Below are 71,644 nucleotides of genomic sequence, written 5' to 3' on the forward strand. Positions count from 1 at the left end.
ACAGAGTGAACACTATAAAACTGGAGTGCAATTTACAATCGGCCTGTTTTTGGTCAATTCTGACTCACTCAATTGGATCACAATACAGCATTAGGTGACGCAGTACATTAAATTTAGCAAACCCTAGTACGCTTGAAATGCATTGTGTTCTTATGAATCGGTTGCCGCAATTACATTTGCTATTCACTTATTGATTTTTTTTTGTTTTGTTGACGTAATGTGTCATTCTAGCCTTATCTCTTGTCTTCATCACACTTTTTTTCTTCGACTGGTGCTATTATGAAAAGCCAAATAAAAATGAAAATGCTCACATCGTACCACTTGAGAAGGTTTTGCGAGTTCCACTGTTTTGATTTATAGCTTGAGAAAATTAACGGCGAGAGATGGTGCCTTTATGAACAAAACAGACTTGATGTCAATTGTTGTTCTATGCTCTTGTTTTTTTCATACAGCAACTGGGATCAGTGCTCCATGGGCCGCTTAGATGGGAAAGTGATTGTGTTGTCAGCCGCTGCACAGGGGATTGGACGTGCTGCTGCAATAGTAATGAGATTTAATAAGTATTTCCCACTGATATGTTCCACATTATCAGTGCAAAATGATTATTTAATAGGCTGCTGTATGCCAGTCAACACCGTTTCTAGTGTTGACTCACATATTGCAACTGTATGCAAGCAACAAACATTAATGTTGTCCCATTATGTGGCATATTGGGTAAACCATTTTGTGTGATAAAATGTCTGTGCAATAGCAGTACATCGCCCCCCCCTTTTTTTTATAAATGACTGAGCTCCAAAGCAAAACCGTAAGTGGTATACATGTTTCTCAACACTACACCAAGCCATTATCATACAACAATAACAGTTTTAGTTCATGAAATCTGTTTTGTTGCTTGCATGGCAGTGTTGTAAGTATCATTCACATTAAATATATGCGATTTTGTGATCCTGTAGATGTTACAAGATGCCTCTTCATGTCACAAGAGAAGAGTGTGAAAATGTCCTTGTCAAGATTGGCCAATTCTATTCTATCGAAAAGCAGTACCCCTCTTGAAAGTGGGTGAGATAGAGCATTGCAATATTCCATGCAGTGTGAAAGATTTAAAGCCGAGAGAATACTTTAAAATGGTCTCAGACCATTTGCAGTGAAATGCATATTATTAAACGTGGCTTGGTCGTGTTGGGAATCTGTTGAACATTCAAGTTGGTCTTTGAAAGTTGCTTTGATACAACATCGTTGATGATGATTGAGGGTTGGGGTATTAAGTATAAGAAATTGACATCATGTAACTAGGCAAGCGGCCCAGTAGTCCAGTGGTTAGCACGTCGGCAGTGCAGAGGTACCGGGTTCGATTCCAGCTCCGGCCTCCCTGTGTGGAGTTTGCATGTTCTCCCCGGGCCTGCGTGGGTTTTCCCCGGGTGCTCCGGTTTCCTCCCACGTTCCAAAAACATGCGTGGCAGGCTGATTGAACACTCTAAATTGTCCCTAGGTGTGAGTGTGAGTGCGAATGGTTCTGTGTGCCCTGCGATTGGCTGGCAACCGATTCAGGGTGTCCCCCGCCTACTGCCTGAAGACGGCTGGGATAGGCTCCAGCACCCCCCGCGACCCTAGTGAGGATTAAGCGGTTCAGAAAATGGATGGATGGATAACTAGGCAAGGCAAGTTTATTTGTGCAGTATATTTTATGTACAAGAAAATTCAAATTGCTTTACATTAAAAGAATTATAGAAAGAGCAACAAAAATGATTAAGACATTGCAAAAATCACAATAGAATAATCGAAAACAATTAGATTAAAACTATAGAAACCCAGTCATGGAATTTTAATAACTACCCTGCCTTAATGTTGTTCCTAAAGGTGGGCTGAGACATGTTCAATGAATGACTATCTCCCGCCCCCTGCAAAAACATGCAGTCAAGTTAGAATTTGGGGATATTTAATATGTTTCCTTGCTAAAAGCTTTTGTAACAGTTTTGTTTTCTAAATTTCCAGGCCTTTGCAAAGGAGGGGGCTCAAGTCACTGCAACTGATATAAATGAGGAAAAGCTCAAGGAACTGGATGGTATTCAAGGTAGAGACTGTCTAATACCGCCACCTGCTGGTGAAGTACCGTGTTGCAATGACAAGAGCACAGGCAATGCATACCCGAGAGTTTTATGATGTTTAGATATTCATTCATTCATTCATCTTCCGAGCCGCTTGGTCCTCACTCGGGTCGCGGGGGGTGCTGGAGCCTATCCCAGCTGTCTTCGGGCAGTAGGCGGGGGACACCCTGAATCGGTTGCCAGCCAATCGCAGGGCACACAGAAACGAACAACCATCCGCACTCACACTCACACCTAGGGACAATTTAGAGCGTCCAATCAGCCTGCCATGCATGTTTTTGGAATGTGGGAGGAAACCGGAGCACCCGGAGAAAACCCACGCAGGCCCGGGGAGAACATGCAAACTCCACACAGGGAGGCCGGAGCTGGAATCGAACCCGGTACCTCTGCACTGTGAAGCCGACGTGCTAATCACTGGGCTACCGGGCCGCCCCGATGTTTAGATACTGTTCATATTTATATACCGTCATTGCAAACACCTTTAAAAAGCAGATTTGTCATTCTGAATTTTCTCTGTCCGAGCAGGGATTAGGACCAAGGTGGTGGATGTGACCAAGAAGGACCAAGTGGAGGCCTTGGCCAAAGAACATGACCACATAGATGTCCTCTTCAATGTTGCAGGGTACCTTACCTTTTTCCAGGAACACTAACATTGTTTGTAGTTCCTCAAACAGTCTTTAACTAAATATAATTTTGATGAGCGACGCTATGCGAAAATATCTTTAATGGTCGGAGTGTGAGATGTTTTGTTTTTCGCCAGGCCAGCATTCATATGTAATATGCATGTGTAATATGTTCTAAATCAGGGTTGGGGAACTCCAGATCCTTGAGAGCCATATCTTGCCTATTTTAGATCCCTCCCTACTCCAACTCACCTGATTCAATTGTTCGTGGGCGTTACGGACTTCTGAAGAGCTTGCTGATGAGCTGATCATTTGAATAAGGTGTGTTGAAGTAGAGAGGGGTCTAAAACAGGCAGGATATGGCTCTCGAGGAACCGGAATTCTCTACCCCTCTCTAAATCTAAGTGTAGTGCCTATAAGAGAAAAAATATATAGATCACGTTTTATCAACAAGTTACGCCACATCATTTTATTATTTTTAATCTCGTCAGTTCGGACTGATGGTGAAGGCTCAGACAGTCCACCATATGTGGGGCTGTCATCAGGCCATGTTGAAAATCTGGTCACTACTGTTTCAGGAAATAGGCGCAAGGATCAGCAGAGACCAAGGATGAATGGACATTGATGACATTGGCAGAAATGCCAATGGGGTCAAGAAGTGGTTTTGGGGTCTGCTGAAATGATAATCAGTCACCCGCTCATCAGTCCATTTTCTATAGTGCTTATCGTCATAAACCGTCGCTGGTGAGCTGGAGCCTGTCCTAGCCCACTTTGGGCAAAAGATGGTGTTGGCCCCTGACTGATCACTAGCCAATCCTCGACACTTATAGACGAGCTATTCATACTCGCGTTCATACCTTTGGACAATTTTGAGTCAGTTCAGATACAGTAAATAACAGTAGCAATGAATCTGGCTATAATTGCGCAGCCATCATCTTGTTTTACGCTACTTGTGTTTCCATCTCCCACTTTACTCTGTATCAACAATCCCTATACCTCAAGGTTTAACCTTCCCTTGACCTTTGTTAAATCTCCTTAACAAAGGCCATACTCTCACATAAGGAGCGCAGTAAGATGTGTAACATACAAGGACACAATTGGGAGAGTTGTATTGTTTTAATGATAAATTGTAGTTACGTCATGTCATTCTTTCTTTAATGCCTACAGTTTTGTCTCTTATACGCTTAGATGAGAATGTAGACATTATTTTTTTTTTTCAAGTGTGTGTTTGTTTGTGTGATCATAATAGGTTTGTGCACCACGGCTCCATCTTGGATTGTGAAGAGGCCAACTGGGATTTTACCATGGATGTGAATGTCCGGAGCATGTACCTTATGTGCAGAGCTTTCTTGCCAAAGGTGACCCTTGGCCTTCTCACTAAATGCCTAATCCACTTGATCCTGTTCCGTTGCAGCTGTAAATTGACTGACGTATGTTTATTTCTTGGGTTGTCAACCTTTGTACACTCAGATAAGCTGTTTTTACTCCGAGCCTGCGTCATGATGAGCAGTAACTGCTCAATCACCAATCCGCGTTCATAGATTAAACTGAAATTGGAAATCTACCTTGGATATAAATAAAATGTACCTATGCTGAACCCAACACTTACGCTATTGTTGTATGGGTTAATTCAATCATCCCTCAAAATGTTGTCATTGCAGATGTTGGCAAGAAAGTCTGGAAACATCATAAACATGGCTTCCGTTGCATCAAGCATAAAAGGTGAAGCAACCTTTAGATCCACTTGTGTAACAAATGCTTATTTAAAGAGACATTAAGGCACAGTTGTATGACCATGTCAATCCTCTTATGCCAGATAACAGCTTTGCGGGCGCGCGTGTGCGTGTGACATATGTTTCCTTGACACAGGTGTGGTGAACCGGTGTGCGTACAGCACGTCCAAGGCGGCCGTGATTGGCCTCACCAAATCCATAGCCGCCGATTTCATTGAGCAAGGCATTCGCTGCAATTGTGTTTGTCCTGGTAAGTCAAGAACATTCAGTAAATAACAAAAATGAAAACAACATGTCACTGTGTCCTGTGACTGTTCCTAGGCTGTACAATACAGTACATCTTTCTTTACAAAGTATATAGTGCTTGCACAACAGCCGCAGCAGTTGTAAAACCATTCAAATGGATAATGCAGAAGGAAATAGAGGCGTGAAGTTTTTGCATTTGTCGAAACTTTGTTTTTGATGCATGAAAAAGGCTTTCACAGCTTGTCTACAAGACTTTTATGTTAGTTTAATTTATATGGAAGAGACTATATTAGTGCTAATTGTTTGCCCTTAAACAATGCACGAACTAACTTTAACCCACAATAATCACAAGTGCTCTTGGTTGTCTGTTGATTGCTATTTATTGTTTTATTTGTTTATATTTATGTATTTTTAAGATAAGATAACCTTTATTTGTCCCACCCTGGGGAAATTTGCAATTTTTTGGGGTCTTTTTTTTGCATTTTATGTCTTTTAATGCAGTTCAGTTTCGCTGCCCTTATTTTAAGCTGTGTGTGTTTTCAATGCACTGCATATTTGCACTGTGCTTGAGAGGAAAGAAATTCCATCTGTGCTGTATGTTGCACATAGAGCATATGTGACAATAGAGCTGACTTGACTGAACAACTAATCAAATTCAAATTGACATCGCAAGAATGCAATTTTCAAATCGCAAATGATGCAATGTTTATTATTCATTTTGGTGAGTCAGTAAGCTTTATTTTATGTATGTATATTTTTATTCATGTAGTGTTGTCATAGTAAATGCTTGAAATCAAAGCGTTTACGAAGTTAATAACCCTAATTGAAATAGATATTGAAATTGTCTTTTGTTGATGAATGGTTCATTTGGCTTTATTTCAGTTTAATTCTAACCCATAAGACATCTATGTGTCATAAATCTGATGTTGTTTACTGTAATACAAGTTGAATTATTGCTTGTGTCTGTTAAAAAATACATTTTCCTTCAGCCCTAGACCATATGCAAATGACATTAATCAGGAAGAAAATGTACTTTTAAAAACTTTGTGAGCTAATTTTTCCTCAGGTACTGTTGACACTCCATCACTGAGGGGTAGAATCCAAGCTCAACCTGACCCAGAAAAGGTACTGAACACTTTATTTATTGTTTGCTGTATTCTTACAGTAATGTTCTGATGTGGATACATGCTACTGTGCAACCCCTTTTAACAGGCTTACAAGGATTTCATGGCAAGGCAGAAAACGGGCAGGATGTGCACAGCTGAAGAGGTGGCGTACCTGTGTGTCTACCTGGCCTCAGATGAGGTGAGGGTGCTTGAGATATTTGCAGCCTTGTTTATACTTTGGATATTTGCTCCCGTAGGAGTTGACTTGACACTGCTTTGTAAAAACCTGAATGCCCTTTTGAGAAGCTTTGTCGCCATCACACTGCTTTAACACTACAACTACTTTGGACATACCATTTACGCTATACATAGCAAGTTTCTCAAAGCTTGAGCTGTTCTCGACAAACCACACAGCGGAAGACCTGCTACTACCTCCAATGATGAAAACGCCAAACCCTTTAGCGCAGGTGTTTGCACAAAGCCGAGGAACACGCCAGTGAACTCTGCATCCACAAAAACTTGATTGAACAGATGATTCTGAGAGTGATAAAGCTTTACCCAACTGTAGGTAGATGGGCATCATAATCTTGTGGTCATTTTGAGCCTCGTAATATTCTGCTTGAAACCTTTTAACAATCTGTTGGTAAAGTGTAAAGCTTTTTCAGTCTCCCAAGCGGCCCTCCAGATAAGATAAGATAAGATATCCTTTATTCGTCCCTTTGCGTGAACACCTGCTCTTGGACTTGGGCATTTTCATCATTTGTGGTAGTAGCAGGCCTGAACCGCATGGTTTGTTGCATGGTTTGTCAAGTACGGTTCCTGTTTGTGATAGCATTGTGGTAGCATAAATTGTACTACCCAAGCAGTGTAATAGTCATTTAGCTTCTCAAATTGACACTGAACTGCATTCATGGAAAGGAAATCTTTGCCAGAGGGCAAGTAAGTTTTTTTGCATGTATTTTTTTTAATTCCTTCAGATCTCAAAACTAATGCAAAAAAATTAAAAATAAAAATCATACGTGAATGCAACATAGTGACACTTCCTTGTGGGGTTCTGCGCAGACAGCACTGACCTAATGCAACATCAAGCCAGCAAGAGAGAAGCTATCCTTAACGTGGGATTTGTTAGATTTGTTATTCTAATGATGGAAATCATTAGAGAAATAAACCACAGCAACCACCGAACAAAAACACTAAACAACAATACAAACAAGTAAAAGACCAATTTTTCAATATTCACTTCAAATCCCCAAATAAAGTGATAGATAATTAAATAGTAATTTTGGTTTTATACGAGTACCCCTTCCATAGTTACATTAAGAGGGGAGAGGGAGCAGAGTACCCCCATCCCTGGGGACACTTTGACAATGCTGCTCCAATGTAAATTGGCGAGCCATGGGCCTTGCCCTTATTGATATGCTTACAAAATCTGCAAAGTCCAAAAATGTCAAAGGCTGATAAGATAAGATATCCTTTATTCGTCCCACACTGGGGAAATTTACAGCCTCCAGCAGCAAGAATGTATGTAGAAAGAAGAAAGGAGAAAGAGAAAAAAATGGCCTCTCATCTAACCGAATGATAAGCAAAATTATAATTCTTAAATTGAGACACCATGTATGAAATGCATACCTAATGTATCTATCTGGTGTGTGTGCGCGCGCTCCTCCACAGTCGGCTTATGTGACTGGCACAGAGCAAATCATCGATGGAGGTTGGAGGCTTTGAAGAGCATGAAGCAAGCTTGTCCCATCAATCATAGGTGCCACTTTAAGATTGGCCGATTCACTATGTTAACACTTTTTAATTATATTGAGCAAGTCCCAAGTTGTGGCACAGGTGATGCAATGTGATTTTGGTGGATTTAATTGCCTGTGCCTCTCTTGCATTGTATTTAAAAAGGATGACGGGAGCCGCTTCAATTCACCTGTGTTCACTCCCACAATGGCGCAAACTCTCGTTTCTACCTTTGCTCGTCCATAAAAATATCTAAAGAAAGAAAACTCCACCCATGCAATGAGAACGTGCTTTGAGCTACACTTGTTCTGGATACGAAAATCGAGACCAATGTGAACAAATTTGATTGTGTCCAAATGATTAATATTGTAATACAGTATAATAAATCTAAATGTGCTTCTGTAAATTATGTATGCTTGTTTTAAATGCACATTTTTATCCTGTGTTTTAAGCTCTTGTAAAGTGTCTTTGAGTGTGATGAAAAGCGCTTTCAAATAAAATGTATTATTATTATTAATAAACATTAAATCGCATGATGTGCACTACGCAATGTTTGTACTTAACCTCCCCCCTCCCAGCCTTACACCAATACCACACGACAGAGACTGGACATCGCTAATCTTATTACCATTTCCTTCCCGGCCAATCTGCCAGAAAGCCTGCCAATGCCAGTTCCCAAGCTTTGACAATGTTTATGGTGTGAGGTAAGTGTTTTTTCCCTACATTTAATTGATTATTAATATAGGAACGTTACGGGATTTACGACGTCCAGCATCCCTTATCGGACAAGAGGTTCCGTAATTGACTTGAAGAGCACTAAACACAGAATTTATTACAAGAATTGAGTATGTGCTGTAAATTGTTTTAATCGTGCATGTATGGATGTATGTCTTAAATCTGTTGATGTTTTTGCTCGTAAAGACCGAAAAGTCCAGAAGGGTGAATTATTACTGATTAGTTCCATATACAGTACTGTACAACTTGCCTGGTTCTTACTTTAGTCTTTCGCGACAAGCTAATACAGTAATTGGTTATTTTTGTTGCTAAAATGTCGGCGTGACAGACAGCACTGCTGTAAATCTGTAATGTTAAAATGTTGATGCATACAAACCGAGGGCAAAGAGACGCTTTAGTTAGAGCTCGGCGATGTCCGAAAATATATCTAAGCTCGCAGTGAACCAGGACGCGTGGATTTACGCCAATTGTAAAGTAACGCGATGCTAACCGGTTAGCATCCCATGTTGCCACGCCCTTGTAATGACGTAGAGGTTGTTCGCTATTAACCCATTCAGGCGAAGAGCGAGACCCTCCTCAAACTTAGACAAGTTAGCTAGCTGTTAGGATTGGCTATGTATGCCGATTAACGGAGGCTAGACTTTGGCGGAAACATCTACGTTCACCTACTTCCACTGCTCGTCGTGCCATATGGCCAAGCATGTAAGCATCGATTAGTGTGGTCTGGTGACAGTAAGGTATTGGATTAACCAACTGCTGTTGCCAGTGCCATCAGCTCGTGATTGACAAAACATTGTAGTATATGATCCTTGACGGCGGATTCTACGACTCGTATTTTTAAGGCTCCAGCACCCCCTCTGTGACCCTAGCGAGGATAAAGCGGTACAGAAAATTGATGGATATTGTTTAGTACGGCTTTGCCAGAAGAGCTCAAATCAGCAGCAATGAAGTGGACACGCAAAAAGGAGCCCAGTACTTTTCTTAAATGCGATTACATTCCACTGACATTACCGTTTTCTGTGTTGTTGGAATTAAAGAGGTGGACGGGTACAAGTTGTGCTGGAGCTGCTCCATCTATGGCCAGGAATTCCACCCCTCAGTTGAATGTGCTGTGATAGAAAAGAGTGGACCAGATATTCCATTCTACCATGGAGGACACACGGTCCAAACCTTCCACTCCGGTGCCCAGTCCTGCACCCAGTCCTGCACCCAGTCATGCACCAAGTCCCGCACCAAGTCCCGCACCCAGTCCACTTCTAGACAGAATCCCTTTGCCATCAGGAAACCATGTGGAGGTAGTATTAACTTTTATTTCTTATCCCTAACTAAAATATATAATTCAGTTAACTTTCATGATAATCAATTGAGTTACATACTCTACTAATGTGATTATTCTCACTTTATTACTCTGCGTTTGTCTTTTTGCTACATTTTTCCAACAGTCGAGCGATAATATTTTTTGTGTAACACTGTAAAAAAACACACACTCAATATCTGGTCACCTGGTGTTCTCAGAAGGCTGAACAGATACCAAATGTAAACCACTGCCTGTCAATCACTGGTGAAGCTGATATTTCATTGTCCCATCTGTGTAACTTTTGGGGATGTATGGCTAGAAATGACAGAACTAAACACATGCTAACATTGGCTTACCTTGTGGATATGCTTTAGCTCTTTATGCTGTAGTTGTAGTAGCACTACATGCCACAATTTCCACTTTGCTCCAGCGATCTGTTTTCTTGCTTCTCTCAGTTATCCTCAAACATATGACATGCGGAGAAGTAAATCTAGAATACTCACATTCCCCTGTTGTTCCATGATATGGTAAATGTGGTGGGGTTTTCATAGTTTTTCTTGGTACTATTTGGAAGTGGAAACGGACCAGACAAACACATTGTCGAGAAGAGCCAAGTGTATGCTGTTGTAGAAAAGCATAATGATGATTGTATTAGACCTTTATATTATAATCATCTGAAAAGTCATTTGGTTACTATTCTCTTTGATGAAATATTAAAGTAGTTTTCTTCCATGCTCTGTGTCTCTCTTTCCAGCACCTGAATGTGAACCAGATCCAAGTAGTGGTGAGACGTTGTTCCAGTCCAAATGTCACAGAGGAAACAACTTATTTTCTTCCTCGCCACCCTGTGGTGGATGCGGGAACCAACACAGAACCACCACTTGTTTGCTGCCCCTTGCTTCACAGATTTTGCCCTTGTCCTCCAAGAGGCCTTGTGGCCTCTGTCATTACAAAAGGTAAACCCACAACAGGATCCTTTTAGGCCTACCCAGGTTATAATGCCGTCAGTGATAATCTATGACATTATCAAACCTCTTTCCTCAAAACAGCATTAATATGTAATATTTTTCTTAACTCTGTTGACTTATGTCTTCTCCAGTCCTCTTGGCCGCGGTGCTCTTTGGAGTGGTGTGGTCCGTCACAGAGGACGAATGTCTTCCAGGTGGTAACCTGTTTGGCATTACGGTGCTTTTCATCTCTGCAGTCATTGGTGGCAAACTGGTGGCTCTGATTCGGCTGCCGAGACTTCCACCATTCCCTCCACTTCTTGGTATGAAATGAAACATCTTTAGGACAAAAATAAGTGCTGCACAAACTAGATACATAGATATATTTACCGGTAATTTTTAGTCCACCAATTCACAAATATTTTTTGTTCAGGTAAAATTGTAAATCTAATCCAATGTTGTTCTCTGATGCTTTGCAGTGCTGGGTTGAACAGCTTGCTTTTTGGTACTTACGTGGCCTGTATGTCATAAACAGAGATTGGAAATTGGTGCAATACATTTTGGTCATCTATGAAACATCTTTTCTGTTTGTTTTGTTTTTTTAACCCTTTCAGGGACAACAGTTGGACATCTTATCAGGTTACAGGGTGCATGAGAGGGTTAATTTTCAACATTGTGTGCTATATTAAAAGTGACTTCTGTTTGCATATTTTCAGCAGCAAATTTAACATCATATGACAAAAAAGGTTGGATTAATACATGCATGATTGTGGTTGTCATACAATTGGATTGTGGAGCCTCAGGAGTCCTATCTGAGACTAAAACTATGTGAACTTGAACACAGTGGGAGGATCAAATTAACAGCAACGTTTGTTTCCTACTGCAGGTATGCTACTCATGGGTGTCATGCTGAGAAATGTCCCAGTAATAACAGACGGTGTGTACATTAACTTCAAGTGGTCCGCCTCCCTCAGGAACATTGCGCTGGCGGTCATCCTAGCCAGAGCCGGTCTGGGTTTGGATCCCTCGGTAAGACGTTGGATTCAGAGCTACAGAAAAGTTTGTTCAAGCTAAATACAGCATGTGGGCTGCAAAATTGTGACACTGCTTTTTGACAAATTCTCCAATTTTGTAATATTCGACATTAAATGTACCAGTATATCATTTTTATTGATGTCTGTTGTTGTCGGATGGATGTTCTACTGACATGTTTTGATTATAAACCTATAAAATAACATATCAGGCTAATATAGATACATTGATACTTTATTCATTTGTAATAAGAACAACTCAAGGCAAAACATGAATAACACGAAATGTATAATCATATAAACAGATCTTAAGGATATAAAAATGTTGATTATAACCTCTTGGATCGTTTGCTTTGCCAGGCTCTGAGGAAGCTAAAGTCTGTGTGTTTGCGTGTGGCAGTGGGGCCATGCATCATAGAGGCCTGCACCATAGCTCTGGTCTCCCACTTCCTCATGGGTTTGCCCTGGGTGTGGGGCTTCATCCTAGGGTAAATATCTCCCCTCTCTCCGTCTATAACAGCTCATTTAAATATCACTGGCGACATTGCATAATTGCCTCAGTCATGTTTCAATGTTTTTAGAAAACGAGGGGGAAAATATATGTTTTTTAGATCACACTTTTTTGTGGGGGGTGGGGTCTTTTCCCTGTCGCTTAAGCCCCTATCCAACTGAGCGGCAAACAATGATGAATAATTTCAAAGGCAGAGGATGTAACGTTCACATCAGAGTTCCTCAGCTTTTGGTGAAGGTCGCAAAAGTTCGCCAAATGGTCGCCAGACATTTGCCTGTACTTTTCTTGTCGCAAGAGAATTTTAAACGTGTTCAAAATTTCCTTGCGACAAGAGAAATCACAAAAACTGTTGCAGAATGATTTGCGAACCATAGTGACCTTGATGTCAACATGCAGTTTTCTACCTGCACCAAGAGTCTCAATTGTTTGCCCCTCAGTGGGTCAGGGGCTTTACTTGTTCAGCCATCAAGTTGAAGTTTTTGTTACAATATCAATAAAAAAAAATGACTGTGTGTTCTGAAAATATTTTTTTCTTGTCGTCCAAAAATATTGCAAAATGGCTTTGGCAATGATGTTAGCCGGCCATCGTATCCAATGAATGGAGCCGTCTCTTGCACTTTGCAGCTTTGTGCTCGGCGCCGTGTCTCCCGCAGTGGTGGTCCCCTCCATGTTGCTACTGCAGAAGGACGGTTACGGTGTGGAGCAAGGCATCCCAACTTTGTTGATGGCAGCGGGCAGCTTTGATGACATACTTGCCATAACAGGGTTCACTACATGCTTGGGCATGGCTTTCGCTACAGGTAATTGGGGAGGAAAAAGCAAAGTTTTAGTGTAGCTCACGTCACCACTGAGATGCCAAAATGTGCGTCAGTGGTGCTTGCAATTTTTTGAAAAATTCTGCCTTTTAAGGTAGAGCATTTTGAAATGACAAGTGGTGCACAATGAAGTGGTTTGAAGAAGAACACAGTATGTCGTCATGAAGCACAAGATGGCATGCTAAGTTACTTTATGGCCTCAAAATGTTTTTCATACAAATATTTACTCTGATTCTGACTTTATTACTGCGTTAGTGTTGTTTAGTGATAGCTAATGGAGTGTTCTGACTTACTGTAGAACAATTTGCAAATTTGGGTCTCATTGTCACCTTCACGATCTTCTCTGTCTTGTGCACTCCCGAACCTTTTTGTCATACCATGAGTACCCCCTCACTCATACATGGTGATGATTCTTACAAGGTAACTCAACTGATTATTAAATGAAAATCGTTGTCATGCATATCTCTCATAACATTATTACAAAAAAAAGAGCTTCTTTGTATAAGCCAAGGGGGCTTAAACTTTAAATATCAGGAAGAAAACACTTTACAACAATAATATTAAGACCGGGGCGGCCCGGTAGTCTAGTGGTTAGCACGTCGGCTTCACAGTGCAGAGGTTCGATTCCAGCTCCGGCCTCCCTGTGTGGAGTTTGCATGTTCTCCCCGGGCCTGCGTGGGTTTTCTCTGGGTGCTCCGGTTTCCTCCCACATTCCAGAAACATGTATGGCAGGCTGATTGGACGCTCTAAATTGTCCCTAGGTGTGAATGTGAGCGTGGATGGTTGTTTGTCTCTGTGTGCCCTGCGATTGGCTGGCAACTGATTCAGGGTGTCCCCCGCCTACTATCCGAAGATGGCTGGGATAGGCTCCAGCACCCCCGTGACCCTCGTGAGGATTAAGCGGTTCGGAAAATGGATGGATGGATGAATATTAAGACCGTGTATCGCACTTTTGCTTTCTTTACATCAGCCATCTGAGTTTTAATGAGACAGCTGAGTTGAACCTCTGCTGTAGTGATTTTTGCAAGGCTGTGCCATGGGTTATTGTCTCCTCATGTAAACATGTTGTAGCACAACAACATGATTTTATTGGTGGGCTTATGAAACTGATGGAGAGTATTTACTCATCATCTTGAAAATAAATTATGGAACATTTCCATGTGCTCTCTGTAATATGCTCAGTTTTCAGAAAACACTCCCAAGTTGAATTGATTTATTCTTCAAACACATTTTTAAAAAGCCAATTTTTCTGACCAAATAGGTTATGACTGAATTTTTTAAATAAATCTTACTCTTGTAGGTTCCACATGGTACAACATCTTGAGAGGTGTGCTGGAGGTGGCCAGTGGCTTGGTTGCTGGGATCCTTCTTGGCTTTCTCATCCAGTACTTTCCTAGTCTTGACCAGGTAGATGTTGAGCATCTTGCAACATCACTACACTTTGCGGAGGTGTTTCTTCATTGTCATCAAATTCAATACCAAAAAACCTTGGTATTGACCCCAGGCAGTTACTGAGAGTTGGAAATACAGAGTTTCGAAGCCACGCTTCCCACTGGTGCTTGAAAGTCTTGAAAATTCAAATTTGATTTGAGATTTGAAAAAAGGGACAAAGAAAGTAAACAAAACACATGGTTGTAATGCAAATAAGATATGCTCCCCCTTTATATTTCTAGTTCCGTTCCTGTTTTCGAACTTCCTTGTGTCTTTTGCAAAATGCAGGCGCCAAACGACAATCATACAGTCTGTTTGTATTTTGATGAATGCTACTCCCCCTCAGGTGTGCAATTGTGGAAAATCTCAAATGAACCCTAAAACTGTGATCGGCCAGCATAGTGTATAAAACACAACATACAATATGTACTCACTGACTGTGATTTGTCCTTGTAGAAACACTTGGTGATGAAGCGATCCTTCTTGGTGCTCGGCCTGTCTGTCTTTGCGGTGTTTGGCAGCAGTGTGGCTGGATTTCCTGGTTCTGGTGGCCTCTGTACTCTGGTATTGGCATTTCTCGCTGGTCTCGGATGGGGTACAGAAAAGGTAACAATCATCATTGGATTGACAGTCATACTTTTCCTACTCGGCCACATGCACGCCAGAGGCAACAGAAAGCAACACCAAGTTCTGTGTATCTGTTTAGGCACGCGTGGAGGAAGTGGTAGGCTGGGCTTGGGATGTGTTTCAGCCACTTCTGTTTGGCTTAATCGGAGCAGAGATAAGAGTGTCGGAGTTGGAGGGACACACAGTTGGTGAGAACACCGAGATGATCTCCTAAACACAATTCTTAAAAGTGCTATAGTTTTAGATGTTGCATTTTTGTGTTTTTAAAAACATATTGCTGAATACTAGTGTTATAAATTGCTGTCAGAGGGGAATATGGAGTATATATACTATTTAGCTAGGCCCAGACGTATTTAGTTTTTTTAATCTTCACAATGAATTTGAAACAAAAAGATGAGGATGTGGTTAATGTGGAAAAAAAACACCTTTATATTTAAGATTTCATTAAAGCATTTATGGTTTCATGTGAAGCATTAAATATTCTGTTTGTACTCTGATAAAACAATTGTTTATACAATCATATATTTATTACTGATTTTGATGTGTACGATTTTAAGGGTCTGGAAGAGCCTGAAAATTGATCTTGAAAGCTGTATACTTTGACCTCAACGTACTGGGGAAGCTTTTGTCATTCAAAGTTATGTGACAGTGTTGTGCATCCGTGTTTTCTCGTGCAGGTCTGGGTATTGCTTCTCTGCTCATTGCCCTGCTGGTTCGTCTCCTTTTCACCTATGTTTGCGTGTTGTTCGCCGGCTTCAACATTCGAGAGAAGCTGTTTATTGCCCTGGCTTGGATGCCCAAAGCCACTGTCCAGGTATTCTCTTAAAAAAATTAAATAAAGTATTCAGACGTTTGCTGGTTGTTTACACAGAGGACTGCAGAGCTAAACTCGTTTTGCAATTTTCAGGCAGCTATTGGCTCCACAGCTTTGGACATGGCCAGAACAAGGCAAGACGAGCAGATGCAGAAGTATGGCATGGATGTGCTGACCGTGGCTGTGCTCTCCATTCTTCTCACGGCGCCAGTCGGAGCCCTTATAATAGGCCTGTGTGGACCATGCCTGTTGCAGAAACCAAAGAACTCAGCCTGTGGTGAGCGAGTCAAACCGAATTTATCAGCTTTTTTCTTAGGTAGGTAACGTGTCTGCATTATTTATCAATCAAACCCAGCTCAGATTTCACCACCCATGCCTCGTAGTTGTGAAGTAGTGAGTAAATGCAACAGGAATGTAGCTCTGCTTTCCCTCCAATGTTACTGCCAAAGACTAGTTATTTAGAAAACTGACCACTCAACCACTTAAGTTTTGCAAGAGACCTCCAATATTACATAGAAAACAAAGAGCTACCTACTACTGTGTTTTGGGATCAAGCTCATCCACAAATAGTGAAAACTGTGAATAATTGGTGCCTCTTTAAAGAGGTTTATAATGGCCTATACAGTAGGTGCATCCACGTGGTGGCAAAGCACTACATGAAGTGTAACACGGTTTGTTGACAAGATTTTGCTATATTAGAATTTATATATCATCACTTTTGTAATAATAATTTATTTTAAATGTATTTAACATTATTTAAAAATATTAATTTCCCATGTCATTTTGTTCAGAAAACCAGTAAAACTGAGCAATATTCTGATGATCTTTAATGTATTAATAATTTAATTTCGGTCCTAGAATTGAATGATCTGTTTGACTAACGATGCAGCTGCTTTTAGCAGAGGTGGCCAGCATCCTGAGGAGACGTTTAAGGCAAAAATAAATAAATAAACCCTCAAAATGTTATTCTGGCCATTAATTTAAGAGGCTGACGATATTAAACAGGACTTCGGATTGAGCACAAAACCAATGACTAGGGGAATTTTTCAGCAACTAATGGTGTAGATTGAAAAAGCATAACCCAAAATGTCAGCAACCGTTGCTCCCTTTGTATCTCCCCCAGGCACTGCGGTAGGGGACGATGAGGACAATGAAACGCCGGTCACCTATGAAAGTACTCTTTGACCTCTCTCATCTCAGTGCAAACAATGAGGTGTTGAATGAACAATTGTTTAATTTTGGATTTGAGGGCATATGTCTACAACTGCTGCAACACTGTGTACTAGCATCGAACACTTCACCGTTACAATCTATTTTTGACGATTTCTCTATGTATTCTTTATGGGACATTTGACTCAAGTTTTAATTTGAAACAAAAACAATTGTAATGACATGTTGGATATGTCAGCTCTCCTTTAGCCACCGAGTGGCCTACTTTGTCTTGCTGTCTTCAGACAGCTCCTGCTGTTCTCTCTGTTGCAGGAGTACAAGCGTGAATGACTTATGTATTTATAGCCACTGGTGATTTCCAGGCCTCAAACAAATGACCCACATCCGAGCATGTGAATGAATGGTCATTCAGTTTTTGAGAGATAATTTCACGTCAGAGTCAAAATGTTCATTATCATTGAATGAGTTAGTTTCATGAATGTGATTTTGATTTTTTTTCCGTATTTGTTCAAATAAGAGAATCTGATTTTATGGTAATACTAATAATTACATCCGCTAGCGGCCAGCCTATTGAGTTAGTTATAAAAATGGGAATTACAACAGTGTTTTGTTTTGAAACAGGAGCTCGTTTTGCACTTAAGTACTATTTTATTTAATCAAAATGTGTAAAAACTCAGGAAAATGTATAAATGGTAACTCAAATATTTCCCTTTGCTTTGAAATAGAAGCTGAAACATATTCATATACACTCATCATTTAATAGTCATTTTTAATCCAGTTTTGTTACTTTCATGTTACAAAAGTATCTTGTTTTGGTTGTAAAGTGTCCTTGAGTGTTTTAAAAGGCGCTTATAAATGAAATTTATTATTATTATATTATTATTATGCAGTGTACTTTAAGACACTTGAAGATGTTCAAATTTAAATTGTGATATGTTTTTGTGTGCAGTATTAGAGTATTGATGAAATATACTGTATATGGAACTGTGAATTAGTTTTTTACTAAATATCGAATAAATAAAATTCCGAAAAAGTTGAATCTCTTGCTTAGTTCTTCAGTTTTAGGATGACTGTAGTTTAATGTGACAATTGTCAGTACTGCGGACCGACGTTTGACATTATAGTTGAACACGAACAAGTCTGAGCAAATGTTCTCATCCAGTAGAAAGTGTGTCCAAACCTTTGATTAGGACTGCATTAAGAATCTAACGTTAGCTCGGAGCACAACTGTGCCAATATACATTATATGTATGATCAGTATACAGAAGAATAATTTAATTCAAATCATGCTCCAGGAAACATGAAAAGACAACTGTGATTATATCAACATGTATGCAAAAGTATTGGTAATTACTTCAGAAGGAAGTAATGTATATACAGTCACTGTTAGGGTACAGTGCATACAAAGAAACAGGCTGAAAACAACAATGCTTCGGTCACTCCCGTCAATAAGGCTTTGTACAAGTCTACTGCAATGCTGATGAAACTTAACTGTGCAATGGTTTGAAATGATTGAGTCAAATCCCAGGCTGCATGACAAAGTTTGCAAGGAGTCTTCAATATTTTAACATGGCCTTAAATATTTCAAATCATACATCGGCCTATATTCACATTGTGTGATGGATTACTTTTGGTACACAAACTAATGGAGGAAAGAAAGACCCGGTTATCACAATAATGTAACAGAGTTGCCAGAATTGCCGGACGTTTACAGACTTAGGAGTTTTACTTCACGTCTGATAGAGGGGAAATTGTTGCCCTGGGAGTTTTATACTGATTAAATGCCATATTACACTCAAAGCAGCCTCAATGATTTATGGAGGCTTTTGGAGAGACTATAATCGAATTTACAATTACAAATGTGCTGAAACCACAGAAAAGGTTAACCATTCCTTTGTCAATACATCAGGACTACTTCAGCTGATAACTGCAAGACACGACATTTCTCTCCTGCACGTGCAAATAAAAACCAATTACAGAGTGTACATGAATGTAATGTAAATACTGGGGGAGAGGGGATCTCCCAGTAGGTGGTCTATAGGATCTTCTTCTTGAGTATGAGTGGTCCCACATTGTCTCCGGTCAGCTCGTTGTGCTTTAAGTGTGACTTGTCACAAACAGGAAACTGAAAAGAGGAAATAAATTGCTGTCATTAGCCAGCTGCTCAACCTCTCAATCCTCCAAGTTCAGAATGTTTAAAACCCAGATACATATACTGTACTGTAGACATAAAACATTGTGATCACTCCCAGCTATCCATCTATCCATCCAGCGATTTTCTGACTGTTTACCCTTATCTGTGTCACAGGGAACTAACTGGTGAACATTCTGACTTTTGGTAAAAAAGCAGCTTCACTATACGCTGGACAGGTCATTGGTCAATCACAGAAGGCATATAGATACAGACAACTATTCACACTCGTTCAAAGCATCATTGAGTGGGAGCCGAACCCACGAAACTGCCAGCCAGTGACCACTATGATGACATATTTCATGTTAAAAAAAAGAAACAAACAAAAAAGAACGTCTGTGCAGACTTCTCATTTCAAGACGAGATGGTGAAATTCACTTACAGTTTTCGACCGCCAACAGCGACAGTAGCACACATTTGCACTGTTAAGGTCCTCAATGTCTATCTCGTTGACCACTTTGGGGTTTTCCTTCTGAATCTTCAGGTTGATCAGACAGTCTCTCTGCTTCTTCTTCTTGGGAAAGAAGGGCCGAATGGTCATGTAGCCCAGCAGAGCCAAGATGCCCAGTAGAGGCAGCAACCGCAGCCATTCGGACACTAGAACGCAGGGATGTAGACACAACTGATAGGAATGCAAACGGCACATCGGGGGAATATGCTTGTTAAGATTAAGATATCTTTTATTTGTTACGCAATGGGGAAATTGTTGTTTTTTGTGTTTGTTTGCTCGTTTTTTTCAACAATAGTCAGTTCAAAATTTTAAATTGAGTCCGTGAACAATTGTTATTGTGCACATTGTAGCAACCGGTGATGCCCATGATGTGGTATTCTAAAACGCATCCACCCATTTTTACAGTAACAACTAATCTAACGCGTTACTTCTCTCAGTGGAATACTCTGACTACAATTACATTGCAAAGACACATTTCATTATCACTGAGCAATTGATAATGTTGACAAGCATTTTTTCAGAACTCTCAACTCAACCTAACATTATTTATATGTATGAAAAAGAACCACCACTACAATGCTCAACAATAACACACGATTAAAAGTATGTTAACTAATACAAGTATTACACTGTCCAAATCATAAATAATGCATCCCTCAATATATCGTTTGGTTTATAATGACGTTCTATAAAATGCAATGGGGACGGGCTAACACTGCATAGGAAAATCCAAGTTGCATGTAACATTTATAAGGCTTTAATTCATACACGGTGCCCAATATTAGTCGTAATTGTTGATAGAGTCGCGCAGTTTGGTCAGTTTGCACACTGACATTTCAATTTACAGTGACCGACTGGTTGGGGTTGTCCGTATGCGTAGATGCAGTGAAGGTTGGGCGCCAGGAGTGAAAAAGTGTTCCCATTAGTGAAGAAGTAATCAAGCAGGACATTCAAAAGAGTACTGCATTACAGCAATGGTTTATTCACCTGTTAACCTTACAAATCCACCGATCGTCTCCGGAAGAGGAAGCTTCTTCAGGTATGCGGGGAGCTGAACTTTTATTATCCTCGAAATCGTTTCTAAAACCATCTTGAACTTTTCGGTGCAGAAGATTTCGATTTTGACTTCAATAATGCCTACGCTTCGTTTATGACTCTGCGTTCTTTCCTCAGTAGAAATCGCTGACCGGCACGTAATCCTCGTGCTTCAATATTTGTGAGATGTAAAGAAAGACCGTAAATACCGTCGTGAATACGCCCAGAGCAACCAATCATCACCAGAGGAGTTGGTGGAATTTGATTGGAGAGTAGTATGAAGGCGGTGCTAAAACGTTACTTCGCCAACCTCGGAACAACCAAAAACGGCCAGGGTTTTATATCCCATTGCGGAACTTATGTAGTTTATTTATACCGAAAATATGTATCTTAATTATAGAAATATACACTTAAGACAACCCCCCCACAGTTTCAAACATGTATGCTGATGAGTAATTTTTCTGTCATTATGATGTACAATTTTGGGAAATTGATGGTGCAAAGTGGCATGCAACACATATCTCCCTGGCCAGTTCACCAAAGCACTAACACCTGCATGCAAATTTTTTATGATATAATTGTTCTACATAAAAGATGAAGGCTATGTGGCACATGAGCAAATTCATCTTCAAGACGCATTTAGAGTCAGAAATAGCGTCTGAAAATGTGACAGGACTCTGTGGCAGATGTGGTGCAACTCAGGTCAGAATACCCATTACAACTTCAAATTGTGGAAGTCCACAGTGTAGTGCTTCACTTGAACATTATCATCCTTAACTCCACCCAAATCAATTTTCCTGATGTAAAGGTCACGCTTCAGGGCTTGGCTCTCTTCATTTCTCCACATCTACGCAAGCAAATCATCAGCCATCGGTCACAACTCATAACTCAGCAGACTGACAAAACTTCCCTCACTTCTTCATCATTTACTTGTGCCGTTGCAACAAATGCAAATGCAAATGCAAATGCAAATGCAAATGTTTATGTTGCTTCTGTTGTCTTTCATCGCTGTCTTATCTATCGTATTCCTATGTCCTCTGGCTTCTTTTCCTCTCTTTTTTGGGATAACGTTAAGTTTTTGTAGGCTTGAATCTCATTGTGACCCAAGTGTGTGTGTGCGTGCGTGTGTGCGTGTACGTGCGTGTGTGTGCGTGCGTGCGTGTGTGTGCGTGTGTGTGTGCGCGTGTGTTAGTGCGTGTGTGCGTGCGTTTGTGTGTGTGTGTGTGCGTGTGTGTGTGTGTTGTGTTAATATTTACGTTTAAATAATTTTATTCACCTCGACATGTTTTTTGACAAAGCTAATGTGACAAGAGGAGCCCATTTGATTTCTTTTTGCGCCCCCCGGTGTTAGATTTTGGTCATCGTCATTTGTCTAAAAAAACTACAATACCCATATTGCACCAGCTCGATGAAGAAGCCGAATCTACGCCTAAAAATGTGATTTGTTTGTTTGTCTTAGTCCATGAAGAGTCTTAGAAATACCCTAAGGCTTATATGTACATGCCATAAAAATAAAGATGTTTCTTTAATTATCATATCATTCAAATTCTTTTATTTTAAAAACGGGGATATTGATGGGCAGCTAATATCTGGGTTTAAGGTCCCGAGCCTCCGGTGTCATTGGTGAGTGACCGAATATGTCCCACTGCAGGTTATTTGCCAGGCTGCTTTGTAAGTATTCATCATAACACATTTATCGAATTGTTGTTTCATTGTTGCATTGCTGCGTTTGAGTGTTATGTATTAGCTCTTTCAGTTTGCGCTTTTATGTTGCTTTTGCTAGCAGTGGTACATAAAGTTGTCTGACAGTTAGCATGCTAGTAGGCAAGTTAGCGTCTCGAATTGAGCGTAAAGGTACTGTAAGAGCAATTGGTTGTTTATGCTAACGCCCGATTAGACCATAATTTAAACCTCTTGCCAGCTGTTAAGCAGCTGCGAATTCGCAGACCAGGTTAGTTTGCTCAATACATAATCCACACTTTGAGCTACTTTTGTATTTAATGTTTTGCACATTTGAGTTAAAAGCGAAGGCAATGCTGCCTGCTTTCGGAATTTGTGACTGCTACATTCACGTTCTCATCACCTTTTCGAGTTTGCAACTGAACTTTGCACATTGTCATTGACGAGTTGTGTGTCTGAGGCGCCACAAACCAAAGTTCAGTCTTGAGTGCTGGCTTTACACGCCCGACTACTGCTTCATTTGTCACTTAAGACTGGCTTGTTTTAATGACTGAGTTAAAAAAAAACTCTGCTTACGTCTGCCTACGTGCGCTGATAACACACACCCACAACATCGTTCTTGTTGTAATTTGCAGACATTGTTTTACTTTAAACTAGTTAATCCGGTCCAGTCAATTGTATTGCATTCAATTCTCAAGTAATCAAAATTAGGACGATTTCTTAATACAGCGTTTTAATTCATGTTTGAAAAAAAAGTGATGTTACTGAAAATTGCAAATGATGTGTTGCAATAAGGGTTATATTTTGTCTCGGTTCAGTGCAGCAAAGTGGCGTCAGGCACTGTTATACAGGAACAAGACAGAATCTCTACATCACCAAGAACACTAAGGTCATCTGTCAAGGTTTCACAGGAAAGCAGGTTTGTCCTCAACCCTTTTTACCATCTAAACGGTGTTTGCACCACTCTTCATTCACAAAGGAGACATTTAAGAATGTACTGTTAGATGTAACCCCCAAGTTTCTGGTGCTCTGCATGATCTTTGATTTTTTTCCCCCACCACAAAAATAAACAATTTATTGCAGAGAGGGCACATTTGATGATAATCATGCAAAAAGAAATGGAACTTATTGTGACTGCGGGACATACAGTGCCAATTTTTTGATTGCTCAATAATAAAATGAAATATAAAAAATGTGTTCTAACAAAGCACAGTTGTGTTTACACAGTATGGATTTTGTACACGATGCTATGATGGCGTATCCACTGCAGATATTTTGTTTTCAGATTTTGTGCAAGATGACAACAGCCGATTAAGTGTACTTAAAAAAAAATACAAGTAGGTACCCCAGCCCCAAAAAGCATAAAAATCAAAGCTGTATTGTCACGAACTGGCACACTTTATTGGCTTATTGATAACCTATATCTAGCGTAACCACAATGTTAGTAAAAATATCTACTGAAACTGAAACCTATATTCAAGAAATACCTATAAAAAGGCACCTTCTGTTCCCTCTTCATTACATGTCATGTCAGAATGATTTCCATCCATCCATTGTCCTCACAGGAACTCATTTGGAAATCTACATCTTTAATCAGGATTCAACAAGTTAAACTTTTGCATTTCAATGGGAAATTATCTTTTTTTTAAGTTGGCTGTTTTGATCTTCTGTTCTTGCATGACACGACATTGGACCGTTTTTTATTATTATTATTACTTTTTTCACTGGGGTGGGGGAGGAGGCAAAAATTATACATGTTAACTAGAAAACAGACAACAATTGTCCAAGTCTTTGTTTCAATCAATAGCAATAAAAAGCATTTGGGAAGAAAAACTTAAAATACACACTCTGAGCATGTGCGCTCAAGGAGAATAACAAAACTTGACAAACGTGTTTGACAGTCCAGAAATGTGATCTTTGCAGATTTATATCACCGTTTGTGCTTGGCCACATGCCATTTTTCAAACACCATTTTGCCCTCAACATAATAAAATGGTTCCAATGAACACTTGAGGTAATTAGAAAAGGATGAGAAATGAAGCCAGGGGCGTTGAGAATACCTTTGGTGTTCTAGCTTGATAAGCGAGCCATTCTTCAAATTTATTGTCCAATTTGCAATAATTGTGGTGGTGGTGGTGGGGGGGGGGCGCAACAAAGCTAGCAGAGACTAGGTGTACATTACATTTGAATGGAGCTGCTGACTCATAGCTTCTAATACCTCTTAATAAAACAGTTGTAATCTGCACTCGAATGTCATTAATTTATCTTCTTATACAGTGTGACCCTTTGCCACACGACATTGTCTCAGCATCCTCAGTGGTAATTAAAAGACAAATGATGGTTGGGATTTGAGCTGAAAATCAATGTTGTTGCTTTGTGAACTAATTCGCAATGGCAAAAAAAAATAGTAAAGGTGTTAATAATATGCTTGAGTGGTATTTCAGTCTAATTTAAGAACTTTTCAATCATGATAGCGGCATTATCGTTAAGCCAAATTGGCAAAACTGTTTGCTTGAAGCCACCCACTTTCAAGTGAGAACAAATATTGTGCTGCGCATTGCCAAAGACACGATGCCCATATTTACAATGCACCAGCAGTCATTTTATCAACATGTACCAAACCGAGGTATGCACTTCCAAGGTGGCCTTGCCTTGCAAGTACAGCTCAACATGGATCAAGTGCAGAGCTGAAAAGAGTGTGGTCTTACGCTTTTATCCATACAGTTTGATGGCTCATTTTGTCATAATGTTGAACTGTTAAAATGTTGATTTATAATGGATCATGATGACAATGAAAAACAAATCCAAAATACACAATTTATCTGGAAAGGGAGGGAAAAAAACCTTACTATGTGATGTTTTCTGTTTTTGCAAGTTGCTTAAAAAATACGGGAGTAAAAAAATATTGTACTCTATGAGGAGAAATAAACTAAATACTTGTCAAAGCACATCTGCCTCACAGTTCAGGGTTCGATTCTGGCATCAAGGCTTTCCATTTGCATTTTTCATGTTCTCGCTGTGAAAAATGGATTGAAATTATCTTTGTGTGTGTGATGTTTAATTTTAAGTCTAGAAAGCCGAACATTAATGCACAGGACATGTAGTAACAAAATGTTTATTATTTTGTCATCACTCTTCCCCTCTTTTTAGGGAAGCAATTAAACCTCAGCCATGTCATTATTTTTCTGATGAAATTATTTCATTTCCTTCTAAATGAGCATTTGTACCGGCGTCTTTGTCCATAGAAGCAATTTGATTCTCTTTTTAACCTTTAATATAGTGCTGGTGAAAGACGGCAGATGATGCTGGATGACGCATCTCGTCTCCTGTGAATAATTTGTCTGAGTGAAAAAAAACTTCAGTAGCGAGTTATGCTCATCTCCCACTCATTCACACACTGACCTCTCTTTCCACCAAGGGGACATTTCACAGCCAACAGTCTCTCGACTATGGATCGCAGTTAGTTGGAGGCGTGTCTCCTGGCAAGGGGGGCAAGACTCATCTTGACCTGCCTGTCTTCAATTCAGTCAAGGAGGTCAGTGTGAATTTGTTCAGCACAAGTTAAAACTTTCATGCAATTTTGCAAAAGCAACACCTCAATTTTGGAAATCTGTGTGTGTGTGTGTGTGTGTGTGTGTGTGTGTGTGTGTTTGCACTAATTTCTCTAAGTAGACATTAGATGGCAGTGTTTGACAATTTCACAGTTGCCATTTTAAATTGACGCCTTTATTTTTTACCTCAGGCGAAGGAAGGCACAGGAGCTGATGCCACCGTGATATATGTGCCGCCTCCATTTGCTGCAGCTGCCATCATTGAGGCAATTGATGCCGAGATTCCCCTGGTGGTGTGCATCACTGAGGGCATCCCCCAGCAGGACATGGTGAAAGTGAAACACAGACTCCTGCGCCAGACCACCACTCGTCTCATTGGCCCGAACTGCCCAGGAGTCATTAATGTAAGCACATCGTGTATTTGTGAGCGTTCACAAGGCTGAATGCACACAGAGTCTTCCGATTAAACGCGTCGTCCTGTGAAACAGAACACAGAGGATTCTAGGTAATCGTTTGCAGGTTATTTTTTACGGATTTATTTGTTTTCTTCTTTTTTGTCTTTCACACGTTTGATTGAAACTGTCCACACTGTTTATTTTTAGCCTGGGGAGTGCAAGATAGGGATCATGCCTGGCCACATTCATAAAAAAGGAAGGATTGGTAAGTGTTCCAGACTTTAATTTATCTCAAACTGATTGTACTCTAATTAAATGAAATGTTATTGAAACCATTATAAACCATTCTAACATCTTTGATCGCTGTCTTGACAGGTATTGTGTCTAGGTCAGGAACTCTGACATATGAGGCCGTGCACCAAACTACACAAGTTGGTCTTGGCCAGTCCCTCTGCATTGGTAAGATCACAGAGATATTTGCCATCAGCCCAAAATACTCTTGTAATGCTCTGCTCAATGAAATATGCGGATGTGTTTTGCCAGATCACCCATCCGTGCTAAGACATTAACAGTTAAGTCAATCATGAACCGTTCCATGTTTGCTTCATATTATTTGTGCTCTCTGAATATTATCCAGATCGATTGGGTGTGTCAGCATCAAATGCCCATCACGGCAAACGCGGTCACTTCTTGACAACGCACCAATTATTTACTCTTAAGAAACATTTGTTATTTTATACAACCTAAATCTTGTGGCCAAATTATCTCCCAACCAATAACGGCGGTCAAGTCGGACACCCAGAAACAACTTGGGTTCATTATGATTTTGACATTTTAATTATAGCGTGTCCTCCAGTCTGACTTTATAAAGGCCGCTGCTGCAGTGGAGTTGAATGCCGTAGAGTTTATTAAAATGGTTTATTGGTGGTTCTGCGACAAAGTCTTTAAAGTCTGACTTTGACCTGCGGGTCTGCAGCAAATTACGGTTGGTACAATATTTAATATGACCGTCATTTGTTTTGCTGTTAATGTGTTTCTCTTTGATTATTATTCATAACTTTTTCTTCTTAAAGTCTGTGGCTATTTTTTTAACGATGTTTGCCTGTGAAGGGGCTTCTGGAGATGTAATCTTACAGTGGAAATACTCTTAGAAAGTACCTGATGGCTCTCATGGTTGTATCGGTCGTTTATGGAGAGGAAATCAAACATTAAATATAAAGTGTGGTGGAACAAATTATTCTGTACCACAAGAGTAAAGTCCTGTTCATTGTTTTTCTAAGGGAAAAAAGTCACCTTCTCGTGAATGTCTCCATTTTTAGCTTGGATTTGACCACGTCCTGGCATGATCTTCATTGTTTGAAAAAGACTTTATAGCAGCAACCTAAATTAACTTCTCTGGGTGATTGAAATCCTGCTGGCCGTTTCGAGAAATACAGATCTAGTTCTTGAGGGTTTCTCTTTTCATCTCCCTTTGTAGCTCATTAATGTCATGTAGGATATTCAGTGACAGTTCCCCTCATTGTTTGTTCAACTCTGACCCCACCCACCATTTCAGATTAATGTTATAAAACTGTTTGCCCTACTTAAAAAGTACCCAGTCCAAGTCTTGAAATTTGAACATTTAGCTCTGAAAGGGACAGATAATTCCCTCAGCAATACCTGGAAAGATTTGTAAGATGGTAATTGTCAAAGTAAACAGCATCTCGTAGACGAAAAAGCGGAGCCTAAAATCATAAAAACGATAAGGAGTTGAAAAGCAATATTGGGAACCAAGAGTTTGTAATCTTCATTCCACACTGAATTGAAATGAAAAGTACCGTAATGTGCGAAAGGTAAGGAGGTCTCACTGCTTTGGGAAGTCGCTAAACGTAGCAGTCGGCGCACTGCCTGATGAGGCAGAATAAAGAAATACACTTGAGATGTAGAATACACAAAAAAATGATGCTCAAAGTAAATCCATCTATTAATATTTCGTTTGCTCACCAGAAGCCATTCCGGCTGTGCTGAATTGTTTTCACAAATCCCCAATGAGGAGCCGTGAAAAAGCCCGCTGCTCCTGTGATGATCAGACCGTATGAGGCTTAAAGTTCGTTGCGCCTGATTTGCATTTGGTTCTCTGGCTGTGCTGCCATGGTGTCCTCAAATATTCACACGAGTGCCCCCGAGAGAGCCACGGGTACACAACACACATTTGCTTTGTCTCCTGCAAAGGTATTGGCGGGGATCCATTCAACGGTACGAACTTCATCGATTGCCTGGAGGTGTTCCTGCGGGATCCCAAGACGGAGGGCATAATCCTGATTGGGGAGATCGGGGGCAATGCAGAGGAGGATGCAGCAGAGTATCTTAAACAACACAACTCGGTAAGGGACACCGACTTATTTACTCACCTGCTATCTTGCTTCCCCTTCTTTAACAGTCGTAGTAGTATAAGGTATATCCTGCAAATATGGCATACGGAACAGCCTAAGTCAAGAACACAGTGTGATCTCTGGCAGTGTTTCTTCTAGGTCGCAACTTCGGGCCTCCCCCTCTTTTGTCTGCAAAGTCTGTGTGATTAACGTGATCAAAATGAGGAATGGCGGATGGGTGTTTGAGCTTTCTACTCAGGGGGCATGTTTCGCAAATGTACCGTGCTGTTGAGCAACATGTCTTTTGTGGCCGTATTGAGGAGCGAGATGATTCGCTTGTGCAGCAAGAAACTGTAATAGATGTTTTTAAATCCAAGCAAGACCCGCACTTTTGCTCCTTCTTGCATGCGTGTGTTTTATTTCTCTTTCTTTAGTGTGTATATGGTGCGCTGAAGCTGAAAAATTGATTTGATTTACCCTCAGTAACTCTTAATGCATGCAAATCTCTTGCAAGCGTCTCGGGGGAATAACTTCTCTCCGTCTCTCTCTTTCTCCCTACCTCTCTCCCTCCCCAAAATAAGTACAAACAACAACCAGCACAGCCTGTCACCCAAAGTGTTGACAGTGCGGCACAGTTCAAATGAAGCAAGCAAGAGAGTAGGTAACAGCCTGCACTGAAAGCCAAACGTGTAGAACATGGCACAGAAAGTGGTCTACTTAATAACAAGTGCAAAACCACAAGTCAACATTTTTACAACAAATGAAAATTACTACTTGGCTTATTTTAAAGAGACCATAACAAAAAGTCAGAAATTACATATAAGAGAACGAATAATTAATCAGCAAGAATTCATTCCAGCCTTCTAGTTTTTCAGTTTTCAACAATCACCCTTGAAACACACACATTTATATAGAGGCTACGTCATACCTATACAGCTTAATGCAGTGAGTCACTTTTTGAAATTGATCAGTTGTAGTTTTAAAACTTTAAGTGTGTGTGTGTGTGTGTGTTCTATGTAACTTATAATCGAGGTTAATTTCAATTAAGTTCAAGTGAGTTTTCTGAATGTTTGTCAGATGACCCGATCAGTGCTTCACAACCTCTTGAGTCGAAGCGCATTTTTTTACAAATCATTGACCTAGATAGATAAACCACGATATAATATTTGTATTGCTGTAAATGAATTACTTGTACACAACAAAGTGATGGTTTTGAAATCAGTCAAGATCACCCGTTTCCGTATTCAAAATGTACTTGTAGAACATTTGAATCTTGGCATTTTGCAGGAGAGCCACAGAATGCAGACTACACTTTCTTTCAAATCACCAATCTTGATGACTCATACTTTTTTGTCACGTCGGGGGAAACAATTGTTCATTGTTCATCGATTTTAAATGGCCAGAGATAGAGTTAATGTGTCAATACCATAATTGTGTAAAATCCAAGAAAACAACCGTGTACCCTCCTCTTGGCTCTGCTGTCAGATTTTATAATGAAGGGCATGTTTCAAGGTTCACTGGGTATCAATTTCAGCCACGCTTGCCAACATGATATGGTATTAAAAAACACTTGTATCAAAGGTCTGCCAAGCATTGCTGGGGTTTTGCTGGATTCCCAAATCCAGAAATAAGGTCTTACACAGGATAAGCGTATGATAATTTGCTTGAGTATCTTTCGCCCAAGCTTCCATGAAGGTTTAGTGCTACTTCTTTCATCCCATTTCAGCTTCATGACTTTTCGCCCAGCTCGTCTCCCTCAAGCTTACATAAAACCTTTTGTAATTTTGAGGAAACAACATTGCATACTAATGTGAGCTGCACCAAGACTTTGCTAGATAAATGCCAGGCGTGCGATGTGGATACAACCATGTCAGTATTTCATCAAGTCATATTTGGGGTATTAGTCGCACTTTTTAATCTTGTTTATTGAATAAACCACTCCCATTGAACTGCTTACTGCAGGAGAAAGCTCCAAAAGGGAAAGGTATTGTTGGTATGCAACTCCTTTCTAAAGGTATGAACTCGTGGTGTCCAGGGTGGCACACTAATCGAGTAGTTCAATTGCATCATGCAAAGAACACTTGACTTACGAGAACTGCGAGCGCGGTTAGTTTTTCAGCACGGGATTTGACAGAAAATAATAAAAGCAGATTGTGTCTTTTGTGACAAGATGCTAAGCTCCACGCACCCTGTTCTCGCTACCGCCTATCCATGAATTATTCGCCATCTGTGAGTCATTATATTCTTTAGACGACGATTGTAGCAAGGTTAGTACTTCCTCAGCTGGATGATCCTCTAAACAATTGATTGTTTGAAAGCTTTTTTTGGGGGGGGGGGGGGAGTACGAAGAATGACAAGCATGCAAGATTCCTGTCCAATGACACAATGGGCCTCAGATATACGGGCTGATCGTTAGCGTGTCTTTCTATTTGAGCATTTAAGATGTGAACCGCAAAATCAACTACATAGATTTTCAGCGCTCACGACTGCATTTACAGCTCAGGCAGTCGCAAACGTTATTTCTACCCTTTTCCTTAAATGTCCGGCTAAGGCTGGCCAGTCACAAACGACATTTCATGTTTGCCGTACACGGACAGCTAAAACCAGGCAATGGAAACCCTGCACATTAGGCGATTGAGCAGCAAAATAATAATCTTCCATTGTATGGAGGTATTTTACATTCAATCGGAGGACCAAAACCAGAGCTTGCAGACATCAAATGACCCACCCCAGGATGCTTTGGTTTTCTTCTAATTTCTATGCCGTGTGGGGCTTCGCATGTGTTTCAAGTCTGATTTGAACCGCATTCTGAGTGCTCGCACGTGCACGCTGTCCCTCTTTCCAGCTCAGGGGTTATTGCCACGGATGAAATATTAGTGTTCTTCACCTTGGAAATGATCTAAACTGTTGAGCGCAACATCCATCAAGGAGCAAGCAGTATAGACAGACAGGCGCTGAGCTAATCAGTGGCCGCTGCATGACTAATTACCATCTCAGGAGCGAGATGATTTGAGATGGCAGGCGCCTTGGCCCCTATCTGGTCATCCACCAACCCATGCAATTAAACTGCTTGATTGACCCTTTGTTTTAATAATGCGGGCTGAGACAGAGACGGCTGCTCAGATAAGACTCTTATCATGAGGGCTCTGTAATGGGAGGACACGGGTTGTTTAATTTGTAATGAATGAATAAAATACAGGTGCAGAAAACAAATTGCTCTGATATATGCACACTCCATCTCTCCTATATTTCTTTCTGTGCTGTCTATGACCACACCATTAGGACGGTTTGTAAAAGTCCTCGCTCTCGGAGATGAGCTAATTATCCTTTGTAGTGGGTCTTTTCACCTTCTCTTATTTTCTTTATTTCTCCCTTTGCTGACGTGTCCAGGGTGCGAACGCCAAGCCTGTGGTGTCCTTCATCGCTGGGCTTACTGCTCCACCCGGGCGGAGGATGGGCCATGCCGGTGCGATCATTGCTGGTGGAAAAGGAGGCGCCAAAGAGAAAATTGCTGCCCTGCAGTCAGCTGGAGTTGTGGTCAGCATGTCCCCCGCTCAGCTGGGCAGCACAATGTTCAAGGTGAGTCTTTTCTGAAAATACAAACCCTTCTTTTGATGGCGTGCATGAGTCCACGCGGATAAAATTTAAAAAAACATTTTGGTTTAAAAATATTCGAAAACTTTCAGGTGTATCTTCATTTTTTTTCCTTTAAGGCCAATACAGTTGGCAAAAATCAAAATGATACAAAATGCTCATTTGTAGATTTACTTGGAAACGAGACTATATCATCTATTAGTAGAAAGTATGAGCTGGAAAATGTAATATACCATAAAGAAGGTTAGAATGTAATATATGCACGTTTGACAGTAGGTGAGTTAGGACTGCCGTGTCTTTATTTCAGCACATCTCAGGAGAAGCGTTGTTAAAAGGATATATAACATGTGGAATACATGTATTACACTCATTCGTCTTCTTGCACTTTCATTACCACTGCTGGCTCTTCCGCATGCAGATATTGATTTGCACACACTCGCACACACTTTTTTTTCTTTCTCCTCAGTTTAATTCATTATCATTGAGTGTAATGGTGAAAAACGCGCAATGTGGTTGCTGCACATTTTGCCCCCCCCAACCTACAGCGTTCATACATCTCCGTTAATCTCATAGACCGCTGTAATGGAAGTTGTTGAAAGATACGAGGAGGCACTATGCCTTGAGTGTGGGACCCATTTAGGTTGCGGGAAAACCATCGTCTCACAACAGCCCCCCTAAAATCCTGGAAGATACTCTCGCTGTAAGTGTAGAATAAGACACACTTGTCTTACATTAAGAGGCCAAATTCATCATCATAGTGAACATCAATACAGGCCACAAAATGTATATTTTACAGACCTTTAAAAATGGTAATGTAATTTCCCCCCTTTTCTCATCTAATCTACATTGTAATGACTCGTGATACACTACACACATTCCGACAAATTGCTTTGTCTAGTGCTGGTTATTTGGCATTTTTGTGATTGCCCTTTTGGGATAATTCATTCTTAATTACGCCCTTAATTGTCACTTTTCAAACATAGCAGTGGTACCTCTTCTGGTTGTAGCCTGTTAGCACTTTTAGGACATGATAAATCAACAGTTTGACACACTCCGCACTTTCATTGCGATTCAAGTTCTACCTTTGTGAAATGAATGAAGATATTACCATGAAAGTTGACTATGTTGGACTCGCTGGTGTCTCATTAAGTGTACACCTGGCTGGAGATGATCTGCACAAATGCTTCAAAGCACCAGCTATTATGGTAAAGTAGGGCTAGATAGAAAACGCGCACAGGACGTGTCAGCATTTCCATGGTTCTTTGGTATAGTGTCATTTTCACGTTTGCCTCTTGTATGTCACAGATGGACATAAGGATGAGTAATGAGCATAGAACAAACATCATTTTATATTGTGCACTCCACTTTCATGAAAGGAACAATAAAAAAGAATATGCACATGATAGTTTTTCAATTATGAGATTTGAATTTGTGTCGCAGTAGCAGTAATTTAGATGTTTGTCTAAACTTCTCAAATTCATACCATTCACTTTCATATTTCCCAAGCTCTTTGTGGATGACATCGTTTGAAACTCATTATAAATATGCATTATTTACTATGATAGCCACTGGAATGAGCAACGCCTCCGGTGCAGGGAGGCGATATCAGAAAATGTGTTCATCTGGCGACGTCATTAATAGGTTTACAAACTCGTACACGCACTCTTGCTCGAGTCAATTTTGCTACATGAAATTGAGTCTGATGCACTTTGCGTCACGCTTTCTGGCACAAGTGGGCCGAGCGATTGCCATCGCACTCGTTTCAATGTGTTGCACTTCCGTCCTGACATGTTTTCTTGCTCTCGCTGCCGTTTCAATGAGGCATTGTCTGGCGTCACATTTTGACTGGCATCCTCCATCCCCTCATTTTTTTTTTTACGCCTTCACTTGTTAGATGTCGATCTCCTGTCAAAGTCCCTCTCCCCCATTTCACAAACATTGTGGTTATACTCCCGACTCCCATCTGTGTGCAAACACAACCAGCTTTTCCTTATCTCTTATTCCTTTTTTTCCCCATGCCATTACAGTGTTATTTCTTTGAACGCCTCGTCCCACATGACTGGGCCCTGCTGACTCCTTGCTAAAGCAGCTGCTTGCAATCAAGCACAACTCCCATGTTGACCCGTCAAAAGGTTTCTTAATTCATTTGCCCATTCCCAGAACAGCAAAAGGCTTTAAAGGATTTGAAGGCATTTGAAACATTGACCCAAAGTCTCCTCGGGGTGGCAGTACTGTATACCTTTTAGGCCTCTCCCAAGACTCATTGGAATGGACCCTGCAGTGAGTCCTTGTGTGTTCTGCGGACCTGATAAATGGCATTTGCATAAAATTACTGCCCACCATCCCATGGAAGAGAAGTTTCCAAGGGAAGGGCATCATCTACATCCTACTTTTTTCGTGGAATAGGTCTGAAATTGAATATGTAAATAGCTAGATTAAAAAAAATAAATGAACAAACATAATGCTTCTCATTTATAGTCCCGTGGTCCAATTTTTACATACAAAGCAATCGTAGTCTCACATCTATTAGATTATCGCCGGCGCGAGCTGTCCCGATCAATCACTGAACGTGAGTAGATTTCACAGCAGCAACTTGGTCGTGAACCGGCAGGCATGTGAGGTCCACTCTAGGGAATCTATAAACAGGTTCTCTTCTGCTCTCGCAGCCTGTTTCCCCTCTCTCAAAAGAGCCGGGAGATATCAACACAAATAAATAATTCCCTTCTGTCTGTGTCACTTCACTCCCTGTTGCTTTTCTCCTTCCCGTCTTGTCTTCAGGAGTTTGAGAAGAGGAAGATGCTGTGAGCACTTTGGGAAGATCTGTGACCTCCAAGATGAACAACCGGATTGTGGATGTGCATATGCCCTCATTCTTTTACCCTGAATTATCTCAGCTACCATGAGCACACGTTCAGTGTTTCTATTGTAATTCTGTCAGGATCTTGCACAAAAAGAAAGAGAACGAAAGAGTCTTGCTGTTATTTTAAAGAGGCCATTACATACCATGTCAAAGCTTGGCAGGTTTTCTTTCCCTTCCTCCACATAATGCTAAAGCTGAGCGAAGCCTGCCGTTGTCACTTTTGGTTGACTGCGCCTGTTGGAAGAAGTGTAACCCGTCATTTGTAAACAGCTGCCCACCTGAATAAGAAATATGTCTCACCATCATGCTGCTTCCCTTGTTTTATGTGAGTCATCAGTGCTACGGATGCTGTCTTGGACTCCCAATTAGTTTTTTTGTTTGTTTGTTTTGAACTCGGTTGCTGTCATTTGCCGTTGGCGTGGTAATTATCACAGCCTGTGACGCTTTATGCCAGTAACACATTTTAGAACCAGTTCCAGTTTAATCATGACTTTTGCATTTCTGTATCTGGCTCATGTCAAGGCTAAATTTTAACATAACAAGGTTGCACATGTTAACTTCCTCTAAGTAGTAGACGCTCATTGTTTAGCTTGCTCTGACTCCTGACCATAAGTAAGTAAATAAGTCAAGGGAAACAATCGTATTCTGATCATAGGCATTATAGGGTTGCATAGGTCATTCAATCAAGACAAAATATTGTATTAAAATATGATAATAGAGGAATAGACATACCTTTGCTCTATCCATTCTTTTGGAAAATTGTTTCAGGTGAAGTCCAGCATATCATGTGATTCACCGATTTCTTCTACCAGGCTAAAAAGGTTATCAGGATAACAGCATATTGGTTGACACACGTTCCACGTATAATAATTACGATTTGAAATATAATTATAATTATTAGACGTCAACAGTAGACTTGGTAAAGCTGGGGGGGTGTTCCAACGTCTCCGCAACATCTGGTCATCGAAAGCCATTACTATGACCACCAAGCTACGCCTCTATACGTCAGTGGTCATCCCAACAGCCATTTACGCCTGTGAGACATGGATGAAGACAGCCAATATTACCAACAAGTTGGATGTCTTCCATCGGTGTTGCCTGAGATCCATCCTGAGGATCTCACGGAGAGACCACATCACCAACGAAGAGGTGATGAGGACGGCAGGAGTAGCTGAACTGTCAGAAATTGTCTCTGAAAGGAGAAGGAAAATGATTGGCCACGTAATCTGACTGCCAAGAGAGAGAGACCGGCAAGTGTGGCCATGGAATGGATACCAGTAGGGTGGAAAGAGGACGAGAGGTAGGCCAAAGAAGACCTCAGTGAGATGGGTGTCAGCTGGCATGGAGCAAGAAGGGTCTCCAGTGACCAGAACAAATGGAGGAGACTCGTCGCTCAATGTTCCAAATAGGAGCGGGTTGAACTAACGAACTATTATACGGGGGCAAGAGAAAAATGTCACTTTCTGGAGCACTCCAATTGTAAAACTATTTCCAAGCTTACTTTGCTCAGTTTTTTTTCAATTTGGTCTCAGGACAAGTAAATGTACTCAAAAACTGCATGTTTTCGTATTTTGTATGTGAACTATTCAAAATTTGATGGGTGGTTTTCATCAAATTAAAACTACAGGATTAATATACTTCCTATATGTGCAATAGATACAAATGCACTTCTTTATAATCATTTCCACTTAGTTGGCTGTTAATTTTCATTTCAAATACATCTGTTCACTTGTTTTTTTTTTTTTTAACACGAGTTACCCTTATGTATTGGGGAAAAAAACAAATATGCCCATAGCGTATTACTGTGATTTGTGGTAGTGGTGAGCAGTGACGGGTAAAGTGGAGAGGCCGAGGGGCGGAATCCCATTCGCGACCACCTGTCGACACGCATGCGTATCAACAACAAAAGTTAACATGTTCCATCCATCGCCTTCCGCCACTCAAGTCAAGTTTTGCGTATGCCATGCAGCCAAACAGACGGAGGGGAGCTATCAACAATAAGCTTCTAAATTGTCTGTCCACACAGCCCTCAACCCTGTTGACAAAAATTAATTATTCCTCATTTTTCAATATTAAGCCATTAGTCTAATGAGAAAAAAAACACGTAACTAAAATGCAAATAGGGCGCTTTGCCTTCTAATTAAGGAAAACAAAGAACTCTGTAGAACCAGCTTATAGGATAAATGCATCACTAATACTGCACACTGGAGAAAGGAAGACAAAGTGGAGAAAATACAGAGCGGTAAGATAACTTGTCTGCTGTTTTGCTCATGGAAAAATCCCTTCAAAGAATGTAATGTAGCATACAATGCCCTTATAATAAAGCATCTTAAGTTTATTTCTTATTTAGCGTCACAGTAACTAGGACAGATTAGTCTGTGCATGCAGTGTGAAACTGTTTACAATGTCTTTCTTTTGCTTACTTTTTAATCTGCCACAGCAAATTAACATAATGACTGACAGTGGAGCTTCAGGCTTGCTGTAGTTGTCTAAAATCTTAGCAGGTTTCACTTTTAAGTTGCGAGGCTGCGAGGAATGGTTCCCACTGTATTAACATTTGGTGGCGTTCGGCTGCTTTAAACACAGCTTTGCAGAATTTTAGTCCATTTGTTTGGGATTCCATTGAACACACACAACGTGGCATAATTGTTGATTGGGACCTGGCATTGAATTCCACTCCATTGACACCAGCTGCTAGGGATGGGCGAGTACCGATACCGGTATCAATATCTGCCTGATACCGGCCTTATTTTACTCATGGTTGTTGTAAATACCAGCCAAAGGTGTTTAAGGCAAAAAAAAATCTGACATTCAGCAAATACTCTTTGGCAGTAGTTGTCACAATGCTGCAGCAGTTTGACACATTGGCTAACCATCATCTGAAAGGTCTGTTCAGAATTTTATATTTTTGTAATTGTGGTACGCTAAATTCCACATATCAAAAGCGCTACAGGTACTCTGTACCGGTGAGAACTCAAAAGAGTGAACTCCTGCAGGAGTGCCCATCCTTTTTTGACCCAAGATCTACTTGTCAATCAGCCACCCTCCCATGATCGACCATTTCACACACATGCACGCATACACACGTTTCCATGATGATCGATATCCATAATGGATCCTAATGTGAGCGAAACTGAGAAATAAACCATGTGATACGAGACGTGATAAGATCCGCATTATTATTATTATTATTGTTATTATTTTTTAATGCTGTTGCATGCAAACAGCCAGCACATAACAGCCAATGAACGTGATGCGTTATCGAATGGTGCTGAGAGAACAAAATGGCAACCGGTTAAATGAGTCATACCGCTCTAAAAGGTTTTCAGTTTAAACAAATGAGAAAGACGTGAGGTTAAGAGAAGTGTTGTTTCCTCCCCTCAATTCAGCTTCAAGCTCATGGATGAGTAGAAGCAAACTCGCTGTGTGTGGTGGGTCATTAACAGTTGCTCGCTGCAATAGCAAACAATGGCGCATGCTGCCACCTGCCAATTAGGATAATTAATTTCCGGCAGCAAAACGCGTAGACTGGAAAGCCGCATAGGTGAGCTTAGATTTGTTGCCCTGAGCTGTAATTACATGCTTTGTTTACACCCACTCTCAATTAAGTGTTCATCCTTTCCTTGTCACTTCATCCTCATTTTACATGGATGTGGGCCAACGAACCATTGTCAGATTGTTTCAGAGATATCATTGATCCCACCCGGTGGTGCAAAGTTTCCACGTCGCGGTCTCCATTAAAGCATCGAGTTGTTTTCAGGACAAGAAATAAAACCAAGAGGCTTGACAGTGGCAATTTGCATGAGGCTGTGTTGTTTTAATAGAACCACTGACTTGAGATTGCTTTGGGAATTGAGGGCAAGAATAAGGACAGAGCCGGCGATGTATAGGCATCGAAGAGTACAGCCGCTTCCTTTTTGCTCTCAATCATCTGTAGAATTGGTTTGTTCTTCAGCAACGTGTACTTGTGTGCTGTAAGATACGCCAACTATCAAAGGAATAGATAGGTTGACTCCAAGCATTAGTGTCACTCTCATTGAAGAGAGCAGAAAAATGCACGATGCAGCATATATACGTAGTTAGTTATGTCAAATATGCAGTGAAGGCAATCATTTGCATAATTACTCTCTTCATTTCTGCGTTCCAACAAGGCACATTTAAAGAAGTACCGAGGCAATTGAGCAATGAATTTTCACGAGATGGGAGATTTGCAAGAAACGCGTTGAGTCCCTGTAATGCCTACAACAAAACCTCGTGCAAATCAGTGTATGCATATATACATATATACCGGTGTGCGTGTGTACATATATACATAGATTTCATGGGCTTGTTGGTGAAAGTCTTTCTCTAGCCTTATACTGGTAAAATGTTATGTAACTCAACAAGCCCCAATCTACTACCGTACTACTTTAGGAATCAATCATGTTCTATGCGTTTGAATAAGTGGATGGACAAAAGTGTGGAGGGGAGGCCAGCATCTGCTGCGCAAAGGGTCAGAAGCAGCGGCTACATCAGGCAGTCGCAACCCCGAATATATCCCCCTTCAAATTTCCCCCCTATACACACACTTTTACTGCCATTGAAACAATTAAAGGGGAAGTCAATGCAATTGTTTTTTATTTTTATAATATTTTCTATGCAGCCCTACCAGCCTGAACACAGTATTCTGATTAATATTGCATTTGTGCAACATGAATTAAGCAGCAAAATAAAACATCTCAGGGGCGGTAATTTTGCCAGTTGCTGTCAACTGAAAATGACATCACAGTTACTCAAAGCTCAGGTTATGACCGGTCACGGCTCACCCGTTTTGTGAAGCTGAGAGCAAAGCATGGGTCAAAATGCTAATTTGTGGTTTAAATTCTCACGAGCAATTTTCCACTCTTGCTGTAAACCACACTGGCTGGTGTGCTTCGAGGCAATTGTCCGCTTAGTATTGTCTTCTGGTTTTGGAGAATGTCTTTGTAGTTTATTCTCAGCTGAAAAGAAAATTCAATCTGACTATGAAATCCCCGTACATCTTCTTTAGCACTTGCCTGTACCGCTCCCTCGCCATTGCCATAAAAGGAGCTCTTGATTTGCTTACCCAAGTGTTGGGTAAGGAACTATAAATTGAATGGACACAAATTAGAATTTTGTCGCATGTAGACCCTTTTCAACCTTGAGCACCTACCCCTCCAAAGGTCTCTGCACACCCCTGCCGCAGACTCAAAGACATATTCGATATCCCCGTTTTATCCCAGCTCTTCCATCTTAATGCCTTTTCATATCTTGTGCCATGTAATTTTAGAGGAAGTAATCCAAGATTATATGCCATATTTCAATATTGATCCTCGGGGGTGACGGCGCATTTTTCTTCCCTGTAAAGAGATGTGTTTACACGCGTCTCTATTTGCAGTAATACCTCCATGTTCGGCTCCCATGCACAGTTATCACATCCCGCCAGCTGTTGCTCCACTCCTCATCAGGATACCCCCTCCACTCCCCCTTTGGGATTGTCAGCAGTGTGTCCTAATCCCTCCGAGAGATGAGTTTTAACGTGGCGAGGTATATTTGTGGTTTGAATTCTCTTTAGTTTGTCAGCCGATGCGGTAGAACACAAGGCACATTATACAGCACATTAATTTTTCAAATTAGGAGATAAACAAAACATCCCCGGCCCAAGAGGGAACCATTAGACATTCTGATGAAAAACCTTTCAACTTTGTCTTTTTTTAATACACCGGTTTCCTGTTGTGGGAGTGAATCCTTTTAGCCAGTGTCTATTTCACCCGAGGCCTTTTAGAGCAACCCGCTGATGGTGCTATAACTTGTATTTTGCACAAAGGATGTCTTAGGAGGATGATTACCTCAAGTGCTTGGTTGTCATATTGGTCGCAGTCAGCGAATTCTTCGGCGCTCATAATTTTTGCTTGTACTTTTGATCAATTTAAGGCTGAAGAACTTTTCCGCATTTTTTTCTGCCTAATGACTTCCCGTGGTGTTTTCTCAGGCGGCGGTCTTCTTGCTGCTTCCTTTATTGCACACTTTTTAAGATTATCCCCCCCTTCGCTGGCTTTCCATCAAATGCTCGGCCTAGGCAAGAGGTCTACTGCTCTGAGATTTAACACAATTTTGTCTTTGTCCTTTTAATATCATTTCATATCAGTGTTGGCGTGGCAGGGGGCAAGTTGATAGGAAGAACAAAATCCTGTGGTGACGCGGTTCCAATATAACACCAACAAGTTGGAAACGGCTGAGGATGAATCTTCCAGTGATTTAAAGGTCACAAGTTGGAAGGCTCTGAAATGGGGTCAGGACTGCTGTCGAAACCCCAACGAGACGCTCCGAACAGACAGCTTCCAGGTGAACTATATCCGAGCAATAACCAGTCTGTAAAACTCACTTGACTATTTGGTCGTCTCCCTGGTGGTGTGTCTGTGTGCGTTTCGGAAAACGCAGTGGACCGTTCATTCATTCAGGCAACTATCCATCCATCCATCCATCTATCTATCGAGAAAGATAGTTATTCAAGTCATAGTTCATTTCCCTACTTACTGTGTGTATATAATATGACTGATTCCATTTTGCATAATAGCGAATCGTATGACATGAGAAAGCGCACCACCATCCTGAAGGCTGTATGTCCTTTGATTGTTTGGAATAGAAATAAGTGAAATCTTAAATATCGGAAATATTAAAAAAAAAATAAAATCCCAGGGTCAAACATTTTTTAGCTACTGTACATGTATTTTTCTGTATGATTTTTAGTAGGTTGTCCTGTAACTAGAAGTTAAAAGAAAAAGTATTAATACATAATAAAACTTGGAAAAAAATATAATGTAGCAAACCTAAAGAATTGTCTTTGGTGACTCTCACTTAATGCAGTAAGTTTTTAGTTATAGTTTAGTTTTTACGAAGCTTGTAAAATAAATACAAATATACAGTACACACAAAAAACCCTCTCTCTCTCTCGCTCTAATTTATACCTATATATATTTCTGTTACGACTCCTTTTAGCTGTTGGTTTGAACTTTCAGTTAAATTACCCATTTGGTAACACTCAAGCCCTTTTGGTTGCACTGCACGTTTAATCCATCGGCTTTACAAGAAACACTTCCACATCAGTGCGATTATTGTTGTTTTGTGTGTCGGAAAAAAAATCTCCGTGTCATAACTGTGTAGTGACATTTTGTGATTGCCAGTTCTTTTTAAAATTTATTGCCTTTTAAATAAATGTTTAGCCCTAATTGGTGTTGCCACTGACTCCAATTATACACACAATTCTTAAATAACCAGTAAAATGGCTTTAACTAATTGAATTGTATAATATTACTGGATGTGTTGTTCCGTATTATGAACCTTTAGAAAAGTATCTACTGACCCAGTGTTCCCCTAAGCCTTTCATAAAGGATCACAGTTCATTCCTGAAGTCCATTGTTTCGCTGTTGCTCTCAGTGTGGGTTTCTGCCAAAAATGGCAGATGTTTTCAGGAGAAAAACAAAACTAACAACAAAACACTGTTGCCCAGTGCCAAAGCAGCAGACACGGATGATTTACAGAATAAATATTGGATTTAGTTTCACCAGGTAGACTAAAACATGACCCCTGTTTTTGCCAAAACCATGGGGTGCGAGATGTTCACTATATTGATACAATGTAACACGTGTGTTAGTTTTTATCGTCCCAAACTGTTGCGTCGTCTTTTTTTTTCTCCCAATTTTTTAAGAGAGATGTTTTGCAGTTTTCACAATTTACATAGTTCCCAGGATAACATATACACAGATGTATAATAATATGGGATACCCAAAATTCGATACAAGGATCATGAATTACGGAACATTTAGGGTAGGGTACAAATTAAACTCTAAATGAATTTCATAACATGCTTAATTTAAAATGAACAATTTGTTTGCGTATGTTCCCACACAACTAAGCTGCTTTTAGTATGTTGAAGAGCGCTATGTAAATGACATCTATTACGATTTATTATTGTCACGACTGTATAGCAACAGTTAAGTAGTGATTACTGATCTGAGACGTCCATGTTAAAAGCTTTCTTTTTGTTTAGTTTTTTCCCCCTCGAGAAATTTCCAATGCACTGAAAGAACTCCTTTGTGCTTTTGTTGCCAATACACAAAACAAGGCGGCCCGGTACTCCAGTGGTTAGCACGTGGGCTTCACAGTGCAGAGGTACCGGGTTCGATTCCAGCTGCGGCCTCCCTGTGTGGAGTTTGCATGTTCTCCCCGGGCCTGCGTGGGTTTTCTCCGGGTACTCCGGTTTCCTCCCACGTTCCAAAAACATGCGATGCAGGCTGATTGAACACTCTGAATTGTCCCTAGGTGTGAGTGCGAGTGGTTGTTTGTTTCTGTGTGCCCTGCGATTGGCTGGCAACCGATTCAGGGTGTCCCCCGCCTACTGCCCGGAGACAGCTGGGATAGGCTCCAGCACCCCCCGCGACCCTAGTGAGCATCAAGCGGTTAGGAAGATGAATGAATGAATGAATGAATACACAAAACAAAGCCTTATTATTTAACTGGAAGTTCACGGCAAGTATTGAATGTTTTTGATGGCCATCGCCTTAGAAAACATCCATTAAATGAAATGTTAGCCCCTTTCTAGTCTGTTTATCTTTGCTCAGTGTATCTTCCATGCTTGTATTGTATCGATGAGCTTTGGAGGCACTTTTGCTTGTTTGTTTTTCCATACCGGAGGCTGCTGTAATCATCTCAATGGTAACTCGTATCAAATTGTTTCCAAGATTTGCATGAAAGTGGAGAAAATGCTATGGGTGGGGGTGGAGGAGAGAAACTGAGCATTGAGCACTTCATTCGCTTTGGCGATATTTTCCAGCCAGGAGTGACCTATCTAAGGCCATCTCTTATACTCACGAAATCTTATCAAACATGAGTGAATGAACTTCATTTTCATGCTACTGCATCTCTACAAGGAAAGCTGAAACAGAAAGATTAGTTATATTGTCAACAATATATGTATTTTTTTTCTCCAGTGTATGTTGACTGTATAATGCTTTAAAAGTTGTGTGTCTCGCAGGCCTCACTGTCCTTATCAATGGCAACTCGAGGGAAAATCCATATACTGACTTAAAGTGGATGTTGTATTTGCCTCAAGAATATCTCCAACCTTTGCTGGATATTTCCAGTGCATTTTACAATTTGCTGTGTTGTTGAGATACAGAGCTTAAGTGCCTGTGCTGAATAATCTATGTGTCCGCTAAATTCTGCTTTCATACTCCTGGAAAATGAATTCCAAAGCAGCAGTGCTCAGCGAGGTGTGGGACCTGAACTCCTGGCTCTGTTATCTCTGGTGCAAATATTTGTCTCGCGCACTGTTCCAAGAGATACCTGCAAGTTAGAGGATATTGTTTGAAGGTTCGACACGTTTATTTAAATCCACACTTTTACCCCAGCTTGTCCTGAAAACTTACCTCAGGGACTATTCCTTCTGGATGGATTCACAGATAATGTCTAGTATGTAGAGAACGTGGGGCTTCGGGACCCTTGGCATCAAACGTATTATTTCAATAAACACCTGCTGCTGTTCAGTTTAATTTTAAATGATGGTTTTAATGATAAGAAAAGGGTGGCCCAGTGATCGACTGGTTAGCGCGTCAGCCTCTCAGTGCAGAGGTGCAGGGTTGGATTCCAGCTCCGGCCTTCCTGTGTGGAGTTTGCATGTTCTTCCCGTGCCTGTGTGGGTTTTCTCCAGGTACTCCGGTTTCCTCCCACATTCCAAAAACATGCATGGCAGGTTAATGGAACACTCCAAATTGTCCCTCGGTGTGAATGTGATTGTGGATGGTTGTTAGTCTCTGTGTGCCCTGCGATTGGCTGGCAACTGGTTCAGGTCTACTGCCCGAAGACAGCTGGTATAGGCTCAAGCACGGCCCGCGACTCTTATGAGGATAAGCGGATCAGAAAATGGATGGATGGGTGATAAGAAAACTCTGAAGCTGTGGTCAACTTACCTCTAAATTGTGCGCGTGAGCAATTGCGTACTACTCTCACCCTCTTAGCGCAATGCAACGGTGTGCAGCGCATTAAAAAAGAAAACATCTATTTGGCACATGTGGTTGACGTAACGGGAAAGAAAAATGGGTTAAAAAAAAGACTGAGATGCAAGGTAAGCACACATGCTATGTATGCATTGTCAAGATTTTTCTCAATCGAAGCCACCCCTACCAGCAGACACGACGTTGTCCAACGTTCGCACTGTCCGCTCCTTACGTGACCAGTTCACCCATAACCGATCGAGTCTCGATGCTTTTAGTACATCTCTGCACAATTGAAGCAAATCACCTTGACGGACGGATGATGTGTTGAAGGTCATCTGTCATACAATTCACAAAGTGTTCTGGCAGCTGGAGCCGCCTTCGTCACCGAGATGCCAATGAGCACCCTTTGGCTAGCTTTTATGACCGCGACACCGCTTTGAATACAATGTCATAACGACAATAACAACGAGATGAACTGAGCTGAGCAGATGATTGACCTATTCCAGTGACCTTTCAAAATGTTCCATCTTTGCTCAAACAATGTTTTCATAAAACACGATGAAAAGTCAGTGAGTGCTGCTTTCCTTTATTTCCAATGTCAGGGTTAGGATTACATAAAAAATGGGTTGCATTATTACCAAAGCATTGTTGATTAAGCCATATTGTACCACGCAGCCAGGACAAGTCATGTACTGTCAAGCTGTTTCATCACTTGAAGTCCAATTTCCTGTTCTGTATCACTAGTACCAAAACATAAAAAAGCTGAAGAAGCAAAAACAAACAAAAAAACAGCATTACATTATTTTAATGCTCACAAATCTAATATTTGCAAAGGTCTCGCATGATAAAATGTATGGCAGAGATTTACAAGATGACCATTAGCAGTGAAGATGTGGAGATGAGAAGGACTTTGGAGGAATGAAAAGAGCATGCTCCATGCCGGGTGGAAAAATCCATCTCACTTGAAGTGGTTTGCGGGTTTTCGAGACATAGTTTCACCTTTTTGTCTTCAGATGATCTTGTTGGGATTGAAATCTACACATGAAAAGCCTTCTGATCCCCCCCCCCCCCAAAAACACATGACCATACTTTGCCAAGGGGATGAAAACTACCAATTAGTATGCTCACCAAGATGGTGGAATCCACAGGACAAGGTGCAGAATGGTTAATGGAACCGTAAAGGCATTTCTTTCCTTGCGGAACTTTGGCCTTTCATCACCGGTAAAACAAGAACAGTATAGGCACAGCTGAATATGCAGATAGTCGAATGATCTTGTATGTTCCGTGGATACAACTATTAGATTAGTGTTATCCAAAATGCCACTCTGCTTTCATTGAGTTGCATCTGCCAATCAAAGTCGTTTGGCTACGAGATACGCGGCTTGTGCCCAAAGGGAGTTAGATACTGGCAGACTTTGTAAGGAGTCTTGCTGGACTGTTCAAGTGCCTTTATCTGTGCATTTCCTAATGACAGATTGCACAGACTTTCATGTTAAAAAACAGATAATGTTCAAACTTGTTTTCTACCCCGCACGGCTTAATTATCGAATATTACGACGGCCGTGTTGGGGAATGTTTTCGAACTCATCGGAACTCTTCAGACTTTTAGCCTGATCTGAGGGTCTGCAAGTAAGCAGCAAGTGAAAAAATAAGAGACAATTGACGCAAACAATTGGAACAAACCGATTCCAGTTCTGCAAGTCACTACGAACAATGTAAAAAGGAGCGTGTTAGCCTGAATACACAAGTTTGCTCTTCAAATTAAAATAAAAGAAACCTCACGCGTGTAACACTATGTTTGCAAAAACCTCTGCTTTGACTTGACCTGAAATAAGTCTCTTTTCAGCGGGGCTAATCCTGTTTGATGCAAGTGCTTTTGTTACAATGCCAATAGGGTGCGCCTACTTGTTGAGCCCCTCGGTCTGGCATGTCAAACTAATTTTTGTCACCAGGCCACCTCGTACTTTTGGTTTCCATTGGAAGGCAAACCCATATAAATGCATGACTGACTCATATTATCAGACATACACAACAAGTTGATGGATAACTAATTTTGAAATCAGAAGGCAGTAAATTGTTCAACTATTTTTCACTTCGTTTTGAGCAGGGGTGTTGGTAACAAAAGAAAAAAAAAGTGGACACAATTTGCAAGAAACATCAAGTCGACACACATGATTTACCTTGGCAGGCCACATAAAATGATGTTGGGCCTAGAGTTTAGCATACGTCCTCGAGATGAAAAAGTGAGTGCATTAAGTAAGCTCCCAGAAAGAAAGCGTTTGCATTTTCCGACAAAACTATGAATTGGAAGGGTGGGGGAAAAATCACTGCTGCCAAAGGAAGAGTACATCTTTATTTTTCGGGGCAATCAGCTTACCCTTTATTTGAAATACTCTATGCCAAATTGGCCTGAAATGACCCGAAGTGATCATGTGATCATCATCGGAACTGATCGGAGACAGTGGGAAAAGCAGAGTGGGAACCAGGAAGGCATGTAGCCCGACATCGGGGCTTGAAGGAAGGGGACCAGGCGCATTTTCCGACAAAACGATTCATTGGAAGGGTGTTGAAAATGACATACACAAATGAAATGAACAGCACAGGTTAATTTTTAAGGATTTTTATTGATTTTAGAAACTTTTTTTTAAATGGATTTTTATTTTACTCTAAGTACCTGTGGGAACCCTGTACACACATACACACACACATACATTTTTATCATAATTCTTATCCTTCACAGTACCCGACCTCCATGGTATCTGAACGCATCTATCTAAAGTAGAATTGTTTTTACATTAGTACAAAAAATAATTATTGGAAGAGATTTTGCAATAAATTACTAAAACCTTTTAGACATAAAAATATTTGGTTCATAATACAAGGTTTTTCGTCTCAACCTTTCTGGAAATTACTTCATTAGATGGGATATCACGGAACCATGAATTCCAATTAGACTGAAACCGAATGGCCAAACGCTATGGAAATGCTTCCTTAAAACACCTCCATCAGAATAAATAAGCCGAATGAGAATGCAAATGCAATTTCATTCACATTCACAGGGGTGGATTATTCCTACTGCCAGTCAGAACGAGCAAAATGACGTCTTAACAGAACTCATCTGTGATGGGAGACCTTGTTTGGAAGTGCATCTTGTTTTTATCAAGATGGTGCTCGAATAAAAGTGTTAAAACAATCACAACGACTGTGCTAAACAGACGAATGAAGTCCATCTTGATCAATCATTTGATGTTTACATCGATCTCCATGTGTCAATTGCTCAGCTGCTTTAAGTAGTGCAGCATGTAATTGGCAGACCAGAATGACAAAAGAAGTCTCAATGTCAACCCGGCTTTTGATGCATACCTTTATCATGTCTGGCTCTGCTTCAGATGCTTGCAGCTTCCCAATCATACGGAGTTGATTGGGGAACAAATATCCCTCAGTGTGCAGGGAAGGCAGGGCGCTAGTTTTTTTCTCTCCCTGGGCTAAGGATGGGGGTGGGGGGTCTTGACCAATATATGTGGGGACTGAGAAAAAAAAATCGATTTTCATTACTTCACTTTCTTGAGTGGTTTACCTCACACGAGTGGTGTGCGGTCTGTTCAATATAAGGTATAAATTTTCCCAAAGGTAGAGATTTGGACCCTACTGTACAATAGTGGTAATTGATAATGTCTTGTATCCACTTTCGTGCGCTCTGCTCAGTGTGACAGAAACACACGCTTCACCTCACTGTTTTCCCCTCTTCTTATGAGCTGCAGACGGTGGTTCTTCAGGAGTTGGAAAGGGCTCTTTTTTTTCTCTAATTGCCCTCTTCTTATTTACCCCTCTGGGAGGCTAGGAGATTTTTTTATGGGGTGGAATGTGTGTAGTAGCTATGTCAACATTTTCAACCCCCAAACTTTCCTTTGTTCGATCAGGATTAACGGATTGTGGATTTATTTGGGTTACTTTAAAAAATAAATAAATGAAAAGCAATTAATTTTTTATGTATTATTTTTTAATACATTTTAATACAGCTTTACAATACGTAAAGCTCATACTTTACGGTTAAGGGTAAAGTATGAGCTTTAATGGAGACTTCTTTCTTCTTCATTTTTTTCTTTTCTGATTGATATAAAAATGATTTATTAGATATAAACACATAACGGGGTAGGACTAGATACATTTTTTACTTCTTCCTACTCCCTTGAACAAAAGACAGTGTTGAATGAAGACTGATTTCTTTCTTTTTACTATTTTATCTACCTTATTTTCTGTCAAATTATTACTGTTTATGTTTTATGTTCAATAAACAACAACAAACAAACACTTTTAAGTGCAGGCCTCCTTATGACTTGTACAGCAAACAAACACTGCAATAAAACAATCACATATTATCAAAAGTTAATAACAATTCTTTTAGTTCTCAATCATCAGGAATTTTACTCCCTACTTCAAATATCCAAGGCATGCCTAACAGAGGGGAAGCGATTGTAAATTCAACTTATTGAAAGGACCAGAACTTGTGATTGAAAGCATGCACTTTCCCACTCCTGCTTGTATGTGAAGACAATGCTTTCTTCATGAGGAAAAAAAAATAAATAGCCGTAACAACAGCTAACTCAGTGAGCCGTTTATTTGTGCCGCTTTGACTACCATCAACATTAAACAGAAACCGACGCAACTACATTTCAGCCTTAAAATCTATGTCGAAAGCTTAAGCTGTTTTCTTGCTGAAATCCCATGACCAATTATGAAATTAGATTTTTTTTTAAATGTGTGTCCCTCTGACAAAGGACCCACCCCCAGAAAGGTTCCCTGTCCACCCATCATATAATCAATCACCTCTGCTGAGATCACAGGGGCTGGAAACATGGTTCAACCCATTTTTACAGCAAGCAGAGGGACTTAATGGTGTGTCTGTGATAAGACATTCAACCTTCATCTGTGGCTGCATGTGGCACCAGGTGATAAAGCGCGAGGGGCCGCACTGGGCTACCTCTCTTTTGTTTGAGGAAGCTACAATGGCAAGGTGCTTCAGATGCATACCAGATTCAACTTAACAGATGCGCCAAGCCTTTTTTGTTGCAGGACTAAACGCTGAGTCTTTTGATGAGTGATTCTTCCCTTCGATGGTCAATGGCACTTTCAAGTAAATCAAAGACGACCTTTTAGTTTCAAAAAGCAACTGCTTTTGGCAGGCAAACAAGGTAAATTACTGCAGTGTCCTGACTTAAGTGGTTCACCCTCTTTTGCACACTTATACAAGAGATAATGTGGCTTACTCTTAGAGAGGAGGCAGTGACAGTGATAAAGCACGCCGAGAGATAAGCTTGGAAAACAGATGATCACACTGTCATCTTGACAGATAGCAAGCGGCTCCACCTTGCAGGTTTTCGGGCAGTGACCACCCGTGTCCTTTTGTCGCTGTTGATAAATATTTTGGCAACCTGTCAGCAATTCCTGCAAATATAAATAGAGCAGACGGATTTATACGCGCTGTAAATTTACCGCTGGCAACTCGCTGAATGAAAAAGCAGACATCAAGCCATAATGCGTTAACTGCGCTGTGGTCTAATAAACTGTCTGCAGCCTTTCAAGCATGACAACAATTGCGTTTTGCTTGCTCATTGGAGCTTGGCTAAACTGCATACAAATATGTTCCATGTTTGATTGGATACAATTTCATATGCAGCAAGTTTTAAATAGAAAATCCAGTGGCATCCTTCATCAACAATTATGTTGATTGTGATCACGTCTTTAAATCACCTCCATGTCTCCTCGGGGATTATTTAGATATCTTATGAGTCGGAGAATTGTTTAGACAGGAGAGACCCAACAACACGAAGGGAGAGATGACACCTGCCAACAACGGAGCATTTTTTATTAAAGTTGTCACAGCCCTGTGAAATATGAATTAAAAAAGCAGTTTTAAGATTATGGTAAAAACTGCCAAACAGATTTACTCTCTGTGTATAATAAATAAAGCAAATTATTTTCACCTTTTGCCATTTTCAGTTGAATTATTTCCCACAGTTGGGCATCAACCAATAATAAAATGAAACCATACTGTGACGATACTTACAAGCTTATTGTGCTCCTCCAACTTTTTTTTAATTAAAACAAATATTTCAGGGTGAAAGATTACTAATTAGCAAATGAAAATAGAAAAAAAACATGCAATAATTTATGTTTTGGGTCACTATGGTATTTTTCCCTTTGTCTCAGAATCCAACAGTATTGAGACGGTGCCTGAATCCAAGAGTGATGTTTTTCAGTCATTCTTTATGGACTGGAATGCAGCCTGCTAACATGGAATCCAACTGGCCCGTTCACAAAAGGGCAGACAAATTCACACAAATTGTTACAGTAAAGGGTTAGTTCATCCCATTCCATTTATTTTACAAATTTTCATCCCTTAATTCATTCACTCCACACAAAATTCACATATTTGTCTCTTCACACTCCACACGTTCAACCCCAGATTTTTTCCCCCAATTTTTCCAATATTTAGGTAAAAAAAATGGGGTGTAGAATTGGCTGGTACTGAATGAGTTAAAGATAGAATAGTTTTCAACCCAAGGACATTGAGAAAAATAAAACTGGGCTAAAATCCTTTTTCTCATGAATAGAGTTAAGCAGAAAATGATTCCAAAATTGTCTCCAAAGAAGAATCAAGCAAAGCTAATTGAGAAAAGTCATTTATTTACTTGATTAAAAGTTTCATCTTGAATTTAATTACCGCCTAGTGGATAATTTCCTCAAGGTTTACCAATTTCACAGAACCAGAGCCATAATTCTCAAGTTAAACATGGCATCATGTTTTTTTTCTTTTTTTACTCACCCTAACAAAGCTAATTACACACTGTTTTCTCTCTCCCTTATCTCCCATCCAGTGTCTTATTTTACTATGCTGGTGTGCGGTTCATCTTGTTCTCTGCAGCCAATTTAAAAGCAGCCTAATCCTGCGGAGAATATTGCATCTTGCTCTCCTGTGATTGAAGCCTACTAGGATCAGATTTAATGCTTGTGCTTGTATTGAGACCATATTCATATGCACGCATAAATGTCAGATGCCCCACTCTATAACAATGGAACTTTTAAATTAAAATATGCTGTGAGGTGGGAGGAGCTGTACTGGGAGGTCCAATTTGCAATTTTCTGTCAACCCCCCCCCCCTCCCCACCTCCAAATCTACCTGAACCACCTTAACGCCTGATGTCATGCATATGTTTTGAGACTTGAGCAGCTCAGTGCCACTCTTTAAAGACAACCAGAGGTTAACCTTCATTTGACACTCTTTGTTTTTGAGAGAAAAAAAATTAATAAATCATGTTTGGTTACTTACATGTGTTTCCCATCATTTCTGACAGGACAATTTTATTTTAAATCAGAACAAACAATTTGTTCGACCCTAGCAGTGCTATTGTATCGCGTTATAAATTTTGTTTTATGCACAGAAAAAAAAATCACAGTCTTCCTTTTTTATTTTGACAGACTGCTAAAATATGATCCAATTTTGTCATAACTGGTCATTCACAAAAACACATTTTTTTTAGGGACTTTGAATCAGAATAAAAATCAAATAAAAAAGAGGGCGAGAAAGAAAAAACATTTTATGTGTGGAGTAGAGAAAATATATCTCACCTTACTCAATAGACAGTATAAAATAAGCAAGGCGGCACCGATAGTGGCCAGAAGGAGCAGGTACATTTTGAAATTGCTTTTATAGATTAAAAGGTTTTTGTAAACTCTCTGTTTTCTTCGAATGGGTCTCTAATTCAAGGGGAAACCTTTATTAATGAAGTATTGATTCCACTACTTTAGGAACCTGTCTCGCAAAATTCTCAAAGGGTCTATTGTCTTCACTTTGTTGCTAATTGTTACATGAACTTCATCAAACTCTCAGAGATAACGGGGAACAACCACCACAGCGCAGTGTAGCCTCTAATTCGAACACACAGTCAAGAGTTACTGAAGGAATGTCCTGACAATTACTTTTAAAAAAATGATATCAAAATATAACTCAATCAAATTAACTTGAACGTTAACGTACGTTTAATGAGCCTTTTCAAATGTGACAGAATTTACCACGACAATTTTTCAGATGTCTTCTTGAAATGTGATTGATACCAGTCACTATACATATAAATGATTTGGACCATAAAACATTCAAAGCGGTACTTCAAATTTAATTTGCTGAAGGAATTTCCACTATTCGGTTTTAGCATCCGCCACAAGACATTCCAGTGCAACTTGTATCATGCAAACAAATGTGTTGTGGTGGCTCAACACTGTTGACATCCTCTTTTTTTCCCGCCGCCCCGAAGAGCGTGTGATGGAAGCTAACATAATTGGCTCTCTCAGGACAAGGTTTACGGTCTTGAGCCACATTTTCGCAAAGTTGGCTCAAGTGGAACACGACGTCTATAGTCCCTAATGTATTATCAATGCAAATCCTGTTAAGCGAATGTGCACACGGAGGCCCAAATGATAATTTAATCCTACAGTAAGTGTTCCTGGATGATGGGGAGGAGTCCCAGTGTGAATGTTAAATGAACTCTCAGCGCCGTCTTATATCAGAGTTCATGCCAAGCATCTAGTGGCCAGATATTTTCCCCCCGCATGCTCACCCTTTCAATGTGTGTTGGGGAAGACGCTGCGAGTTCACATGAATAATAAACAGCATTTCTAATGACTGCTGTGCTCTTGACTTGGGAGCTGATTGTACTGCAGTGGGTGGTCTTGCTGCACACCCACCTGACACAAATATCACACAGCATTCTCATCTACTCTTTAAAAGCTTTGCAATGTCATCTGACTGAGCCAAAGCACAAACAGGCATCCTGTATTTGCTTTAAAGATGAATAATAAACCAAGACCGGAAAGTTTGGAACAGAATGCAAACTCTTCTTGGCATACGCTGGAGTCTCTTAAATTTAATTCACCCAACAGACTTTTGCCCCGCAAAGGTGGTTTTCTTTTTCTTCTTACGATTTGTTTCGGGCGTAACTGACGGCAAAGAGAAAAGATAGCCATAGAATGGAAAAAAACGAATCTACTCAGAAAACGTAAGAGCATAGCGTACTGCGTATTCTCAGTTTGTATTCTTGTGCATTGAATTCTCTTGTCTTTTGAGTTGACAAGCCATTTATGTTTATCTCATCCCTTGCCTCTTGCAAGCGTTTTCTGTTTGTTCTCGCCTTCACCCGGTTCTATGTTACCAGCGTTATTCTTTGTACTTTGCCAGTTTTGCGTTTGTTTGTCAACACATATACTGTATATATACCGGTATATACATTTTTTTTGGTTCAAATTTCTTGTGTGTCTATGATTGTGGAATCCCAATTCTGTCCGAAAACTTTTTTTTCTGGAAACCTCACAATATGGGGTGTATGATCATGTTCAGTTCAAAACAGAATATAAAGTCACACAACTTCAAAGGATCATCAACCTGTATGTTCTCATAACATTCTGAAGAGGCATCAATTATAACACTGGCTAATATGATCTGACTGACGCTGAAGAAGATTTTCAAAAAGAGATTTTTCTTAATCATGAAGACTGCTTTTTTTCTGCTTGGAGACAACCAATGCCATTCTAATTGGGCCACATGATTGCAACATTGTACTTGTGTGCATTCCCAAGCAATTAATTTGGACTTTATTATTTTATCACCCCTCAGAGAAAGAAGTGCCAAAATCACAATAAACGGAATAACATTCTCAGTGATACTTCTTTGGGACTGGAGTAGCAGTCTATAAAATACCACTGTACAATTCTATGAAACTATACTTATGTTTCTGATTTTAGGGACTAAATATGTTGCGTATCTAACCTTGTCCAGTTGACTCGGATGGTTGCAGATAACAAATCGAAATGCATAAAAGCAACACGCGTTCAGGCGATCTATTTTTTTTGGAGAGCGGCTACCCTTGACGGAGCCTTTTGAGATGAGAGAGAATCTTTCGTGAGAACTAATAGCAGAGAATATATCTTTGCTTCATCTCTAAAGTGTTTGTAAGAAACCCTGAGACTGCTTGTCATTGTGAAGAGCGGTCTTAAAAATGGATGGATGGTTGTCGTTTGCAAGGGTGTACAAAATGCATTGCAGAACACTTTCTAATAGGTATTGGGTTTCTTGACTGGTACAATTTTTCTTTTTTTTTGGAGGGGGGACATCCAATGTCTTGCTGAAGTTTGACTGAAATAATTGAGACATTTCTTAATTTGGCATAGTTCTTGGACAATGTTCATCATATGGTTGCTTTAAAAACAACTGCATACATAGATGGCAATGTTTCTCCTTTTTTTATGTCCAAGCTCTGTCAGGGATGAGAGGGCTGCCTCGGCTCTATTATCATTTTCTATGCCTTTGGAGTACTTCTCTGGATGTGCCTCTTGGTGCTCGATCTTACAACCTCCTGCTATTATGACAAGAATGGAAAAATGGAAAAGCATATTTTAACCAGGATTCACTGTGTGGTTCCCATCATGCAGGGTTGTGCTTCAAACTTAGTTGGTGACCTTTCTCTCTCTCTCTCTCTCTCTTTTTTTTTCTTTTCACTTAATTTTTTTTCTGTTGAACCTATCCTCCACTCTTCACTGAAAAATTCATGATTTTGTTTCCTTTCTATGAACCGCCAGCTTTCCCCAACATAGCATCGAAGCCTTGGATATTTGTAAGTTGTAATTGGTGTCAAAGAAGAGAGATACCTTTGGACACCAGTAAGGTTTAGCTTGCATTTTTGTGTCAACTTTTTTTTTGCCACATAGTCATCAACATGCTCCCCGCCCCAAATCAAATCAATTATAAGTAATTTATTTAGAATGTAAAATGACTTGGAAATGAGACTGAAGTGTTTGGGCAAAATACATTGTTGTTAGGATGCCACAAATGATTCTTTTGCAGTTCAATGAATCACAGAAGTTGCGTTTAGTCCACTAATCAGATCATATTGCAGCTGCCTTTTATAATAACTCTCATTAGGTTACAGCTTTAATTGTTTCAGGTATGTGAAAGACAATTAAGATGATAGTATATTATTCTTTTATGAAGCTTTGCAGATTGTGCCAACATTCCTGGCAACTTAAATTGCAGGTGATACTGTGGCCTTCATTTTTTTTTTAGCTGTAGAAGGTTTAGTGCATTTTAAAATGGAATACAGTGATCCCTCGCTACTTCGCGGTTCGTTTATCGCGGGTTCAGTGCATCGCAGATTTTTTCAAACATATTAAAAATAAAATTAAAAACCTTTTTTTTTACATATACATGGACTACAGTACTGTATATGTTGCTCTGTGTGACTCGCTGTTGTTTTGCAGCTTCTCGTGGACCGTTTGCGGACTTTAAAAAAATAATATTTTTTTTACCTGTTTATGTTAATTGGACGCTAATTCGTGGATTTTCGTTTATCGCGGGTGGTTTTGGTCCCTGTTAACCGCGATAAACGAGGGATTACTGTAGTCAATTTACGGGCAATCCAAGAATTCCTTGCACCCGTGACAAACTAAACAGTGCTTTCCACGGCAAAAATAATGCCAGCAGGAGAGTTGCCGGTCATGGCAAAATTACCACTGCCTGGATTCAAAGGATAAGCGGGACAGAAAATTAATTGATTTATGGTTCTGAGGAACACCCTGGGTTCTGCCATTCGACAGTGTACAGCGAGGGATCCTGAAGGTTAAAATAAGTTGTTTTAAATTGAAGATTTCATGCTACGAGTCCTGTGTATATTGGACAGACTCTCTGTGGTCGGTGCAAGCTACAAAACAAGTCTAAAATTAGCGACGGTATAACCGTGCACTCCGTTGAAATGAGGAGACCGTAAAACGGTGTCAACATTTGAATAGAGGGTCGCACAGAACAAATTGCACCATGCTGTTTTTTTTTCATGACCTCAATTTATCTCACACCTTCCTGACTCAAATACTGCAGAACTTAAAATGAAAAGCAAGTTTTTTTTAAATTTAATTTTGTCAAAATCAGCACTATCTTCTGTCTTGTTGTTACGTTCGGCACAGCAGGTTTGGCAGCACAACAAAAAGCACATTAGCACAAAGTTGTGTCTGATGGAGACGTAGACCGGCAAATATGTGAGACACCACTTTTACTCTCTTTTATCAGTAGGCATTTCGTCGTATCAAATATGTCCAAGGCTATACACCAGGGGTCCCCAAACGACGGCCCGCGGGCCGGATACAGCCCGTCAGCACATTTGGCCCGGCCCTCTAACCCTCCTGTTGTCCTCGGGTCAAAATGACCCGTCACTGTGTTAAAAACACCCCCAAAAAAACCCCCAACTGCGAACAGCGGTATCTACAAGCCTACTGGAACCTACAAAAGGATTATAAGGAAGGAACACAAGAACTTTAAGAGACTGCTCATATGTGTCAGAGAGATTCTGCTCTGACAACTGAGCTAAACTTTTATCTGTTAAGATTGTGCATGGCACAACAGAAAGTGAATGTTCCATGGCTTTTTTTTTCTATGAAGAACCCAGAGAGAGTTATTTAGTTATTATTTATTTCCTGTTTTTTCTGTGAAGAACTCAGAGAGGGTTATTTAGTTATTATTTATTTAATTAAAAGTGTTATTATTTGTTTCCTGACTTTTTTTCTGTAAAGAACCTGGAAAGGGTTATTTGGTTATGTGTGGCTTTCTGGAAAACAATACATTTTTTAAGCTCCCCTACGATTGTCACACTTTTTCTGTTACAAACTGACACCGGCCCCCCATCAGAGAAGGGAAAAGTTATGTGGCCCTCACAGGAAAAAGTTGGGGGATCCCTGCTATACACCATCCAAGTATTGTGAAACTGGTTTGGACATCGGAGCAAATACCCTTCACAGCATCAACCCGGCTCCCCACGCACTAACACACCCTTTTCTGTCACGTTCCGTATTTGACAGCAGGGGGCAGGCGTTCTTGCTTGCCGCCTGCATATCTGCCACCCATTTGTAGGCGATTGCACGTGCTATATTTAGGCGCTCCGGCAGTCAACTCACTGCCGGAGTATTCCCATCCGTGCCATTGCTATTGCCTATTCCTTCTTGGTTAAAACATTGCCTTAAAGACTATTGATAATTGTTGCGTTCCTAGATATCCTCTCGTGAGTGATCATAGTATTTTTCCTAAATTTTCTCCTTGCCGTTTTTTTTCCGCAGGCGTTTTCTGTTGCCTCGTTACAATTATTTCCTGGTTCTCTTTTTGACCAGCGTTTTCTGTTGTCCGTTTGGACGGGGATTTTGTGTTGTAATAAATATCATTTTTGTGACAAAGTTCCTTTCTGTGTCTGCTATTTTGGTGATCCACTTATCTCCAGTTTGTTGCGCACAAAGCGATTACTCTGTTGCTTCGGGCACAACGTGACGTTTTCAAGCTGTATGTGCGCATTTATAGCATTATTTAGTTTCCTTCCAACAATGCTGAGTCTGTGCAAGAGCCATTAGAATGTTTTATACTAACTGCAATAGAACAATAAGTATTCTAAGAAAAAGGGAGATCACTAAATATGACTAATTATGCTATCCAGAAAGTTGTTGGAAGCCCACCTTAGTCTTTTAAGCTAACCATTTATAGGCAGCCATCATCCATACCGCCACAACGTTTTTATGAGCCAGGCTGCAAACCAGGCTAAAATACTAACACCTCCCTGAACTAACGTGAAACCGGCATAAATGTCAAATCACGCCATTGCACCAAAGCTAAACCTGAAAAACATTGTTGTTGAAGGCAACAATGTATCCCATGGGAAATTCTTCAATTTCTATGATATAATGTCTGTTCACTCACTATAAAACTGTTATTCCAGTTTTCCTCCATTGGCTTGGCTCATTTCTTGAAGCAAAAAGGACATTCTTAAAATGATAAGCTCATGCGGCCAAACAGTCTTGCAGTTCTGCGCAACATTACGGCTCAGTGCGGCTCACTGGCAAAAGCACATCTCGCTCCCAAAACTGTTCACACCTGCTTCAAAAACTGATTCCTTTCCCTCGTTAAGACTCACTGCCATCAAAATTGCAATGCTCTTTCTCATTTGCTTTGGCTCATTTGCATTCACTTAGTGCTTTTGTCCAAATCACCTGGATGATTCAGCACAACACCTACTTTCAAAAGCTCATATTTCTCGCAAAACAGTTTGCCCATGAGTCAAAACTAAATTCCTTTCTCATATAAAAAGTCAGTGTCCCCAAAATACATTGTCCCTTTAGCATTGTGTAAGCACTGCAAGTCAAAATGCCTCGATGTAATGTCACTATGGCAGAAGTCCAGCTAAAAGAATGGATTTAGGTAGAAAGATATTACAGTAAGAACAGCCTTGAAAGTTTGACGTCACACACACACACATACGCGCACACACACAAGCGCGCACACACGCACACACACACACACACACACACACACACACACACACACGCACACACACCACAGCACAATTATTGGGGGCTGAAAGGAGTCACATAGTCAAGTCAAGTCAACAGTATTTATTTAATTTATTTATTTAAAATGAATGGTGACCCAGTGAAGGGATGCCAGAGTAGGAGTTATGTGCTCCCTCTAACGAGTACCAGTCAAGAGGCGAGCAGCGGCATTCTGGACCAGCTGAAGGCACTTAATGGAGGACTGGCTGACTCCAAAGTAAAGGCCATTGCAGTAATCGAGCCGGGATGTGACAAAGGCATGAATTATTGTCTCAACGTGTTCATGTGAGAGGAGAAGTTTTATTTTGGCCAGCTGTCTAGGGTGAAAGAAGCTGGATTTAACAACGGCACCGATTGCCGATTGAGTTTGAAATCACTGTCCAGTTTAAGGCCCAAGTTTGAGACTGTTGACTTAAGATAAGGAGACAGGGGGCCCAAGTCTACAGGATGGAATGTACAAGGGCCACTGGGACCAAACAATATCACCTCTGTCTTCTTTTCGTTGAATTTCAAGAAATTTTGTGCCATCCAGGTTTTGATTTCTTCCAGACAGGATAGGAGTGGCCTTAATGAGAAGGTGTCTTTCTTTCTCAGTGGGACATAGATCTGGCAGTCATCTGCATAGCAGTGGAAAGGAATACCATGTTTCCTTAAGATGGAACCCAATGGGAGCTGATACAGTGAGAACAGCAGAGGCCCCAGAATTGAGCCCTGTGACACCACATGACAGAGGAGCAGTGCGTGACTCAGAGCAGCCAAGCCTGACACAGAAGGTTCTGTCAGCTAGATAGGACCTAAACCACTCAAGAGCACTGCCGCCAATGCCCACCAAGTGCTGATCTGGAATCCCCCTGGTCAACTTCACATCATCTGCTTGTGGAAGGTCTATTTGCAGTTCCTTATAAACACACTCTTGAGTGTTTTGATCTTCTGTATGGACTCTTCTGCAATGTCTGAGACTGTGTGTGTACCTATCCTGCGCTTTTTAAAGGGAATGAGAGGAGCCATTTTCACTGACCAAGAAATAAGTGAGCTGTGTTCACCCGACTGGCCCTGGCACCAAAATGAAGATACACCTGTTTTTTTTTTTTGCCGAGCACAGTCTACATTCTGTGACCAGATTGTCAGGTGTGTCGAGGGTGAGACAACTCCACGCACCGGAATGAGCAGTGAGGTGCGATGCACGTCTAAACATGCGAGACTTCTCTTGCCCCAGCACCAAAAATTAAGTTGCACCTGTTTTTACACTGAGCGCACAGACGCCTGTCGACCAAAATAGGGCCCTTGATCTCTTTGTCTTAGAAATACGATGAAGAGCCTTCGGCTTTCTTATCAACAGTTCATTCTCCTTTTTCAAAACAAAAGCAAAGCTCTGATGTTGAACAATAGAGCCTGCCCCACAAAATCAGTTGCCGTTCAATTCAAATGTCTCTGAAGTGGTTGAGGTCAGCGCTCTCAAATTTTTCAACACTGTGCTCACCCAGCGTTCTTTTATGGACCTTAACAGAAAAGGACCTTTCACAAATGGCTTCCACCGAGTTAGAAGCATAGAATATATAGAATACAAAAATGTCTTGGTACGATTAATAAGTGAGGTTCAGGGAGACTTAAGGGATCTTGCCTGGCTTTTGATTGACTAGTTTAGGAGGTGTGTGCCAAGACTTTTGTCCATGGCCATGTAGTTAAAATGAGTTAGACCTCCAATCGCCAAACAGACAGCAATTAAATGGTCCGGTGCGACTGAATGGGCAGTGGGAAAGACTGAATTTAAATTTGTATCAGTGAATGATTTGATGAGGTAGTGCAAACCGCATATAATTGCTTGTGTTGCTGAACGTCGATAAAAACATCTTATGGCATCTTCAATGAACAGCAAGGACTCACTCACTGTATTGGTTTTGAGATGGTTATGTGCTGAGATTGGAAACAAGGAGGCTGTGAAGAATCCCATTAGAGAAAGCAGTGGGGAAATTTCGCAGCATCAACAAAATTCTATTTCTGATTGTTAAAAGGTCATTTGAAAGTCGGCTGATCAAATATTTTGCAGGGCATGCGCTCCAGCGCAATAAAAGGCACCCTTTATCTTAATTATTCAAAATTTAAGAAACAATACCCCCAGGTATTGTAACATTTGTATTTGTGTTAACACAATCCATAGAGAAAATCAAGTTGGATTGACTTGAATTAAAATTAGAAATAAAGACTGGTACTATAGAAAATACTTTCGATTTCCATGATTTGAAAGAGAAATTTGAAATTTGGAGTGTTGCAGAACAGATTTTCCACCTAAGTGTTTCCGCTGTATCTTTGAAGATAAACGTGTGTGGCTTCAATTAAAAACCCTACGTGTAGTGGGACGACAAGAATTCTGTTTAGGAAGCGGTATGCCTGTTATTCTTATAAGGCATGCTAACAATAATTGGATGCCCTCAAACTTGTCCGAAGTCTAATCAGTGTGAACAATTAACAACAGACATGCAATGAAAAATTGTCTTGCAATTAGTTCATCAAAATGTCTGTTGTTTCGGGGGTGAATTCTTCCCCTGATGAAGAGCAATAGGAAAATAGTAAAGGGCGTATTTTTCCCCCAATTGGATGTACATTTGGTGGAACTTAATCATGGAATCAGTTTGGCTCACCCCCTGATGCCGTTGGCTGCCATGTGTGAAGGTGGCATCTATTTGACTTTAAAAAATCCAATTAAGGGAAAAAAAACTTTAAGACAGCCTTGAACGATAACTGATGTAGCGTATGTTAAGCCGGCCACCATCATGCCCACCAAAGAAAAAAAATAGTAATTGCTGGAATTTAGTCAATATTGACATTATCTCTAATGACTTCTCGCGCACCACTGTTTACAACATTAGATTTTCTTGGCTGTTATAAACCAAACCTTGGCTGTGCCTTCTTTTCAGTTTTTTTTAAATGTTTCGACCAGCCTCAAGTGTGTCAGCTAAAATTTTGTGAAATTGATCTGTGACATTAAACACATACTGTGTATTCTCGCCAATCCATCTGCCTTAGAAGATGACTTGAATAAATTGGCCCGAAAAGCACATTCACCCTCCTCCTGACTGTGAAACATAAACTGGTTGCTTGGTGACTGCGCTGGTAGCTGTCACTAACGTTCACTATCTCTATTTAATGTCAAGACTTGTTCAAGGTAAAATGTAACCATTATTTCTCAGGTCTTATCACGTTGTTACACACCAACTAACTGCGCTTACAGACACTTCTAACTGGCAATTATTTCGTCAAACATGTTATAAATGAGTTCGCTGTATGACAGGAGTGCAACGAAAGCCTCTGAGAGCCCCAAAGAAACTTTGATAGCTTTGAGGATTTTCTTTAGGATGACTTCCTTTTCATCCATCACAATAAAAATGAATGCTCTCTGGACATTGCCCTTTATATACACCCAATCATTACTTTTGAAGGTGAGATACTGTACTCCATTCATGTCAATACCGTACTGCGTAGAATGGTTGTTGTTCCATCCTTGCAATCACTTTATTTTTCTTCTATCTACCCCACAAAATTGCTGCTGGCGACTGTAAGTGGTCGGGATTTGTGTTGCTGGTGAGAACTCAATGTATGGTTCTCAAGGACTCTATGACTAGCGACCAGTCTACAGTGTCGTCTCTTTTTGCTCTGAGTCACCTGGGGCAGACTGCAGTCCCTGCCGGGGGAGGACTGGATTCAAATTTTGGTTTGGGGCTCTCCTCTGTGGAGCTTCTCTCCAGGTATGCCAGCTTCCTCTGAGAGAGTGTAATACCCCTTTCCCACTGCCGTAAAACCACAAGTAAACACACATTTTTGGGCAGTGGGAAAGGCTCACTGCCCAGTGTCGATCCGTGTCCACCAGCAAGCCATGGGAGGTGGGTTGTGATCGCCTCCGCTCCGTATCGCTTGCAGTTTGTAAGCCTGATGCGGGAGCTGCCCGGTAATTACGTGATGACATAGGGCGGGACGTGATGCGTACTCCTTTCAATTTCGGCCAAAAATTCATGTCGTCTACGTTGTCTCAGTAGTAGCAAAGAGTTGATGCTCCGCTGCTTTTCGACCATTTTGAAGACGGTAAAAAGCATGATAAAAGAAAGAACACTCGCTTCCATGTTGCTTTGTTTACCACCAAGAAATCTGTCGCACATCATCTACGCCAGACATGTCCAGCTCTGGGCCTGGAGGGCCACTGTCCTGCCTGTTTTCCAGCTCTCCCGCCTGCAACACACCTGATTTAGATGATCAGCTCATCAGCCAGCTCTGAAGCAGCATTAGAACGATCCTGATTATTTAAATCAGTTGTGTTGCTCCCTGGAGAGCTGGAAAACAGGCAGGACAGCGGCCCTTGAGGACCGACTTTGGACACCCCTGATCTACGCAATCACAGCGTGGTGACGTAACCAGACGCAAAGTGGTGGAAGGGGGGAGGGGCAGAATCGCCTTCTGTTGATCAATAGGAAAGGGACAATATGCCAATTGGTTGCGTGTCGCACCAAACAAGTGACCCTCTATACGGAACATTTCGGGTGAAGCTTCCATTTGTCCCACCACAGAAACCAGAGGTAATCTTGATCCCTCGATGCAACGTGAACTTAATGGAACGCCCTCTCCACGTCACACAAGATGGCCACTGAACTCCACACGACTACTACTAATTTGACTACTGCTGTGACAGTTGAGACAAGTTTTTGACCGTGACACCTTGCAGTTACATGACCACGTCCCTACAAAATGAGATCCTAACGCCAATCTTCCCGTCAAACCTTCTTCACATAAGAATATGAGAGAAAACAAAAATCTCATTGTAGGAACGAAACACAAGTGAAAACAGCACAAAGTAACAACAGCAAAAATATTGCCAGTTTCACCAGAAAATATGCACAGCATCCTTTGCTGTCTTCATGAAATGAAAATGTTCTCCACGGTGTTTCCTCCAACATCTTATTACGGCTTCATTTACTCCAGCGGCTCCATTGCCTTTTTTAATGGCCAGGTCAGTCACCTTCAACTTGAAGGCTGCATTGTCGGCAGTCCATCAGATTTTCGGCATGATTGGGGGTGTGCACTTGAGGAGAGCAGATCTGCATACCGATCTTGGATGTGTGGGGATTTGATTGAAAAATCAGATGAATCCTCACCACTGCAAAGTTTTGGACTGGACTTTCAGGGCCACATCATGGGGCCATGTTGTGCTCAACCCCACCTCACCCCAAAAACATTTTGATGAAGGCCCTAATGATTATGTTATCTTAAATGTTACGTTAAAGTGGACCTGTTCCAGTAGAATATACGGCCAATAAAAATGTCACATACAGGATTTCTTTGCAGCTACAGCGCCTTGATTGTGTTTATCTGTTGGACTGACACCGGGCTGCTTTCACATGTTCACATGTTGTGATATAATCTTTAGGCTAGTGTTTATTTTATTTTATTTATTTTACGGTTGTTATGCACATTTCAATATTAAGCGATCCGACTTGGAGCTTAGGGCCTTTCTATCATTTTCTTTCTGCTTTTCCAAGTTTCTCTCCCGCTTTCATTCTTTTGTTCAAACCAAGTAATTCACGTGATGCATCAGTTCTTCATGGAATAAAGATTTCAGTTTGGGGAAAAAAAACCCCAACATCTATCTCATATAGTCTGATGTGTAAAGGATTTTTTTCCAGGCTCATCGGCAGCATCAGCTGTGCAAATGTACTTTTCTCAACCGTAACCCTAATAAATTGAAATACATGACCATTTCTTAATTTCATGGGCAATTTGTGTCACGTTTTTAATCGAGTCTGTGTGTGTAAAACTACGAGTCCTTTGCAAAACACGGTGACTCCGGTGGGATATTTTGAGCACGTTCTCTATTAAAGGCCTTTTGCTGACCACTGACTGTCAATCTGTCCTCTTATCATGTGTTTCTATTTTTTTCTGCTCCGCAAGAGCTGACACCTACAGTGGAGTACCAATGACAGGAACTAATAAATCCTGACAGGCTCTTGCCGGAGCACATATTAATGCCTTGCTATGCGGCAGGCCAAACTTTCAACAAAGCTCTTTCCCCTGGGCTTTTTATTTACTGACCGCAGACAAAAGCCAGCAGCATTTCAGGTTAATGACTTGCCGACCTTCACTAAGGCTGGATTTTCCCATTTCGGGCCAAATGAATCCAAGCTGTGTTAAATGCTCATCTTTTGTCTGTAAGGTCTGACAGGATGTTAAGCCTGCCCTTATATAATATGTACACCCACTCCTAAATGAGCAAACCCCCGCTTTTTTTTTATTATCTTGAATCTGCTTTCTTAAGGTCTTATTCAGGTAGCACTTCATCTCATTTTACATTCTGGTCACTGTGCACTGCTGTCGGTTTCCAAGGCTTAATTTGCAGAAGTCTTTGCCGCCACAGGTGGCTTTTCCAAGTGACAACTGAAAAATGCCGTGCAATCTCAGGCCGTGTTTTAACTGTTTCTGCCTTAAGCCAGCACAACATGCCCCAAAGCCCTTTTTGGCACCCTCGTGTAAATTCTTCTGTTGTCAAAAGTTTAAGGCCCTCCATAAATGTGTAATTGTAAAAGTGGATTTGTTTAATATGGTGCTTACGCTGGTACAGTGGGAACAGTTACCGACAACGAAGAAGTCATTTTGTTTTACGCTATGTCTAGTGCACCAACGTTCACCTGACAGGAAGACACCCAGCAAAACGGGTGTAACTCAATTTAAATGCTCTCTCATTCAAATGGGCCGCAACCGTTCCAGAGAGGCTTAAATTGTGAGCGCCTTCCTTCATGTCTATGAATAAATGTCACGCAGTGGGGATGCTAAACACTCTCTGAAAAGGTCAGGTAACTGCTTTCTTCTTTTCGACGCCAAAGATTTGGCACCTGGAGAATGGGTGCTGAGTGTAAACCCATTTGGCGCGATCTTTATATTGATTTGCAGGGAATCTTGAGAGGTTTATTAGAATGGTTTCAAATATTAATGGAAAGTATGTCAATGCGGTAAAAGCATTTGCAATTGCAACCGGGGATAGGAAAACAGCGCCGCATACATTTGTACGCCGGGACCTCAAGTTTTTGCCGGGATCTTGGTATCAACGACAACAGGAGAGGGGGCGAGGGGGTGAGGGGGGGGATACCTTTTCATTTATGTTGCTGCAACAAGGGCCTGGAGAGCACCCACTGTCTCCCGGCTTGCCGCTCCTCATCAGAGCCGCAATAAATCCATTTTCATCTTCACACCAGCCTACCGCAGATCTCCTCTCTACCACCTCTTCTCTTTTTCTTTTTCTTCACATTGCTTCCTTCTAATTTCTTCAATGGCTTCTGAAATCCAAGATTAGCACCACTTTGCAACTTAATAGTTATAAAGATAATGTCCAAGAATTCGAAGTACACAGTCATCATTTTACAGAAAAATAGTGATACATCTTAGAGAGCAAAGTAATAACATTGATAAGACCGTTCACGATCATCTTGAGGTGTGGCTCCATGAATTTGTGAAATGACATTTCCTGTCTCCAGGTTATCTGATGCGTGAATGGAAAAATCATCATCATGTAAAGAATCAAACAACAACTGCACGCCATTTGATTATAGCTTTGACGTCGAGTCATTCTAATATCCCGTTCCAAACCTGCAGCTAATCCTTCCGTAACTCTATGAATACGATTTTGGAGGTGCTATCTTCTTGCGCAATTGGCAAGCACCTCTGCGGAACATTTGCTCACGAGCGATCACAAATCTTCTTGAACCAAGGCCCCGTGCAGATTGATGTGTCACTCCCTGAACAACCACTTTTGCCCCCTTTCATAAGCGATGTCATATGAGTATGGTTGCAAAATTGTCTCGAAAATGCCAATTCAAACTTTAGCTTCTTACGTGTAGGATTTTAGACATAGGATCCATGTGTTTGAAACAAATCTTTTTAATTTTCCTATCACGGGCAAACGGGATTTCACCACAAACGGAGAGGGGTGCAGGTCTCGTGGTACTCAACTATAGCACATAATCAAGTATGGACTGTATTCATTTTAGCAAAGTGTAACATTGATCCATCTTTTGCTCATAGAACCTACCAAGTGTCGAACCAAGTGAAATGTCTCAATGGCCTACTTAAATGAAAGGACTATACACAATACATATTATTTGCCTCCTCCACATAAAATTTCTTTGTTCAAAGTAAAGATTATAAGGGGCATCAAGTATGACCATGCAAGAATTTCTAAGAATGAATGATTCATTATCAAATGACTTTGCGGTAATTAACTTTTCTCCTGGATTCTACGGGAACGATATAATCTCGTTTTATTTAAAGACGAATGCAAAATCATCACAATTTGTGTTTGGATTTTTTTTAATTAATGCAATCCGATCTGATTGTTTTATATACAGTACTGTATTATTTCCCAAATGAAAGAAGAATGGAAAATGACATTTATGGCAAATAAGACCGAAGTTGTCACCATTTTCTGAGTGCTTGGAGCTATAACAATACTGCCAGAGAGCTATGCAATCATAAAACAGAACGTTAAAGTCAACACTATGATTGCCGCAAAAAATTGAGCTTCCAGCAAATTCTTTGTTGTTACTACCTGCCTGTACTTCCCAATAAAATTCACTGATGATGCAGTTGGCGTCCGTTCGTAAACAAGATGGATATCCTAAGGTCTGTGTCATATGCTGAGGCTACGCCACACCACATTTCAGGCTTTATGCTTGTGTGACATCCCGTGTCTGTCACTGCTGCTGGACTTTGACAGGAGTTGTACATCAGTTCTGATATGTTGACAATGGAGCTATCGACCGTTGTTAAGGATTGGATATCTTTTTACTGATGCAATTGATAGGGTGTTTGTTTTTTTTTTTGCAATTCTTTTGTACTTTCAAACATGATCTCACTATATTGTGCAGGGGTCCTGAATGATGGTGGCTTAGGAGTAGAGTTCGGAAAGCAGTTCTTGAGTTTCAACATTTAGCATTGTTTGTATGTTCTGTTTCAAACCTCAACCTCATGGTTTGCCCTGTCAAATTGCACACCTGTTGTTTAGCCGACAGCTCTCGGAAAGAACTTTTACACACATGTAAACATTGTAAAAATGCCAACAAAAAATATGGTTGATGGACAATGTCGTCTATTCAACAATGAAATCTTGTGATCACAGGAGCTGACCTGGAGCCAGTTAACAGAACAACACTCTTTCCAACTCCTCATTTTCTCATTCACGTGCATCTGGATCATATGCATGGTGGCAATTGGCGCTCACCTTTCCCAGACGTGTTTTTCCAGCATACTGTCCCAAATTTATATATATATATATATATATATATATATACTGTCAGACCTCGGTTTTCGACCATAATCCGTTCCAGAAGGCTGTTCGAAAACCGAAACACGCTCTTTAAAAAAAAAATCTTGAATAACCCGTCTGCTCACAATGGAACGCTACACGGGGAAGCGTCACTTCCTCGTCTACCCGAGGTAGCGTCACTTCCTCGTGTAAGGAAGGCGAGAGGAGTCAAGTGGCACATTCAAGTGAGCTCAGTTTGGTCGAGAACCGATTTTCGGTTAGTTGATTTGCTTCTGAATGGGTTTGTGGGTGCACTTGAGTTTGCACCCATATTTGCAGTATGTGCAAACCATTTGTAAATCTGGCTCTAGGTGCATTTGCACAAAATATCGGTAAGATCGATATTGCCAATACCAGCTGAATTCTTACTCATAATTTGAGCAACAATTAAATCATTCATTAATTCATTCATTCATCTTCTGTACCGCTTGATCCTCACTAGGGTCGCGGGGGGTGCTGGAGCCCATCCCAGCCGTCTCCGGGCAGTAGGCGGGGGACACCCTGAATCGGTTGCCAGCCAATCGCAGGGCACACATAGACGAACAACCATCCACGCTCACACCTAGGGACAATTTAGAGTGTTCAATCAGCCTGCCATGCATATTTTTGGAATGTGGGAGGAAACCGGAGCACCCGGAGAAAACCCACGCAGGCCCGGGGAGAACATGCAAACTCCACACAGGGAGGCCGGAGCTGGAATCGAACCCGGCATCTCTGCACTGTGAAGCCGACGTGCTAACCACTGGACTACCGGGCCGCCACAATTAAATCAGTGGCATCAAACTTTCGTCCTTTGCTTGGCTAATGTTTTGAGGGCTTGAATGGAAAAAAGTCTGACTTGATTCTCTGCTGACATTAGGCCGAACTTTTCAGCGGGCATGCTGTCTTTTTAACCACTTCCCCATGGCTCAGCTGACATGCCGAAATTCCTTTCTCTCATTATTAATCACTCAATAAAGACGCTGAAAAATACCTCACAATTCTCTGTCCTCTTGTCTCCTACATTCTGTTTTGCCTTGTTCCCCTCCACCCTCCCCGTACCCTGTACTTTACAGTCTAAAAATTGCTGATAAATTCTAAATATCCAAGGCCGTTTGTACTTTTCAACACCCGATGGGTTCTGTTTCTGCGCTCATCAGAATGTCGGGTCTGTGCTAGAGTAAGCAAACATACAGGCAGCAAACAGCAGCAATGATTTGGCAGAGAATTCGCAGCGGTTGGGGATGAGCTGTCAGATGCTCTGCTGAGCTAATGATCAGCGGTAGATGTTTTGGGAATTGAGAGTATCTAATTCGGGACGTTTTAAAAATGTGTTTGTGTAAAGCTGCCTGACTTCGTATGACCGACGGGATACACCTGATTAGGTAACAGTTGTTGCTTTTTTAGTGACATGCTTTTGTCACTCATTCACGACAGGATGCTGAAAGCCAGTCATGAGAATGACCAATTCGTCCAAGATGATACAGTTCGAATGTCAATTAGCCTCCTTACCAATTTTAATGCCATTTTCATTTTATAGTGAGCACCTGTGGCTGAAATGTATCTACAGGCATTTTCGCCTAATTTTCATGTTTGCTTTTCATTGTCACACACACACACACACACACACACACACACACACACACACACACACACACACACACACACACACATACACGTTGGCCACTGAAAGTTGGGGCCACTCAATATACTGATTGAACGGCACTCTTCCCTTTTCAAGTGTATTCCTTCACTGCCAATAAACATCTCACAGGGACTATCCACTGCAGGCTCTTTGGCTCATTGTCACATTCACGCGGATTACACCCATGTATGGTCTTTTTCATTGACAACCTTCATATTGTTGCGATGATCATGAGCGTCTTGTTGAACAAACGGACAGCAGTCCTTCGATTTGACCCATGAGAGTTCATCTAAAATGGCGTATTAATACAAGAATACCAAAAATATTTTGTGCCAACAAAAATGCCTCACCCGTTTGGAAAATGTAGGAAAAGACAGATTGGATTTGCAGCTCCTGTCTGGTTGGCATACATTTTATCGCAGCAATGTCCAATATGCCAGATCTACTTCGGTCACTGCAATATCTTTAGCAGCTTGTCCCTTGCAGTCCATAATCACAGAGCGTCTGCGAGTCCTTGGTTTCACTTTTCAGGCAGCAATCTGTCACCCGTTGTAATATCTGACAAGGAAAGAGGAAAATAAGAGAGATCCCATTGGTATGAAAAAGAGAAAAAAAAACTTTCATGCATATGTATGAAACGTGTCATTCTTTCAACCAAGTGAACTTCTGTGTAAAATTACCAGACCCAATTTTCGGTCCATGCGGCCTGTACGGGCGGATGTTGACATAATGGCTCGCCTGTATTATCATCATCAGCGTCTAACACCCACAGCCATGGCACAATGTTTCATGTGTTACCTAAAAAGAACTATCTTGTGGCCAGAGAAATACAAGTACTACTAAATTGTCGAATGTGGATCTGTTATATAAATGTACATTATTGCTGATGCAGAATGTGTGGATTTGACACATGGTGTCTCAGTGCAGTGACCGTGACTTCTTTTAGCATTTGCAAAAAAGTTGCTTATTTTCATGAGGGCATCCATCCTAAGCTGTCTTCTCTGAATGTCATTCGACTCAAATAATGGAAAATCACCGATTTTTGAGGGTAGTCCTTCTGATTCCAATCTTCTGAATGGCTTCTTTTGTGATGATTTTGTTTCATACACAAGCGTTTCTTAGCTATTCTGTGTACCCTGCTCTATTATCTTGGCTTGTCTCTGTATTATATTTTCGCACAATAATGTGATCTTTTTTTTTTGTCATGAATCTATCTGTATTTTAGACACTTAAAAAAATAAGGTTCTAA

At 40.8% G+C, this 71,644-nt stretch overlaps 4 protein-coding genes across 5 annotated transcripts; 3 read left to right on the forward strand and 1 right to left on the reverse strand.

Moving 5' to 3' along the window:
• The first annotated feature begins 452 nt into the window (after nt 1-452).
• bdh2 (3-hydroxybutyrate dehydrogenase, type 2) lies at nt 453-7,909 on the forward strand. Its single transcript, XM_052085098.1, has 9 exons — nt 453-543; nt 1,993-2,071; nt 2,631-2,727; nt 3,978-4,086; nt 4,390-4,450; nt 4,598-4,711; nt 5,774-5,832; nt 5,920-6,012; nt 7,485-7,909. Exons 1-9 carry the CDS (start codon nt 472-474, stop codon nt 7,536-7,538), a joined length of 738 nt encoding a protein of 245 aa, XP_051941058.1. The 5' UTR covers nt 453-471; the 3' UTR covers nt 7,539-7,909.
• Nucleotides 7,910-8,124: 215 nt separating this feature from the next.
• si:dkey-162b23.4 (sodium/hydrogen exchanger 9B2) lies at nt 8,125-17,744 on the forward strand. 2 transcript variants are annotated; one of them, XM_052084956.1, is made up of 13 exons: nt 8,125-8,251; nt 9,320-9,577; nt 10,334-10,535; nt 10,679-10,849; nt 11,413-11,555; nt 11,918-12,045; nt 12,693-12,868; nt 14,184-14,290; nt 14,771-14,920; nt 15,021-15,129; nt 15,619-15,755; nt 15,849-16,071; nt 16,879-17,744. In XM_052084956.1, exons 2-13 carry the CDS (start codon nt 9,431-9,433, stop codon nt 16,938-16,940), a joined length of 1,755 nt encoding a protein of 584 aa, XP_051940916.1. In that variant the 5' UTR covers nt 8,125-8,251; nt 9,320-9,430; the 3' UTR covers nt 16,941-17,744. The 2 variants fall into 2 exon arrangements, with proteins under 2 accessions (XP_051940916.1, XP_051940917.1); XM_052084957.1 differs by lacking the exon at nt 8,125-8,251 and having other exon boundaries at nt 8,846-9,577; nt 15,849-16,032.
• A 441-nt stretch (nt 17,745-18,185) lies between these two features.
• On the reverse strand, nt 18,186-20,753 carry cisd2 (CDGSH iron sulfur domain 2). Its single transcript, XM_052085096.1, has 3 exons — nt 20,555-20,753; nt 19,499-19,713; nt 18,186-19,050 (listed from the first exon to the last, which is right to left on the reverse strand). The coding sequence occupies exons 1-3, from the start codon at nt 20,655-20,657 to the stop codon at nt 18,961-18,963; spliced, it is 408 nt and encodes a 135-aa protein (XP_051941056.1). The 5' UTR covers nt 20,658-20,753; the 3' UTR covers nt 18,186-18,960.
• Nucleotides 20,754-22,120: 1,367 nt separating this feature from the next.
• suclg1 (succinate-CoA ligase GDP/ADP-forming subunit alph) lies at nt 22,121-35,338 on the forward strand. The gene is made up of 9 exons (XM_052085052.1): nt 22,121-22,273; nt 23,101-23,201; nt 25,701-25,817; nt 26,025-26,237; nt 26,436-26,493; nt 26,604-26,687; nt 28,440-28,591; nt 31,970-32,158; nt 34,952-35,338. Exons 1-9 carry the CDS (start codon nt 22,240-22,242, stop codon nt 34,976-34,978), a joined length of 975 nt encoding a protein of 324 aa, XP_051941012.1. The 5' UTR covers nt 22,121-22,239; the 3' UTR covers nt 34,979-35,338.
• Nucleotides 35,339-71,644: the final 36,306 nt, after the last annotated feature.

Source organism: Hippocampus zosterae, chromosome 13 (assembly GCF_025434085.1).
Source record: "Hippocampus zosterae strain Florida chromosome 13, ASM2543408v3, whole genome shotgun sequence".
NCBI classification, from domain to species: domain Eukaryota; kingdom Metazoa; phylum Chordata; class Actinopteri; order Syngnathiformes; family Syngnathidae; genus Hippocampus; species Hippocampus zosterae.

Bases quoted from the DNA above. Each gene is read 5' to 3' on its own strand.
- bdh2 (XM_052085098.1), top strand. From the start codon at position 472: ATGGGCCGCTTAGATGGGAAAGTGATTGTGTTGTCAGCCGCTGCACAG. The intron at 544-1,992 runs GTAATGAGATTT...CTAAATTTCCAG, and splicing joins TTGGACGTGCTGCTGCAATA to GCCTTTGCAAAGGAGGGGGC. The intron at 2,728-3,977 runs GTACCTTACCTT...TGATCATAATAG, and splicing joins GTCCTCTTCAATGTTGCAGG to GTTTGTGCACCACGGCTCCA.
- si:dkey-162b23.4 (XM_052084956.1), top strand. From the start codon at position 9,431: ATGGAGGACACACGGTCCAAACCTTCCACTCCGGTGCCCAGTCCTGCA. The intron at 9,578-10,333 runs GTAGTATTAACT...CTCTCTTTCCAG, and splicing joins CATCAGGAAACCATGTGGAG to CACCTGAATGTGAACCAGAT. The intron at 12,869-14,183 runs GTAATTGGGGAG...TTACTCTTGTAG, and splicing joins GGGCATGGCTTTCGCTACAG to GTTCCACATGGTACAACATC.
- cisd2 (XM_052085096.1), bottom strand. From the start codon at position 20,657: ATGGTTTTAGAAACGATTTCGAGGATAATAAAAGTTCAGCTCCCCGCA. The intron at 19,714-20,554 runs GTGAATAAACCA...CCTGCGTTCTAG, and splicing joins TGGATTTGTAAGGTTAACAG to TGTCCGAATGGCTGCGGTTG. The intron at 19,051-19,498 runs GTAAGTGAATTT...TCCTCTTTTCAG, and splicing joins GCTGTTGGCGGTCGAAAACT to TTTCCTGTTTGTGACAAGTC.
- suclg1 (XM_052085052.1), top strand. From the start codon at position 22,240: ATGTCCCACTGCAGGTTATTTGCCAGGCTGCTTT. The intron at 22,274-23,100 runs GTAAGTATTCAT...GTCTCGGTTCAG, and splicing joins GTTATTTGCCAGGCTGCTTT to TGCAGCAAAGTGGCGTCAGG. The intron at 26,688-28,439 runs GTAAGATCACAG...TCTCCTGCAAAG, and splicing joins TGGCCAGTCCCTCTGCATTG to GTATTGGCGGGGATCCATTC.